At 30.6% G+C, this 72,089-nt stretch overlaps 1 protein-coding gene across 2 annotated transcripts; it reads right to left on the reverse strand.

Annotated features, from left to right (window-relative positions):
• Window positions 1-53,449: 53,449 nt before the first annotated feature.
• LOC111296599 (uncharacterized) lies at window positions 53,450-57,066 on the reverse strand. Of its 2 annotated transcripts, XM_089740736.1 has the most exons (3): window positions 56,527-57,066; window positions 54,250-56,391; window positions 53,450-54,118 (listed from the first exon to the last, which is right to left on the reverse strand). In XM_089740736.1, exons 1-3 carry the CDS (start codon window positions 56,945-56,947, stop codon window positions 53,754-53,756), a joined length of 2,928 nt encoding a protein of 975 aa, XP_089596862.1. In that variant the 5' UTR covers window positions 56,948-57,066; the 3' UTR covers window positions 53,450-53,753. The 2 variants fall into 2 exon arrangements, with proteins under 2 accessions (XP_089596862.1, XP_022746726.2); XM_022890991.2 differs by having other exon boundaries at window positions 54,250-57,066.
• Between the last annotated feature and the right edge of the window lie 15,023 nt (window positions 57,067-72,089).

The raw sequence follows: 72,089 nt of genomic DNA on the forward strand, positions 1-72,089 counted from the left end.
ATGTAGGAGATAGTTTTATATGATTTTATGATCATACCATTCATAGTTAGCACAAATTTCATAAAGTCATTATATCTTCAAAAAAATAAAAAGCTAAATTATGTTCTTATTTATTAACATTTACTTCTGACATATATATTTTTAGTGGGAGAGTAAAGAAAGCTTCATGGTAGAAGAACTTGATGAAGTTTGTTAAGAATGGTGTGAGTATGTATTATCATTTATTGATAAACCTTGAGGTTGGACATTATCGGTTGAATGTAAATATATGAGGATTATTTGTTATAATATTTTTAACATGCCATGTTGAATGGATAATTTAAGTTTGATTTGTTTTATATGAATACACATATGTTGAGTATGATTAGTTGAAAAAAGCATATTAATATGGCAACGTTATTAGTTTTAAATTCAGAGGTGTGGTCAATGTATTGAAATAAAATAATGTTCATAATGTAAATTCCAAAATGTAATTTGTAGTATCACATATATAAACTAAATGTTTTCTGGGCATAAACCTACAACTGACTTTATATGTTTTCTGGGCATAAACCTACAACTAACTTCACATATATAATTAAACAAAAGTTTTTTCGATGGGATTACTGAAAGTGTTTTTAGCAAGAAAATGCTTTGAATTATCCCTAACAAAATGTTATTGAAGGTGTTTTTGACCAAAACCACCTTCAATAATCCTACCTAAAAATTTATTTTCTAGATTATTAAAGGCGTTTTGGGCTAAAAAAGCATTCAAGAATCCGTTGTAGCTTTTTTGTATGGATTATTGAAGGCGTTTTTGACAAAAATTGATTTCAATAATCCCACTTAAAAATTTATTGATTGGATTATTGAATGCGTTTTTGGCCAAAAACGTCTTTAAAAATCCGTTCCATATTTTTTTTATGGATTATTAAGGATGTTTTCCTGTTGAAAATGCCTTCAATATTCCCTCTCTAAAATTTTTTTAAATCAATTGGTGAAGGCATTTTTGCTCTGAAAATGCCTAGCATAATTCATTACAAATAATCCTTACAAAAACCCAAAAAAGGCTAGAGGAAGGGATCAAACCTACCACTTTATGGTTAACAACCATATGATCCTTAAATTTTGATAGGATATTTATTGAAGGTGTTTTTGATCAAAAATGACTTCAATAATCATGTGAAATTTTTTCATGAATTTATTAAAGGTATTTCTTATAGAAAATACCTTCAATAATAGTATACATTTTCTTATGAGGGGATTATTTAAGGCATTGTTTTGCTAAAAAAGGCTTCAGTAATCTCTTATCAATTTTTTTAACTGGATTATTCAAGTCATTTTCTGTTAAAAATGCCTTTACTATTCACTCAAAAATTTTAAGACAAGATTATTGAAGGCGTTTAAGTTTATAAACGCCACTAATATCAAGTCTTGAGTGGCATTTATAAGTAAAAATGTCGCTATTTGAATATTTAGTGGTGTTTTGATAATAAACGCCTTAGGTTTTATAAAAACACGGAAGCTAACAGTGTTTGTAAGTGAAATGCTGCTGTAAAACTACCACTAATCTTCCATTTTCTTGTAGTGTAAGTTTGAAGAACATTGATTGGAAAGCTATCAATCAATACAACAATGCAAACCAGGAATTGAATTTTGTTTTTCAAACGAGATTTGTCCATTACTAGCTGGAATTACTTAAAAAAAGGTTTAGAACAAGTCGTTTTAATTAAAATAACAAGAATAGAAGGGATAGGAAGACACAACTGATTTATAAGTCAACAAGTATTCATTATAAATCTAATTCTATGTGATATTCAAGTTATAAAAATGATTTCAAAATTTGTCCAAATCAAAGAAAAAAAGAAAAGAAAACCTAACTACTAAATATTAAATAACAGTAAAAAAAAAAAGGATCAATCTCATTCAAGTGACCTGAAGGTTGAAACCAGCCAGAAAAGGTTCCAATTAAGAGAAAAGTCGATCTGCATTTAATATAGAAGTTTCTTACCTAAATAGGAAACCAATTAGTCCTAATTAGTCCTCCAATACAGAGATTCACCAGTAATTTTTGGCTAAAATTGATTGAGTTAGGTCTTTTTAAAATAATTGATCATCGTTTGGCTACAGAGACATGGAAAGAATACAATTAATATGAATGTGTGTCATACATCATAAGAAAAAAAATATCAACTTACAATTATGGATGAAATACTAGGGAAGGGATTTACTGGGCCAAATTTAAGAATTAAAGTTGATATTTAAAATAGTATAAGTTTAAATTAGGGTTTATAACCCACAAGAAAGGAAGTTGGATCTTATGACTATTAGTGTATATTTTATTGGATATGCTGAAAAGTCCAAAGGGTATAGATTTTATTGTCCAACCTATACCACTAGAATTACTGAATCAAGAATGCTAAATTTCTTGAGAATGATGTGGTTATTGGGAGTGTTCAATCTTAAGCATTAGATTTTAAGAATGGTTATGTTTTTTATATAACTCACATATCAAGTAATAGATTGGTTATTATAAATGACATCCATCAAGATCAGGTGGACATTGAACTACCATGTGTTAAAGTTTCACATCTTGTTGGAGATATTCAAGTTGATCCCATTGAGCAACAACCTCTTTAAGAGGTGGCCCCTATAGAGCAACAACCATTACAAGAGGGGCTTCTATAAAGCATCAGCCTTCATAAGAGGTGAATCCTTTTGAGCCATAACTCAATAAGAGAATGTTGATATAGTATTGAAGATATCAACTAGAATAAAAAACTTAGCAATATCTCATGATTATGTTGTATAGTTATAAGAATTTGACTATGATATTGGTACAAAGAATGACTCTAAAATGTTTTCACAAGCTATGGACAATAGTAGTTTTAAGTTGTGGCATGATGCTATGAGAGATGAAATGGATTTCATGATAAAGAATTGAGTTTGGGATCTAGTTAAGTTGCTTAATGAGTGAAGGACATTGATTATAAATGGGTCTTTAAAATAAAAAAAAGTCATTAGGCAACATTAAAAGATATAAGTAAGACTCGTTGCTCAAAGATTCACACAAAAGGAAAGAGTTTATTATAACAAGATTTTCTCTTATATTTCTAAGAAAGAATATTTTATATCATCATGGCATTAGTCACCCATTTTAACTTATAATTACATTAGATGGATGTGAAAATAGCTTTTCTCAGTGGTGAATTCAAGGAAGAAGTTTATATTAAGCACCTTTAGGGGGATTTTACTCTTGCAATGGAAATCATTTAGTTTGCAAGCTCAAGCAATCTATTTATGGACAAAAGCAAGCTTCCCGTTAGTGGTACTTGAAATTTCATGATGTTTTCTCTTCATTAGGTTTTGTTGAAAACATCATGGATCAATGTATATACAACAAGGTTAGTGGAGCAAGATCATCTTTTTGATTTTGTATGTGATGATATTTTACTTGTAACCAATGATATGAGTTTGTTACATGAGGTGAAATGGTTTCTCTCTCAACATTTTAATATATGAGTGACTTATCTTATGTCATAGGGTACTTGGATTAAGAGTTTCATCTCTGGGCTTTAAATTGTAAATTCAATCTCTAAGCCATTAAGGATTTATTGTGACAAGTCAGCTGCTATATTCTTGGCTAAAAATAATAAGAAGTGAAGTTAAAGTAAACACATCGACATAAAGTGCTTAGCATTGAGATAGCATGTCAAAGCGAATAAGGTGCTTATTGAACACATTTGTACTAAATCCATGATTGTAGATCCTTTGATGAAAGGCATGCCACCAAAGTTATTCAAAGATCATGTAATGCAAATGGGACTTATTTTAGTTCAGTCTATTCCTATTTGACTTGATGTGCTTTGAAACTTTAAATTATAGACACCCAGTTTTATCTAAAGTCTTTTTAATATTATAGGTTTCAAATTGTATTTTGATATTGGATTCTAAAAGTCATTTTTTAAGCTTAAATTTAAAGGCCCAAAAGTATTTTTTATTTTTATTTAAGGTACAAAATAATGTAAATTATGATTTTTCAAAAGATTGTGATTTCATTTAGATTTGAAATTTAAAAGTTAAGATTGATTGTGTTAATTCTTAGAAATCAAGTTTCTACAAAGAAGGAAAATAAAATTTGACAGGATCTTGATAGATTTAATTGGCATTAAAAATTTTCAAACTGAAAAGGGATTCAATCCCTATATAAAGAGCAAACCAACTCAAAAGCAGAGGATCAAGAAGCAACACAATCAATAATCACTAAGCAACACAAAGCTTTGAGTTCTAAATGAGAAGTTCTTAAGCAAAGGGATGAGAAAAATCAATAAGCAATTAGAAAGCGAGATTACAAGAACAACTGGCAATTTGAAAAGGCAAAAAACAATTGAGCAATCAATAAAAATCAAGAAGAATCATAAAGCAAAAAAAGAAAAAAAAAAGAGCCATACACGTAATATTAAAGGAAACATAGTCAAGTCAATTTTTTTTGGCAGTAAGCTTTATTTTGAGTTGGTTTAAGAGTTTTGGTTAGTAAACTTTTTTTTATTTTTATTTATTATGATATTATATTTATTTGTTGTCTAATATGGCTTGGGATAATATTTGTGATAATAATTCTTTTATGAAATTATTTTGTTTTGCTATTTTTTTTACTTGTTTATTTATTTCTATATTTATTTATTTAATTTTGATTTTATTTTTTTACCTATTTATTTATTGATTTAATTGATGGAAATGAAAATTGAATTGAAAAGTGTAAATATACTATTTTATGATTAAAAAGTTGTAAATATGTTTGTATCATTATTTGTAATTAATATTTATAAATAAATAAAAGGGAAAATTTTGTTTCTTTGTCATAAGATATTTAATAAATCGGATGATGGAGCCTATTAAAGCATATGAGTTTATCTTAAATACTCTTAAGGTGAGAAAATTTTTTTTTTTGTAAAAACCTAAAAACTTCTTTTCCAATGTTTAAATATCAAAATTAATAAATCATTTTTATTAAGACTTAGACAAGATAACATAAGCTAATTTGATACCAATTTTTAGGCATTGTGGGGGATCTAAAACTTTTCTACATATAACCAACTCACGAACCTAGTTCTGTTGATGTCAACCAAAAGTTATTCTTTTTATGGATTCTTAGTTTAAGCTTAGGATAATCTTAAAAAAGATAGATTCACATAGGTGGCCAATCACATAGATTCACATAGGTGGCCAATCACACTAAGATAAAAAAGATTGGTGTTGACTTCATATTTTTGTATCTAATGGATAGGTTATCAGACTTGAACATTATGTTAATTTAGTGACTCTACTAAGGACATTAGAAAGTCAAGCCATTAGTTAATTATATGTTATCTTAAGCCTTTTCTTGATGATTTTTATTATGTGATTATTTAGATTTTTATGTGTACTAACCTATTTGTTTATTTTGTATAGCATTTGACTTTTCATATGTACTAACTTCTTTGTTTGTTTTTAGTTAGCATTTGATTTGGGATATTGGATTTGTGAATAAAAAGCATTGGTATGTGCCTTTACACACAATACACATGCACATTTATGCATAAGCTCTAGACTTGAGTTTTATCATTTCATAGAAAAGAGCAAGTACCTACATTCTCGTGAGGTGATAACCTTCATATGAGCTAGCGAAAACTTTGACTCACTTTGAACCATTTCCATTTCAAGCCTATAATAGGGAGTGACGATTGAGGTACCTTATTAGTCTATAATGGACAATGATGTAAAAAACAATTTGGGAGCTTTTAGATTGTCAAAACTTTTGAACCTAGCATGTAAACAAAATCCAAGAATCTAATCTTAAGCTAGAGCCCTACCATTCTCTTTTTGTATAAAAAACCTTAAAATAGGACATATGAAAGGTATTTTTCATTCACCTTATATTTGTTTTGTTAAGATAATTTTGAACTTGTACAAAAAAAAATGTTTTTTACAATTTCCTTCTTCTTCTTCAAAAATTAAAAAAAAAAGAAAAAAGGTGAAAATTTGAAATATATTATCTTCTTATTATATGATCTAGGATCAAGTCCATTATATACATGCATTTATACATATATTTTTGTTGTCCATGCAATATTCCATTTCATTTTTTCATATATAAAAAGATATGAATACCTAATTGTAAATTAAATAGTAATTTTTTTTATTTTTTTTTTCAGTTTTGTACATAGTTATGATTATGAATTCTTGTTGTTGCTATGTATTATATATATGTATTTGTATATACATTTTTATTCATGTAAACATTTTTGTATGTACATTATTTCATTTGTTTGGAGGCAACGTTTGCCTTTTTAGTTTTGTACAGAATTTTGAATTTGTTTTTACTATGCATTACATACATGTATTTGCATATACATTTTTATCCCTGCAAAATATCTTTGTATATACATTATTTCATTTGTCTAAGAGAATCTTTGCCCTTTTTAGTTTTTTTACATAGTTTTGAATGTGAATCTTGTTTTTACTATATATTGCATACATTTATTTGTATATACATTTTTTTTATCCATGTAAATTTTTTTATGTGTACATTATTTCATTTGTTTGGTGCAATTTTTTTTTAAAGTTGATATAAGTTTTGAATATGAATTCTTGTTTTTCATTATGTTTTGAATACATGTATTTGTATATATTTTTTTCATCCTTTTGAATTTAAGATTGTTTGACAATAAAAACCCACATAATATCTTTCCATGATTGAAAAATGTTTTTTTGTAAAGATAAAACTTTTGTGAAAACAATCTTAAGAGAATTGGTGATTGCTATCAAGAATGATCATGATTAGTTGTTTCAGTTATCATTTCATACCCTAGTTCAATTAAGGATCACACACTCAAAGCCTAATTTCTTAAGTCCCATGAATTTTGTTTTCACTTGGCCAAAAGGAGTTTCAAAATTAATGATCTTCATTAAGGCTATGAAAAATGAAATTTGAAAAAAAAATTATTTATTTAGTTATTTTTTTGAAAAATTCTTTGTAAGCCAATACATAAGTTACTTTTTTAAAGATTTTAGATTGTGATAATTTGATAAGTGTTAAGACTATTCCAAAGGCATCATTACCCTAATTTCTTCACAAAGCTCAAACTTTTCAATTTTTTCCTTAGGGCATAATCATTGAAAAGATCATATCCCTTCAATATCTTTGTTTGACATATTGCTTTATGCAGTATTCCTTTTCTCTTTCGTTCATTGCCCTAAAAATTTTATTTGCTTATATCTCAGGGCAAATTTATCAAAAGGCCAAATTATCCAATTTTCTCAATATCTTTAATTTGGATGGTATTCATTTCATTTCTTATTGAATGGAGATCATATAAACATTTGGTGTGGGTTGCGAAAATGAACATTGTTACATTAGGACATCATTTGATGTAGTAAGATGATATATTTTGAGCTTGAGTTGTAAAAAAAATAGCAATAGAATAATGAAAAGAAAAGAATTGATTGTAACATCATACATATGAGATATTCAAAAGATTTCAAAATCAAAAAGGAAAAAAATCTTCTCTTAAGAATTGCTTTTTAATAAAAGTATCTATATTTGATATAATAAATGGCCATTCTTCATATTTCCTTTACAAAACAAAAATATCAATTTACTATCCCTTTTGAGCATAGTGAATTCTTTTTGAAAAAACTCTAACCAAGGATCACCTTTCACACCGGGAGACATGTATGAATGATGATATATTTGAGTAAACATTAGATCTAAAGTTAAGGAAAAAGAAAGAATGCCTACAATCAAAAAGCAATCTTATAGTAAATGAAGTTCCAAAATTTTAGACTCAATTTGTCAAAAATGAAAGAACACAAGAAAAAAAAGAAAAATGAATGACAATATAAAAGAAAAAAGAAAAAGATGACAATGCATGTTATAAGAAATTGAAATAACAAATATTCTTAGGAAAAGAAATGATCTTTGGTTTGATTACCTTTAAACACATTTTTAGGTCTATTTATCCTATTTTTTAGAACTCCAAATCTTGGCCTATGTTATGTCCTTTGAAAAGCCCATTTTGATCAAATATGGAACATTTCTTTAGGAAATCACCCTTTTTTTTTTGGATGAATTTTGAGTTTTCAAATGCATGATGAAAAGTCAAAAGGAAAAAGGAAATAATGAAACTTTAGGGTGAAAACCCAAAAAGACAGTTTAGAGCAAGATTGGAAAATTGAAAACAACTCATACAATTACACGCAAAGTGAGAAGTAGTAAATGAAGGCATTTTGAATGAACCAATGAGCATTGGAAACATTTGAGGAACCTAAAAAAATCAACCCAGTTTAAAGATTTATTCTAAAATTATCATAGTTAGTCTTGACAATTGTCACATATCAAGAAACTAAGAGAATGCCAAAATGGATTGTGCTTTATAATAAATAATTTTCAATAAATTTGAACTTCCATTTGTGAGCTAGATGAAGAAACATTGATTTTCTTTTCTATTTAGTGATAAAATCTTTCTTATAACTGAAACCCTAATATGCCAAACCATTTCATCATTTTGGAAAGACTAAGATGCGATTCACCTAATTCATTCTAGGTAGTAATCACCAGTTTTTAAGAGATCTAAATGTCACATGTTTTTAAAAATTGATACATTTTTGTTTTTGTCATGGAAAATTGTTATACAGGGCATTTTTTTTATTATTTTGGGATAATAGTTGTTACCATTCTTTTGGGAGTTTTTGAAAATATTTAAATTTGGATTGTTGCATATATAAATTTTGGTGGATGGGAGAAATATGATTTCTAAATCAATATGACAAGGGTGACTTCTAAGGCAACAAAAATACTTTGTTTTGATAATTGTATTTGCATCATTTGGTAAATATACAAGTCTTTGTTTTGATATTTGCATTTGCATAATTGTTTGGATCATGAATTTGCATCATTGGGGAATACATTTGCATCATTTGGTGAGAATTTAAATCATTATTTTGAATATTGCATTTGCATCATTATTTGTACCATACACTTACATCATTTGGTGAGTATCTAAATCATTGATTGAATATTGCATTTGCATCACGGTTAGAACTATGCATTTGCATCATTTGGTGAGCATTTAGATTTTTGACTTTTACAAATATTTACATAATTAATTTTTGAATATATTAAGAAAGATTATGAAAAAAAAGAACATTTGCATTTAATTTTTTAGAATAGATATTTGCATTTGCATTTTTTGTGGAAAGCATTTGCATTTATATTGGTTAGATAAGTATTTGCATCTGTATCTTGGTAAGATACATTGGCATTCATATCATGACATTTGCATTTTTACAAATTTTGAGGTGAAGAAAAAAACAAAAAGATTCGATTTAAGCTCAAATTAGTTGGCACATGATGAGATTTAAGTCCAAATTGGCTAGCATAGGATGAAACTTAAGCCTAAATTAGTTGGTACTAGTTGAATCTTAAACCTATGGCACCAATTAAGAATTTAAGCCTAACTATATTGGCACATGAAAAAAAATATTGATTTTGAAAGTTTCATAGCCTCTGCTAATGAAGAGGTTTTTCAAATATGAAAATGATTTATAAGACCTTAGGGCATGATATCTAAAACCTCCAGTTACCTTTTTAGATTTGATTTTTTTGTTAAGTTTTATAGCTTATTTTAAAAAGGACCTTTTTCAAAGATAAGAATAATCTATAAGATTTTGGGGAATGATCCCTGAAACCTTAAATTTAATTTTTTCTTAAGTTCCAAAGCCTCTGTTAAGGAGGAATTTTTTCAAAGATGAGAATGATCTATAAGACCTCAGGACATGATCTCTAAAACCTTTGAGTACCTTTTTAAATTTGATTTTTTTCTTAAATTCTAAAGCCTCTGTTAAGGAGAAGCCTTTTTAGATATAAGAATGATCTATACGACCTTAAGGCATGATCCCTAAAACCATCTAGCACCCTTTTAGATTTGATTTTTAAAAGTTTCAAAACCTTTGTTAAGGAGAAGTTTATTCAAAAATTAGAATAATTTTTAAGACCTTTAGGCATGATCTATAAGACTTTCGGGCATGATCTTTAAAAATGCTTTTGAGAATCTTTTCCAAAACCTCCAAGTATATTTTTGAAAACATCCTGGTACATCTTTAAAACTTTTGGGTATCATCTTTAAAATTTTTAAATATCTTTTTGAAAACATTTAGATATTATCTTTAAAACTTTCTAGTGTCATATTCAAAACTTTCGAATATCTTTTTTGAAAAACCTCTGGGTATCATTATCATAACGATTTTGAAGATCACTAGATGAAATTTAAAAAAAATAAAGAGTTGTCACCAATCTTTTTTGATTAGGTGTGATTGGCCACTTATTAAAACTTAACTTTTTAATTAAACCTTAAAATTAATTAAAACTTTATTAAAAAGATAATTTTTAGATCTACAAAAATAGTTTGGGGTTAAAGAATACGGTTATGCGTGAGAAAAGATTAGAACCTCATGACGCTCATTTTAAAAATGGTACCAATTAACTATATGTTGTCTTTTAATCTTGACGAAAAATGTTAATTTTAATATTTAAAGAAAGTTCCTTAACTTCCCATTTTTTATCATAATTTGGGCTTCTTTTGCTTTTATTTTCGACTTTTTTTTACAAAATTTTCTCCCTTTTTATTTTGTCTTTGTTTTAAAAAAATTATTATTCTATTTTATTCAAGAAAAATAATTTAAAACCTTACTGAAAAGCTCTCAAAATATTTTAGTATTTAGTTGTATTGAAAGAATTTTTCTCACATAAAGATTTCTTAGGATCACTACTCAGATTTCCTATCCATCATTAGAGGTTCACATATATTTTTCAAAAATTAATTTATGCAAATAATATTGTGCATTATTATAAATAACTTTATTCTTAAAAACTCTTTTTTTTTTTTTTCTATTTTTGGGTTTATTTTAAAATGACCCCTGAGTTATATAATTTCTATCAATTTGGTACTTAAACAAATAAAATTTTAGTATTACAATTTTCATTCCGTTATCATATTGATACCTCGGACTAAGGTCGTTAGTTTTTAAAGCTGATGTGGCATAGACATTTAATAAGATACTAACACATGTCAAAAAGTCTAATCAACACCACATAATTAATGACATAATAGTATAAAAATAAATTTTCAAAAAAAATCTAAATTTTTTTAAAAAATTCAAAATAATACTAAAAAAATTCTTTAAAATTTCTTTAAAATTTTGCAAAAATCTAAAAAAATTTTACAAAAAATATAAAAAATTTACAAATACGAAATATTATTAAAAATTATAAAATTATGATAATTTTAAAAATTTAAAAAAATCTAAAAACAATAAAAAATAAAAAAAGAACATTTTAAAAAAATAATTTTTTTTTTAAAATTTAAACAAATCACAAAAACTTAAAATTAGAAAATTAAAAAAATCTAAAATATTTGAAATTTTAAAAATTCATTAAAAAACTAAAAATTGTAAAAAATTTTGAAAATTTAAATAATTTCAAAATTTTGAAGCATTCTAAAAAATAAAAAATCTAAATAATAAATAATTAAAAATTAAAATTTTCATAACAATCCAAAAAAATTCAAAAACTTTTTGAAAAATTAAAAAATATATAAAAAAAAAATTGTAAGGTTCCAAAAATTGAAAAATTTTCAAAATCTTTTAAAAATTTTTACAATTTTTTTTAAAAAAATTAGATTTTTTCAAAAATTTTAGATTTTTTTATTTTAAATATTTAATGTTTTTGTGAATTTTTCTGAATTTTAAGAAAATTTTATTTTTATTAAATTTTTTATTTTTACTTATTTTTTTTATTTTTTAATAAATTTTTGGCATTTTGAAAAAATTTTAAGTTACTTTTTTATTTTTAAAAAATATTTTAGTTTTGAAAATTTTTTTATTTTTTAAAACATTATAGATTTGTTTTAAAATTTTACAATTTTTTAGGATTTTTAAAATTTTGTTGAATTTAAAAAAAATTTTCTTTTAATGTTGACATGACGTTGTTGATGTGACATTGATTGAAAATTTTGACATGCATCAGTTTCTTATTGGATGTTAGTGCCACGTCAGCAAGCTAACTGATGGCCTTATTATCAGGTAACAAAGTGAATGATGGAATGAAAATTGGGTACCAAATTGATAATTTTATTTCTTTTGGTACTAAATAGACATAAAGTGTATAGTTCATGAGCTATTTTTATATTTAACCCTTATTTTTTCATTATTTTTCTATTTTAAAAAATAAGTAAACAAAAATCTTTTTGTATTGAATATTTCTAAATACTCTAATACTTTTGCAGTATTTTAAAAAAATATTATCACTTAGAGATTTTTAAAAAATCACTATTTGAATTTTCTTAATATCTTATCTTTAGAGGATTTTCATTTTTGTTAAATTTTTTTTCTTTTACTTTTTTTAAAAATATATATTTATTCAAAAATTTAAAACTTAAATGTGCATAAACTAACACAAAATCACTTAGCAAAAATACATAAAAAAAATTTACAAAAACCTAAAAAAATGATCAAAGCTGGTTAACGGTTCATGTGGTTCACTAGTAGTTCAACCTGGTTTAGGCACGGTTCATTGGTGGTTTGATTGGTTTAGAGCAATTTTTTGATGGTTTGGTCCAGTTCAAAGGTGGCTTGGACCGATTTAGTAGCAGTTCGATTGGACTAGTTGAGGGGAGGCAGTAGTAGCTGAGTCAGGTCTGGGTTGGCACACAAGTCTTTTTTTTATTTCATTCCAAACTTTTCTCTTATAAAAAGAACTTCAAGTTTCTTTCTTTCACAAATAGCCCCTTTTTCAACATGAACCCAGAAATTGAATGGCCACCACTATGCCATCCGTCGTCTATCAATCGCTTATCATCAGTGTCGATTGGAGCCCAAAGTTTACCCACTGATTCGTTTCAACCTCCAAATTCCTAATATCTATGTAGTTTTTCCTAAAAACACCTTTAATTTTCTAGATAAGAGTTTGAATCCATGACTTCAACACCAAAAACAACCTCTTTTCATCGCTCTATAGCCATCATCTAAAACTATCCTTCTCCCTTCCATGACCTTCTTGCTCATAAAAAAAATCTAACCTCAAACCATCCCAAACACCCAAACCCGAATCTCAATTTTGGTGTTTATTTATTTACTTTTGTTTTGTTCAACTATTGTTCTTTGAAAGGATATGTGTTGTTGCTTGTATTTTTTTTTTAGTGGATTTTGATAGTGGTTTCTATAAGTGGGTTATTGTCTAATGGGGGAGATTTGGTCTTTTAGGGTCATGGTAGGATGGGTAGTTTTAGCATGGGACAAAGGTGTTTTTTGGGGTGGCTGATGATGGTTGGTTCAGTTTGAAGTAAGGATGGTGTAATAACAATGGCAAAAGGATTTTTTTGGTTTCTTGGTCGAGTCTCTTCTATGAAAATTAGCCTTATCTTTTGATGGTTTTTGGCTAGTTTATTGTGTTTTAGAATCATTGGAAGGATTGAGAGAAAGAATGGACTATTGGGTATAAGGGTTGGTTGATGGCAACTGAATTTCAATTGCCAAAGGTGATAGTTTGGGCTAGGAAATGCAAGGTGGGGTGGTGCTAAGGTGGCTTGCGCTCATGATTGTTTGTGCCATGCATGGCATTTTTCTTCTTCCTATTATTTTCATTTGCTTGCAAATTTTTTTTTGATTTTTTTTTTGCATTTGGCCCAATAAACAAATCAAGCCCAATGTCAAGTTGTATCAAGCCCAATCCAAAATGCCAAATGGGCTTTCAAGCAATTGCATTCAACTTAGTTAATAAAATTGGTCTCAATTAATAAGTTGGACATGATTAATGGATTTACTCAGTTAACGAAAGCAAAAATTTAATCAATGAGTGAGAGACCTATCTTAGACTAATTTTAGGATATATTTGATAACCCGGACAAAATTAAGTGTCCATAATTATCTTAAAAAACATCTAGGTATTATCTTTCAAAACCTCTAGGTATCACTTATTGAAAACTGCTAAGTGTATTTATGGGTATCTTTTTTTTTTTTTAAGCTTTTGGATATTTCTTTCAAAACTTTAGGGTACATCTTTAAAACCCTAGGTATCTCTTTTCAAAACTTTAGAGATTCCTTCCAAAACCTCAGGGTATATTTTCAAGACTTCTAGATATTTCTTACAAAATCATTTTCAAATTGATTTTCAAATCTTTTCAGTAACAATTTTTTCGATTAAGACTATCAAATTTTTAAAACTTCTGTTAAGCATGAACTTTTTTTACTTTCTCTGATAATATTTTTTTAACCTAAACAAAATGGATGTATTTTATCTTTGTAAAATTCATGTTTCATAAAAAATGTGCAAAAAGGAATAGCTAATGGCATCTAATTTTGTCCAGGATCTTTTTGATATTATTAGGTCTCAAATTGCATTTTGATATTGGGTTCTAAAAGTCATTTTTTAAGCCTAAATTGAAAGGCCCAAAGGTGTTTTTTTATTTATGGTAAAAAAAAAAGCATAAATTTTGATTTAAAAAAATTGTGATTTTATTTAAATTTAAATTTAAAGGTTGTGTTTGATTTTGGTAATTCTTGGAAATCAAATTTCTACAAAGAAAGATAACAAATTTTGACAAAATCTTGATAGATTCAGTTGGCATTAAAATTTTTCAAATTGAAAAGGGATTTAATTCCTATATAAAGAGCAAACCAACTCAAAATGAGGTAAAGTTAATAAGCAACACAATCAACAATCATCAACCAACAAAAATCTTTGAGTTTTGAGGGAGAAGTTTTCAAGCATAGGGAGCAAGAAAATCAATAAGCAATTAGAAGGAAAGATTATAAGAACAATCAGTAATTTAGAAAGGCGATAAATAATTGAGCAATCAACAGGAATCACAAAGTAAAAAAAAAAAAAAGAGTCATACATATAATATTAAAGCAAATAAAGTCAAGCAAAATTTTTCTTAGTAGTAGGCTTTATTTCAAGTTGATCCAAGAGCATTTATTATGTACATTTTCTTTTATTTTTGATTTATTATGATGTTATATTTATTTGTTGTCTAATGTGGTCTGGGATAATATTGTAATAATAATTATTTTATGAAATTATTTTGTTTTGCTATTTTTTTACTTATTTATTTATTAATTATTTTTTTAGCTATTGATTTATTGATTTAATTGATGAAAATGAAAATTGAACTAAAAAGTGCAAATATATTATTTTATGACTAGAAAGTTGTAAATGTGTTTGTATTGTTATTTGTAAACAATATTTGTATATAAATTAAAAGGAATAAATTGGTTTCTTTGTCATAAGATATTTAATAAATTCAACGACAAAATTTCTTTAAGTAAACAATGAGTTTATTTTGAATACTATTGAGGTAAAGAAAATTTCTTTTGTGGTGAAAAACTAAAGACTTTTTTTTAATATTTAAATATTAAAACTAATAAAAATCATTTTTGATTAAGGCTTAGAGAATATAACGTAAAACTAATTTGGTACCAATTTTTGGGTGTTGTGGGGGTGCTAAAACCTTCCCTACATGTAACTGACTCCTGAACTTAATTTTGTTAATATAGATAATAATTATTTCTTTTAGGAACCCTTAGTTTAAATTTAAAATAACCTTAAAAAGGATAAATTCTCATAGGTGACCAATCACACCTAAATAAAAAAAAATGGTGGTGACTCCATATTTTTGTATTTAATCGGCAAGTTCTTGAACTTGACGTTATGACATAAATGATTAATTTGTCTTCGTCTTTAAGTTTTTCATATGTAGATTTGTTTGAGATTGGCAAATATCTTGTGAGGACCTTGAATAAGCAATTAAGGTTTATTCATAAAGTATAAAGTACCACATATATGGTTTAATCGAAATAGGAGATTATTTGTAATATATGGAAGGCGATACTCATTTGAAAAGGACCTACAATTTATCTTTTCATTTAAGCATGAAATTTTACAATACCAAATTGTAAGTATTAAGGTGAAAATGCTCAAACTAAGAGAATGTTAGATATTTATCTTTTAGATTAATTTGAATTTGAAATAAATCTAATATCTATTTGAAAAGATTATTTTTATCCTTTTAATATCTAATATAGTCTATCAATGTTTTCACAGTATTCATCGTGTAAGTGGTAATTGTCTCTTTGATGGGAAGTATCTATAAATAACCATCAATCAGGCCCTTAATCTTGCAATTAGAAATACATGTAGTACCAATTTAGCATGGTTGCTTTAGATTAAAAAATTTGAAAGGTTCTGACTTCATTTAAAAAGTTATGGCCAGAAATATGCTTTCTATTTTTGGTACTTAATCTTTATGTGTTTCTATAAATATCTAGTTAATAGGTTTACACTTGCCACTCACAAAAATGGAGAGAAGCATTCCTTGAAATTAGTGCTCTAAGATCATAACAATTAATAAGCTGATCCTTCAAGGCAAGTAAAGCCAGTCTATCCGTTTCGTTCCTTAAGGACAATGATGTTGAGAATAGTGACTCAAATTGCATAAGAGATCTGTTTGGGATTGGTTAGATATTGCTTGATGGATAAGAAAACTTGCAGAAAAAGAATTCTAAGGGAAATGGATTTTTAATAGATAAGTTTGTATGCTTATAAATACGTGAAGTCTCTATATGGTTAGGTATGAAAAAAAGATATAAAAAAGTTGTAAGGTTTAATGGGATAGATGCCCCATAAAATTACAGGAGATTAACATCCTTATGAGTGTGTATGTTTGAGTGGAATAGAGGATAATGAGATAGTCCACATAGGTATGGTGGTGTAAATGTTTGTGAGTGAACTAGAAGAGAGTGAAAAGGTCCACATAGGTATGATGCATGGTGCATATGGTATGTGTTTGTTTGTGTTGAAAGGGTGCATATAGATATATGTTTGTTTGGGTCAAGAATACTCCATAGGACTAGAAGAGATTGAAAAGGTTTATGAGTATTGATTGTTGAGTGGTTGATATGTTTTGATGTATGTTTGTAATTTTTTACAACTAGTGGATATTGTTTCTCATCTGTGGACGCAGGTCGATTAGGCTGAACCATGTTAAATTATTGTATCTTGTGTGATTGATTAATTGTTTAATTATGCTTCTGCTGGCTTGATTGGATAAAGGCTTTTTACCTAACAAGTTGTATCAGAGCTATTGTGATCTCAACAAGTGGTATCAGAGCTATGGTGATTATCAACAAGTGATATAATAGCTGATGATTTGAGCCATGGGAAAAGGCAAGTCTAGAAGAACTCGACTCAAGGAAGAAGTTCTAGTTCGTGTTTTAAAGATTGATTTGCATGAAACGCGAAGAAAAATAAAAGAAAATGATTATGAAACTTTCATTGTAGGTGGTGCCAGGCATGTCTAGCATAAATATAGATGATTTGATAGAATTTGAGTCAAGGTGGAGATTGTTGGGAATAGTGACTCAAATCCTATAAAAAAATTGTTTGGGATTGGTTAGATATTGCTTAATGGATAAGAAGACTTGCAAAAGAAGAATTCTAAAAGGAAATGGATTCTTAATAGGCAAGCTTGTATGCTTATAAATATGTGAAGTCTCAATAGGGTTAGGTATGAAGAAAAGATATAAGAGGATTGTAGAGTTTTATGGGATAGACACCCCATAGGACTACAAGAGATTAACATCCTTGTGGGTGTGTATGTTTGAGTGGAATAGAGGAGAATGAGATGATTCACATAGTTATGGTGGTGTGAATGTTTATGAGTGGACTAGAGGAGACTAAGAGGGTCCACATAGGTATGATGCATGGATGCATATGGGTATATGTTTGTTTGTGTTGAAAGGGCACACATGGGTATATGTTTGTTTAGGTTGAGAATATTTCATAAGACTAGAGGAGATTGAAAGAGTCTACGGGTATTGATTGTTGAGTGGTTGATATGTTTTTATGTATATTTGTAATTTTTTAACACTAGTGGATCTTATTTCTCATTCGTGAACATAAATCGGTTGGGTCGAATCACGTTAAATTATTATCTCTTATGTGATTAATTAATTAATTAATTATGCTTCCATTTGCTAGATTGAATAGAGTCTTTTTACCTAATAAGTGGTATTAGGCCGTCGTGATCCCAACAAAGGCAAGTTTGAAGGACATCAATTGGAAGATGGTCGGTCAACAATGCAAAGCAGAAAATTTATCTGAATAATACATTTGTTTTTCAAGCGATATGTCTCCATTACTAGCTGGAATCACTTTTTTTTTAAAAAAAGGGTTTAGAACAAGTCGTCTTTTATTAAAAAAACAAGAATATAAGGGATAGGAAGACAGAACTAATTTATAAGTCAACAAGTATTTCTTATAAATCTAATTCTATGTGATATTCAAGTCGAAAAAATGATTTCAACATCTGACCAAATCAAAGAGAAAAAGAAAAGAGATGGATCAATCCCTGTAAGTAACCTGGAGCAAGCCGGAAGAGAGTTCCATCTATGAGCAAAGTCAATCTACAATTAATATAGAGAGTATCTTTGTTCAGAACCGATTGGTCAGACAGATTTGGTTTGAAATTAATTCAACTGTGAGCTCCGTCACCATGTCTAATTATTCAGCATACGACAAATCCCATCGGAAATAGTCCTCCAATAGAGTTTCACCTGTAATTTTTTACTAAAACTGATTTAGCCAGGTTTTCGTTAAAATAATCAGTCTTCGCTTGAATGCATAGACGTGGAAAAAATGCCCTTAATATAAAGTTATTTCATACATCATAAGAAAAAAAAAATCTCAACATACAATTTACGTAATAAAAAAAAATTAAAGTTATGAGTGAAGTACTGGGGATGTGCTAGAAGAAACTAGAAAGTTAAAAATCGTTGCTAACAAAAAATATTGAAGTTATTCGCCGAGTACTGGGGAGGAGATGTACTGGACCAAATTTAAGAATTCTTATTGTTTATCAGAAAAAGAAAATAACTAAAGATATGTTTGGCTAATAATTCCGTTGTTTTGCCCTTTGCCTTTTAACTTCAGAGAAAAAAAAAAAAGCAAAAAGCAGTCTCGACAATAAAAGTTTTTGAAATTTTTAAGATGATAAATGCAAGAATTTTCTTTTATATAAACTAATTATGTTATATTTACTGTAACACTTTAATTAATAGACAATTAAACTTACTTTTTACTTTCAAAAAAATAAATAACAAAAGCGACATTAGAAAGAGTCTTAAGACATTGAAAATTATAGGCTTGATCCTTTTGAAATTGCGGGTATTATTTGTGTCTAGATTCCTAGTAATTGATGACATAATTAAATAAATTGCAGAATTGGCACAATTATAGTTTTTAGCAGTTTCAGTGCTATGATCTCTTTTCCATGCATGTTTGGTTTTTTTTTTTTTCCACAATTCCGATTCATGTTTTCAGTAATAGAAAGTTGCCCCGTTGAAATGTTTCCTAAGATGTACTTGAATATGGCTATTTTTTTTTTAAAGAGTTTTTCTTTTAATTTTTTTTTATTATCAATTGAACTGATCGTGAATAAAACAAATGTTAAGTTTTATAGATATAAATGTCTTATTCTTTGACCATATCGACAGTCTTTTGTCAACCAAAAATCGAAAGTCATGACGTATAACAAAAAAAAAGGTAAATTGTGCTAAATAAAAAACATGTTAATTTAGGAGAAATTGTATGGTAAATTCGTAATTAAACTCCTTCAAAACTTGTATATAACCAGGCCCGACAGCCAGCTCATCCCCATAACAATGAAAACTTTGTCCCATATTGTCAAAGTGGTTGGCATCACTTTACTCCTAATTTTTATGCAAATGAAGCCTCTTGAAGCTAAAAATGAAGGTCCAATGGGACCCATAGGCTGTCATCGATTAAAACGCAGACTCCTTGATTCTTCAGTTTGCAAATACCCACCTCCATGAGCCTGATCTGCGCCGCTCTACGTTAGCTGCTCGGTTCTAAATAACAAAAATTGAAAGACATATATGGTCTTTTCCCTTTGTTTTTTGGTTAATTTTTTCTCGTTTCAATAAATTTATAGATTGTGTGTACGAGACGCTCCGGTTGTTAGAGTTTAAAATTTTTAGTTTATAGGTCTTTCTTTCAAATTTTACAAAAGAGTGTAAATATTTTGTGTTTGAATGCAGTCAGGGTCCTTTAGAATGTAAATGTTTTGTGTTTGAATACAGTCAGGGTCCTTTTTAATTTGAATGATCTTAAAGTGCATCATTTTTTTCTTTTGTTTTAATGTTTCCCTCAACTTAATGAAGTTCTAGTTGCTGTATGGTGGGAGTTTCATCCCTAATTAAACTCTGTACTACTTCAAAAACATCATTTAATATGAGTAAGCCTAAATATTTAAAAGCATGAAAATAAATACCAGAAATTTAATATTGTCAAAATTTTTTCAAGCTTTTGGCATTTATTCATTTCCAAGGACTTTTAATTTTTTGGTATAATAATGACCAATTTTGTTATCACTATTAAATTAATTTATCTATATATATGGCTGTCTAGTTATCGGTAAAGGATTCTTTTATTAATAATTTTAAATTTCAATTCCATTAAAAGATAGGAGCCAGGAGAGGACAAATACATTTACTGTTGCCCATTGTGATTAGGCCTTGCATTTACAAAATTAAGGAAAATAACAAAATGGCAAAGTCAAAGATGTATTTATGTATTTCATGATTATTGTTAAGGCATTGCTGCTGTTTATATACCTTCAAAGATGTTTACATCATGAAAGACTATTTCAATAGGGCTTTGTAAGCAAAAGTGTTTTTTCACTTGAATAATTTGTTGCACTTTGTTGAAAAAAAAAAAATCCATAAAATTGGGTTGAAATTGACTAATTAAGAAAATTAATTAATTAAATTAAGATTAATGGGTCTTGATGGAGGCTTAATTAAAAGTATTATTTTAATATTTAAAACAGATGAATTGAGAGGTGATTGTCTACAAGAACATGACTGCGAAGCCCAAAGTGGCACCATTAAGCATTCCAATACTCAACATTGAACACCTGCAGTAAATGAGAAAAAAATACAAAAAATCTTGTGGCTAAGCAATCAAAGTTTGTAAATTCCATTTGGGATTCTTGCCTTTACAGTCCATCCATTTCCACATAGTTCTCATACTCAGACTCTCCATTATTTCATGATACCAAATGTATGACTTCATCTTCTTCCTTGACCCTCAAAACACACATAAAAAATATTACATTCTCTCTTCTAAATTAAAATTTTTTAACAATTGAAACGTCTCGTACATACAATCTAAAAATTTATTGATAGTAGAAAAAGTTAACAAAAAAAGGGGAAAAACCATATATGTCTTGAATTTTTTTTTGAGAACTAACATAGAGCGGAGCAGATCAAGCTCATGGAGGTATTTTGCAAATTGAATTATCATCGAGTCTGCTTTGATCACAACCTATAGGTGGCATTGGTCCCCTAGGAGCATGATCCGGTGTCAAACGAGCTTCAAGAGGCTTCATTAGTATAAAATTAGGAGTAAAGTGATGGCAACTACTTTGACAAATGGACCACTGTTTTCATTGTTGTAGGGCTGAGCGAATGAAAATATGCAGGAAGCAGGGCCTGACTTTATAAAAGTTTTGAAGGAAAGGATAACGAATTTTCCATACAATTTCTCATAAATTTTCTTCTTTTTTCTCAATTTCCTTTGTCCATTTACATCACGAGTTTCCATGCCATAAATGTTGACAACAGATGGTTGAAATGGTCAAAAGAATAAATATTTTTTAACAAAAGGCTACAGTCTTAATCATCTGTTGCAGGTATTAATATTCAACTGATCAATTAAATTAAATTTCGATTCAAATAATAAAATTTTGATAACTATACAAACTAACCCAATTAATAAAAGATAAAAAGTAATAACAAAATTGATGTGATAGACAAATAATTAAAATGCCATGCTAAGTATAATGGATGACATATATAGCTTCATATTAAGGGCATCTTTTCTACATCTGTATAATAGCGTATGAAGACCGTCGATTTTAAGGAAAATGTGGGTAAATCAGTTTTAGTCATCAACAGCTACCGGCGAATTCTATTTCGGAGAATTAATTCTGATGGAATTAATTGTATGCTGAATAATTAGACATAGCAATGGAGGTCTCGGTGGAATTAATTTGCTGCTAGTGCTGTTGATGCATCTTCAAACTGTCAGTAGTCAGTCTGTCTGTCTGACTAATGGGTTCCGAAGCCAACATGTTGTCAAGGAAGACTGATTGGTTTCCCATGAGATTAACTACCGTTTTAGCCAGGAAGTAGTTAAGTCAAGCAGAAAAAATAAAACCCATGAGAATGGAAATATGGAACCATTATCTACCTACTTCTATCATTTTTTGACTTAAACACCCACATAAACATAGTAAGAAAACAGTCTGGTTTTTACAGTAAATCAGTTCTGTCTTCCTATATTCTTATTTTGTAATCAAAACGACTTGCTCCAAAACTTTTTTTTTCTTTTTTTGGAAATAATTCCAGCTAGTAATGGAGAAATCTCACTTGCAGATTAAATCTCTACTTTGCATTGTTGTATTGATAACCTTCCAATCGATGTCCTTCAAACTTGCATTGGCCTTGAGGAATGAAACCGACAGACCAGCTTTACTTGCTTTAAAGGATCAGCTTGTTGATGCTTCTACGGGACATCTAATTATTTTATGGAATGCCTCTCCACTTTTGTGAGTGGCAAGGTGTTAAGTGTGATCGACAGGACCAGAGGCAAATAAAAGACAAAGTTAAGGTCTAGAGGTTATATATGAAAGTGAATGTACAGTGTGTAGACACCCAATTGGGTCCGGGCCCAGATCAATTGGGCCTGACCCAAATGGGTAAGGCCCATTTCAATCCTGTATATTTTTTTTTTCTTTTGTATTTTATGTATTCTATTATTATTATTATTATTATTATGTATATCTTTATTTATTTATTTATTTTTATTCAGATTAGATTTATATGTATTTTATTTATACAGTTATATATTATTATTATTTTTTTTGTGTAATATATTTTTGGGTTTATCTTATTTTATTTGTTATTATTTTTTTTTAATCATCTGTTAATTCTATCTTCTTTTTCCCGAATTATCTGATATTATTTTTAATTTTTAATTTTTGATTTTCTTTTCTAATTATCTAGTTTTTTTTTATTTTGATTTTGGAGGGCTGAGATTGAAGGCTGAAGAATCCCATTGGAAGTGGGAATTCAATCAGAAGAGTCCAGTGGGATTCAAAGATTGAATTCCCGTCCAAGGAGGAATTGGGATTGATCAGAAACTCCTGATCAATCCCTATATAAAGCACCTCCTGGAACAGTTCAAAAACACAGAGAAAACAGTGAGCAAAGCTACTGATTTGAGAGTAAAGGAGGCGTATAGGAGGCTAAAAAGGGTTTAGGAGTGTTCTGGGAGCTAAAAGAAAATTTTTGAAGATTTTTCGATTTTTTTTTTCTGGGAATTTCTGGAAATTCCAGTTTCCGGTTGAATTTTCCGGCGAAACTTGAATTTTTCGGCCAAATCTCCGGCCAACCTTGAAGTTTCCGGCGACCTGCCCAGTTTCCGGCGAAGAATCCCAGAAACCGGCGACTAATCCCAGAAACCGGCGAACTTCCGGCGAAATTCCGGCTAAATTTCCAGATTCCGGCGAAAATTTCCAGAATCCGGCACCGGTGTTCTTCGGTTTCTAGAGAGAAGGGAGAGAAAAAGGAAGAAGAGAGAGAGAGAGGGGGAGGAGCGTTCTGCCGAAAAACGAAGGAAGGTGCCTTTTATACCCTCCCAAAACGACGTCGTTTTGGCCTTAAGTAACCCAGAGGATCCGCGCGTTTTGCCGCAACCCGACCCGACCCGGGCGTCGACCCACTTTCTGACCCGCGCGTGCCAGCCCCTCCGAGTCGAGCCGAGCCGAGCCAAGCCGCCAAGCCGCTCCCCCCCGAGCCGTTTTCCTGCCTTGAGCCGAGCCGAGCCGAGCCGCGATCCGAGCCGCTCCAGGTTTTTTTTTTTTTTTTTTTTTTCTTTGAATTTTTTTATTTTATTTATTTCTTTGTTTATTTTAATTTTTATTTATTAGATTAGGTTTATGTAATATTCTTTTTATTTATTTATTATTATTTTATTTTCTTTAAATAAAAATAAAAAATTCCAAAAAAAATATATTTTTAGGGAAAAGTTGAAAGTATCAATTTTCCTCAGAAATAAATTTCGAAAAAAAATATTTTTGAGGAAAAGTTGAAAGTATCAATTTTCCTTAGAAATAAATTTTCAAAAAAAGGGTTTTTGAGGAAAAGTTGAAAGTATCAATTTTCCTTGAAAATCGAAATTTCCAAAAAATATTTTTAGGGAAAAGTTGAAAGTATCAATTTTCCCTACAAAAAAAATCATTCTTTCCTTCCTTTCTATCTTAATTTTGATTTTGTTTTTTTTTTTTCTTTAAATAATCCGACGACGGAGCCTCTGTAAGTGAAACAGTAGTTTTTCTTGCAATACTCTTGAGGTGAGAGAATTTTCTCAATTTTCTGCTAAAAGTATTAGAGTCAATTGAGAATAATTTTCAACAACTAACTACTTGGTAAAATTTTAAGGCTTTTGGATAACACAAATTCAAGCTGGTACCATCTTTTGATGGGCGTTGTGAGGGTGCTATAACCTTCCTCACACGTAACCGAACTCCCGAACCCTGTTCTGGTTAGCAGACCTGAACCTATTCTTCTAGGGACCCTTAAACTTAGGTGTTCCCTGGAAGGACAGATTCTTTAGGTGGCCAATCGCACCTAGATAAAAAAGATTGGTGGCGACTCCCTTAAGTCAATGTCTAGCGATAGATCCCCGGATCTAGACGTTACGACAGCTTGGCGACTCCACTGGGGACCTTGAGAGTCAGGCCAGCAAATAATTTGTGTTATCCAAAAGCCAAATGGAATTGAACCTTGTTGTATATATGTGTTGTTATTCATTCATGTTTTAGTTACCTTGTTAATTATGTCATTCATATGCATGTGCATAACATGAGCTCTATACCCGAGCTCCGTCCCTCTAGGAGGGAGTAAAGTACCTATTGCTTTCGTGAGGTCTAATACCTCCGCAGTGGCTAGCGAAATACTCCCACTCAAATTGAACCTTTTCCGCTTGTAGCCTGTAATGGGTGAGGATTAGGGTGCCTTACTAGTCTGTGATGGACAAGGATGTAAGGAACAATTTGAGGACCTTTAGACTCTGACTTTAAAACCACATGTAGTGAACCTTAAGAGTGCCTACACCTAGGATAGAGCCCTTTCTACCCAATGATAGATATACCCTGAAATTAAGACACAAAAAGGGTGTTTATCTAATCATTTTGATTGCTTAACTTTGTGTATTATTTTTATCATATGTAATACTATGCATCAGCATCACTTTCATTTCATCCATGGAACTAACTATGTTGTTTGTCTGATTGTATGCATCTGTATTATTTTCATGATCATGTTTTAACGCAATCATTTGCATTCATTTCATACTAAATTTCATTCAAAAAAATGTACATTTCATTTGTGTATCAAAGCATCATATATAAAGCATAGCATAACATTTCTAATCATAAATATGGTACTCAAGATCCAAGGATAGCTCCGTCTAGCGAGAACCCTGCTCATCCATACAACACAAGATCCAGAGCAAGGCAAATGGAGGAAGAAAGTTATCATAGATTTGAAAAGTTAGAAAAAGCTCAGGAGAAGATTGAAAGTGAACTAAGCAAGATTCTGGAGGCTCTTAATAACATGAACAAAGGAAAAGGAGTTGAAGGAAATACAAGCCAGCAAGATGTGGCTGACCCTTTGTACCCTCCAGGTTTTGGCCCACCTCAGGCCCAGCTTGCTCAAGAGGTCCCACCATATCCTGAAATGCCATCAGCTTTCAACTCGGGGCAGTATAATAGCTATATAAATCCTGTCTTCACTGAAAAAATAGCAGAACCAATTCCTAACCTAGATGATCTAAAAGAGAAGGAGAAGGAAAAAATAAAGGTGGAAGCTGAAGAAAGTTCCAAGATTAGTATGCTAGAGTAGAGGCTAAGGGCTGTGGAAGGATTTAGCTTTTATGGGTCAGTAGATGCTGCTGGGCTCTGCCTAGTCCCTGATGTGGTTATCCCCTATAAGTTCAAAGTACCGAAGTTTGAAAAATATGACGGTACAAAGTGTCCCAAAACCCACATCACCATGTATTGCAGAAAGATGGCAGCTCATGCACATGATGAAAAACTCTTGATGTATGTTTTTCAGGACAGTCTTACTGGCTCTGCCGCCAGATGGTATGTTCAGTTGGATAGGACTCGTATTCGCTCTTGGAGTGATATGGCACATGACTTCATCAGTCAATATCGACACATTATCGATTTGGCTCCTGATCGTTTGTCTTTGCAGAATCTGGAGAAAAAGTCAAACGAGTCTTTTAAAGAGTACGCCCAAAGATGGAGAGATATAGCTTCACAGGTACAACCTCCTCTGATAGAAAAAGAGACCACAGTGCTGTTTGTTAGCACTTTGAAACCTCTTTATTATGAAAAGATGATAGGGAATGCAACAAAGAATTTTGCTGACATGGTGATCTCTGGAGAAATTATTGAAAGTGCCATAAAAAATGGCAAGTTGAGAGGAGGAGAAACCAAGAAGGCATCAGAAAAGAAAGAAACTGAAGCTCAAGCTGTGAGCTTTGATAGACAACAATTCAGGGGTTATCAACCCTATCTATCCCAAGGCTACTCTTCATACTATCCCGCTGTGAATAATGCATCATCCTACCCCTACCAGCTAGCCCCACAACCATCTTATTCATCCACTTACCACCTTAACATTCAAGCTCCTGTAAGAACCCAAATTCGTCCTACTCACCCAGCAAGTGGTTCACGAGAACAAAGAACTACTCGAGAAAAACCTGTATTTGATCCAATCCCTATGACTTATACAGAGTTATATCGAGAACTCTATAATAGCCACTTGATTGCCCTCAGCCATGTGGAACCGCTTAAACCACCCTATCCAAAGTGGTATGATCCTACAGCCCGTTGTGACTACCATTATGGAATTACTGGCCATTCTACTGAAAATTGCACTGCTTTAAAGTATAAGGTGCAACGGTTGATCAATGATGGAATGGTAAGTTTTGATCAAGGAAAAGCAACAGCACCTAATGTTAGTGTACTGAGCGAAAGTCAAGAAGAGAAAGGATCCGGAGATTCACAATGAATTGAGGGGCAAGATATCAATGGAGATAAGGTTGGTTGAAGGTTTCTTCTGTCATTTTAGGATTTTTTTTTTCAAACAATGTTAGATTTTTTTGCAATATGACTTCACTTGTTATCATTTTAATAAAGGCAAATCAGTGCATTTCATTACATTTTTCTCTTTCACTTGACCATTATTCCATGCCCTGTTACCTTTCATGACTTTACATTCCCATTTTTAAATTTCAGATGATGAATATTTAGACAATGGTAACAATAATTCTGAGATTTAATTTTGAGAACTCATTCACAGAGGAGATGATTTGAGCGAAAATAAAGAGGGTAAGCCATTACCAGAGATGAAAGAGATATATCTTGAAGGTGTGCAATCTTTTATACAAGTTCATGAGCTTTGTTCAATAGATGATGTTCAAGAAAGGTATTCACAATTGAGATGAAAAATGGCCATCTTTCTTTTACCATTTGAAAAACCATTTATTGTTACCCCTTTGAGCTTATCATTTTTTTTGAAGAACCCCAACCAAGGATCACCCTCTACACTGGAAGGTAATTTTTGAAAAAAAAAAAAAAAAAAAAACCACAAAAGGTCTCAAAGATGAAAAGAGAAAGAAAAGCAAAAGAAAAAAATAAATGCCACACATGACTTGGGGCAAAGTAATGAGAATCCTTTGTGTGAGGAAAGAAAAAATAGTGAAACAATGTGGGGCAAAATGCCAAGCTGCATCAAATGATCCTTCGGTCTTGAACCTTTTTAATACATGTTTTGAGCCTATTATATCCATTTTTTTTTATGACCCTTCACCTTGACCTATATTACAACCTTGAAAAGTCCATTTGGATCAAGTGTGAATACTCAACTTGAATGATCATATGTTGAGCGAAGGCATGCTCATGATGAAGCGATGGAATCATGCTACATTACCTTAAAAGTTTGATGTATGAAGGATGTCAATAATAGGTGAAGAATGAGAAAAAAAAAAGATGATGAAAAAAAAGAAAAAGAAAAAGAAATAAAGAAGAAAAAATGAAAAAATGAAAAAAGAGATCCAAATTGAAAACCTGAAAGGGTGATTTTGGTACCCAAAAAAAAAAAAAAAAAAAAAAGATCCAGGTCAAATGGCTCACATGAATGAAAGATCAAAGACATCTGAAGATTCCTCAAAGACTGGGGCAGAGTTCGCCAAGCTCAAGATGACTTCAACAGTAAATGAATGAGTTTTTGAAAAAGAATCCTAGATTAATGTTGAAAATTGTCTGAATATTCATCATTTGGACATACCATTTACCTCAATGACATCCAATTTATTTCCTTTCCCATTTATTTTCTACCAAAATAGATCTCCATTGATTATCTTTACCATAATTCACTTTCTGTCCTCTTATTATTACACCCTTAGAATGAATTGAGAAAATGCTTGATTGCATTGTATTTGTCAAAATTTGAAATGATAATGAATGAATGAATATGTGCTTAAAAGAATCTTACATTCATTTGAAAAGAAATCTAAGATGATGAAGAAATGGTAGAAACCTAAAAGAGATGATGGGGCAAATCTTGAAAAGTGATGAATTGATCGATATGACTTGCAAGATATGATTGAATGATGAAGACAATCAGTAGACAAAGTCTGTTTTGGGAATGGTTGATGCTGAGACAAGGACCTAGTGATGGTGGATGAAATTTGTTTTGAAATTTGCTAGTGCTGAGAAATTCATTGAATGATGGTCAAGGGATGATCTATTGATGAAGTTTATTCCAAAGTATTGAAAAACAGAACAAGGAAAGAATGTGAGTGGAAAGGACAATTGAGAGCTACACTGGTTCGATCTTAGAAGAGCAGTGCAACTGGATCCTTGAGGAATCAAAGGGCTTGACACCCAAGAAAAAAAGAGCTTGAGAAACTTGAGTACCATACATTGAACAGGAATTAATTGGCCAACATTTGCATAGCATGCATTGAAATTCATATGCATTTGCATAGCATTACACTACTTTCAGGAAAGTATAGTGTACAAATTCAAGAAGCAGGGGTGTTCCAACATCCCACATGAAAAAGACAGATATGAAAAGACTTTGCAAGTTTAAGAAGAAACTTGTCAGGTAAGTTCCTAATCCTTGAAATAGGATGTCTCTTGGTATTAGGGTTGATTTATAAGACCTTTGGGCATAATCTCCTGAAGTTCCCTCAAACACAACTTTCAACTCCTTCAGACATGATCGTCTAGGAGTATTTACTTTTCAAAGTTCGTTGCCTCTGTTTAGAGGAGCAATTTATTTTCCAAAGTTCGTTGCCTCTGTTTAGAGGAGCAATTTAATTTTCCAAAGTCGTGGTACCTCTGTTTAGAGGAGCAATTTACTTTTCAAAGTTCGTTGCCTCTGTTTAGAGGAGCAATTTATTTTCCAAAGTTCGTTGCCTCTGTTTAGAGGAGCAATTTACTTTTCAAAGTTCGTTGCCTCTGTTTAGAGGAGCAATTTATTTTTTCAAAGTTCGTTGCCTCTGTTTAGAGGAGCAATTTATTTTTCAAAGTTCCGTTGCCTCTGTTTAGAGGAGCAATTTATTTTTCCAAAGTCGTGGTACCTCTGTTTAGAGGAGCAATTTACTTTTCAAAGTTCCGTTGCCTCTGTTTAGAGGAGCAATTTATTTTTCCAAAGTCGTGGTACCTCTGTTTAGAGGAGCAATTTACTTTTCAAAGTTCGTTGCCTCTGTTTAGAGGAGCAATTTACTTTCCAAAAGTCGTGGTACCTCTGTTTAGAGGAGCAATTTACTTTTCAAAGTTCGTTGCCTCTGTTTAGAGGAGCAATTTACTTTTCCAAAGTCGTGGTGCCTCTGTTTAGAGGAGCAATTTACTTTTCCAAAGTCGTGGTGCCTCTGTTTAGAGGAGCAATTTATTTTTCAAAGTTCGGTGCCTCTGTTTAGAGGAGCAATTTACTTTTCAAAGTCGTGGTACCTCTGTTGAGAGGAGCAATTTATTTTTCAAAGTTCCGTTGCCTCTGTTTAGAGGAGCAATTTATTTTTCAAAGTCGTGGTACCTCTGTTTAGAGGAGCAATTTATTTTTCAAAGTTCCGTTGCCTCTGTTTAGAGGAGCAATTTATTTTTCAAAGTCGTGGTACCTCTGTTTAGAGGAGCAATTTACTTTTCAAAGTTTGTTGTCTCTGTTTAGAGGAGCAATTTACTTTTCAAAGTCGTGGTGCCTCTGTTTAGAGGAGCAATTTATTTTTCAAAGTTCCGTTGCCTCTGTTTAGAGGAGCAATTTATTTTTTCAAAGTCGTGGTACCTCTGTTGAGAGGAGCAATTTATTTTTTCAAAGTCGTGGTACCTCTGTTTAGAGGAGCAATTTACTTTTCAAAGTCGTGGTGCCTCTGTTTAGAGGAGCAATTTATTTTTCAAAGTTCGTTGCCTCTGTTTAGAGGAGCAATTTACTTTTCAAAGTCGTGGTGCCTCTGTTGAGAGGAGCAATTTATTTTCAAAAGTCGTTGAGTCTCTGTTTAGAGGAGCTTCGGCCAAAAAAAAAAAACAAAAAAAAACAAAAAAACAAAAACAAAAAAATCAAAAAAATCAAAAAAATCAAAAAAAAAAAAATCATCAAAAATAAAAATGTTGAGTTGAGTCTTGATTGGGTGTCTACGTCTTTGCGCAATTTCTGTTTCACAGAAAATGTGCAAAGAGGGGCAGCTGTAGACACCCAATTGGGTCCGGGCCCAGATCAATTGGGCCTGACCCAAATGGGTAAGGCCCATTTCAATCCTGTATATTTTTTTTTCTTCTTTTGTATTTTATGTATTCTATTATTATTATTATTATTATTATTATGTATATCTTTATTTATTTATTTATTTTTATTCAGATTAGATTTATATGTATTTTATTTATACAGTTATATATTATTATTATTTTTTTTGTGTAATATATTTTTGGGTTTATCTTATTTTATTTGTTATTATTTTTTTTTAATCATCTGTTAATTCTATCTTCTTTTTCCCGAATTATCTGATATTATTTTTAATTTTTAATTTTTGATTTTCTTTTCTAATTATCTAGTTTTTTTTTATTTTGATTTTGGAGGGCTGAGATTGAAGGCTGAAGAATCCCATTGGAAGTGGGAATTCAATCAGAAGAGTCCAGTGGGATTCAAAGATTGAATTCCCGTCCAAGGAGGAATTGGGATTGATCAGAAACTCCTGATCAATCCCTATATAAAGCACCTCCTGGAACAGTTCAAAAACACAGAGAAAACAGTGAGCAAAGCTACTGATTTGAGAGTAAAGGAGGCGTATAGGAGGCTAAAAAGGGTTTAGGAGTGTTCTGGGAGCTAAAAGAAAATTTTTGAAGATTTTTCGATTTTTTTTTTCTGGGAATTTCTGGAAATTCCAGTTTCCGGTTGAATTTTCCGGCGAAACTTGAATTTTTCGGCCAAATCTCCGGCCAACCTTGAAGTTTCCGGCGACCTGCCCAGTTTCCGGCGAAGAATCCCAGAAACCGGCGACTAATCCCAGAAACCGGCGAACTTCCGGCGAAATTCCGGCTAAATTTCCAGATTCCGGCGAAAATTTCCAGAATCCGGCACCGGTGTTCTTCGGTTTCTAGAGAGAAGGGAGAGAAAAAGGAAGAAGAGAGAGAGAGGGGGAGGAGCGTTCTGCCGAAAAACGAAGGAAGGTGCCTTTTATACCCTCCCAAAACGACGTCGTTTTGGCCTTAAGTAACCCAGAGGATCCGCGCGTTTTGCCGCAACCCGACCCGACCCGGGCGTCGACCCACTTTCTGACCCGCGCGTGCCAGCCCCTCCGAGTCGAGCCGAGCCGAGCCAAGCCGCTCCCCCCCGAGCCGTTTTCCTGCCTTGAGCCGAGCCGAGCCGAGCCGCGATCCGAGCCGCTCCAGGTTTTTTTTTTTTTTTTTTTTCTTTGAATTTTTTTATTTTATTTATTTCTTTGTTTATTTTAATTTTTATTTATTAGATTAGGTTTATGTAATATTCTTTTTATTTATTTATTATTATTTTATTTTCTTTAAATAAAAATAAAAAATTCCAAAAAAAAAATATTTTTAGGGAAAAGTTGAAAGTATCAATTTTCCTCAGAAATAAATTTCAAAAAAAAATATTTTTGGGGAAAAGTTGAAAGTATCAATTTTCCTCAGAAATAAATTTCGAAAAAAAATATTTTTGAGGAAAAGTTGAAAGTATCAATTTTCCTTAGAAATAAATTTTCAAAAAAAGGGTTTTTGAGGAAAAGTTGAAAGTATCAATTTTCCTTGAAAATCGAAATTTCCAAAAAATATTTTTAGGGAAAAGTTGAAAGTATCAATTTTCCCTACAAAAAAAAATCATTCTTTCCTTCCTTTCTATCTTAATTTTGATTTTGTTTTTTTTTTTCTTTAAATAATCCGACGACGGAGCCTCTGTAAGTGAAACAGTAGTTTTTCTTGCAATACTCTTGAGGTGAGGGAATTTTCTCAATTTTCTGCTAAAAGTATTAGAGTCAATTGAGAGTAATTTTCAACAACTAACTACTTGGTAAAATTTTAAGGCTTTTGGATAACACAAATTCAAGCTGGTACCATCTTTTGATGGGCGTTGTGAGGGTGCTATAACCTTCCTCACACGTAACCGAACTCCCGAACCCTGTTCTGGTTAGCAGACCTGAACCTATTCTTCTAGGGACCCTTAAACTTAGGTGTTCCCTGGAAGGACAGATTCTTTAGGTGGCCAATCGCACCTAGATAAAAAAGATTGGTGGCGACTCCCTTAAGTCAATGTCTAGCGATAGATCCCCGGATCTAGACGTTACGACACAGTGTCTGTATGAACAAATAAATCTTTAATATTTTATATTAACAAATCCAAATCTCACACATTGTAGGCACCAATTTTGTTCTTCCTTTTTTTTATTATTATTATATAGTTTTGTTTTTTATTATTATTATTATTATTATTAATCTTTAAAACAAAAAAAAGTAACAAAAAAAAGTCTTGATTTGAACTCTAGCAGCCGAAATCAAGCTGCTAGAGTGATCTAAATTTCTCCTTGACATTGTCTAACTTGGCAGCATAACATCTGATGACCAAAAGTTATTGGATAGATACAAATTTTTTAAAAAACAAGAACCCAAAAGATCTAGGGCCTTGAATCCCAAGAGCTCTATAAATAGAGCTAAGTTTTGCAAAACAGAAGGACACAAAGAACAAAAAAAATGGGAAACACATAATAAAAAAAACAGCAAACACAACAAAAAATTTTCGAAAATGGAATTCTCGATTTAGGGAGTTTGAGATTTTTTTTTGAAAAATTTGGGCTTGGAAAAGTGTTTAGAAAGCAAAAAGGATTATTGAGAAAATTTTTGGGAATTTTTGAAAATTTTTTTGGATCGCCAAAATCTGGAAAAGTTTGAATTTTTTAGCAACCATTGAATTTTTCGGCTATAAGTGCACGATGATGACCGGCCGAATCTGGGTTATCACAGTGGCCAGCGAGGAGTTCTGAGATTTTAGAGAGAGGGGCTCTAGGGTAGAGAGAGAGGGGAAAGAAAAAATAAAAAAAATAAAACAGGGCTTTTATAGGCCATCCAAAATGACGCCGTTTTGGGTGTCCAGACCAAACCTGACCTGCGCAGGATTCGCACGTTGACCCAACCCATTTCGTAGGTTTTTCTTTTTTTTTTCTTTTTATTTTTCATTTTGATTTTTATTTTGATTTTTTTATGTTATTTTTTATGATGTTGTTGTTATTATTATTGTTATTTTATATTATTACTAATAATAATTTTTTTAGAAACAAATAAATAAATAGAATAAAAATAAAACTAAAATAAAATAAAATAAAGACCTAAAAAATATAAATAAAAAATTTTAATAATAACTTTTTTTAATGAAAATAAAACTTTATTACAAGCAAAAATATTATTTAAATTTCACCAAAGTGTTGGGATAATTTAAAAAATAATTTATGCTAAAAAATTAATAAATTATAAAAATGATAAATAAAATAAAAATAAATTGTTTAAATGAATCTTTTAAATGTAATTTTTAAAAAAAGCTAAAAGAGTTTAGTTTCTTTAACTATTACAAGTAAAATATTTTTTTTCGAATTTCACCATAAAGTTGGGATAATCCAAAATTATTTAGACAATGTAAAACAATAATAAAAATGAAAATAAAAAAAAATAATTGATATTTTGAAACCTTTTTAAAAAAAAAAAATAGAAAATTGAAAGAGTTCGATTTTCTTTAATACAAGCAAGATATAAATATTTAGATTTCTTCGATGAGTCATGATAATCTAATTTTTTATAATAAAAATAATTAATAGATAATAAAATTTTTTTAAAAATAATCATAATAAAAATTAATTAATAAATTCCTTTAATTATAAAAAAATGATTTTATTTAGGATTTTATCAAAATATTGAGATGATCTTAAAACTTGTTCAAAACTTTTAGGATTTCACCAAAGAGACGGGATAATCTTAAAACTTGTTTAATAAATTTTAGGAACTCACCAAAGAGTCGAGATGTTCCTAAAATCCCTTTCGAAACAAATAAATAAAATATCGTATGACGAAGTTTTGAGAATTTTATGAATGATCAATTTTTTCAAAATATTTTCTAAATAGTGATTTTTTATAAATTTCACCAAAGCGTTGGAGAATTTATAGGATACAAAATAACAAGAATAATGATGATTTCATAATAGAAATATTTTTTTAAAAATAAATTTTAGGAAATTAAATTTAAATAAAAAAAGATCGTATTATCAAAATTAAAGGATTGCACATGTTTAATTAGTATCGTTCTTCGAATGAGTGAGGTGAGGATGCTAATACTTTCCTCATTTGTAACTGTACTCCTAGACCTAATTCTGATTTCGCAAACCTAAATTTTTTTTAGTAATTCTTAATTAATTTTAAGATTTTTACTAAAAGATGATATTTTGAGTGACTAGTCACACCCTATAAAAGATTGGTGGCGACTTCGAAAATTTTCACCAAGTGTAATGATCGAGTCCCCCTCGGACGAAAAATCATTATGACAGCTTGGCGACTCTGCTGGGGACTTAGAGTCAAGCCAAAAATTAAACATGTGTTATTCAAATTTTAATTTTATGATCTTTTCGATATTTAATTTTAATTTCTTATCTCAACTTTGAATACTAAATTTTTTTTTTCATTTGGTTGTAATAAGTTATTATTTTATTATTATTGCTAATTATTTGTTAATTTTATTTGTTATATTCCTTCACACACGTGCACATTTCCATTCATGCATGTGCTCTATACCCGGGCTCCCAAATTTATCCCTTTTTAGAAATGAATAGAGTACCTACGCTTTCATGAGGTTATAATGCCTCAGCTTAGGCTAGGGAAATACTTTCACTCAAGTTGAACCTTTTCCGTTGGTAGCCCGTTATGGGTGAGGATAGGGGGCCTTACTAGTCTAGAGTGGATGACAGTGAGGATCAATTTAAGAACCTTTTTAACCTCTGTTAATTACCAAACCATGCATATAGTGAAACTTAGGAAACCAACCTTAGATAGGGCTAATCCATTTTTGTAGATTATATCCTAAATTAAGACATATAAGGAATATTTATTTTAATATGATCACTAACCCTATTTTATTTTGCTCTCCTTTTGTTTCATAATCATGCATCATCATAAACACTTACATATGGGATGTGCTTATCAATATGCTAATATCAGTAAGAAGATTTTCAGTCTCGCTTCGGAAATACCATCATGATGTTCTCAGTTTCAGAGCTCACTATGTGTGAAGAGACTAATGTGGTGATAGCTTTATCATTAGAAGCCCAAAGTAGAATGGGAAATTGTTTGAAAGAATCTGAACAAGAAATTTTACCTGAAGAAATCAAGTTAGGACTTTAACAAAATGACATCTCTGATTTGGCGCTCTGTAACAATTTCTAGGAAGATGACTTTCGAGAAAAAATACGATCATATTGCTTCACTGCTTGAGGTGTCTACTGAAAATCAGTTGATAAGAGCTTTAGTTTAGTTTTGGGATCCTACATACATATGTTTCATATTCAATGAAATAGATATGACTTCGATGATTGAAGAATTTACTACATTCTTATGATTGCATCTTCCCAATCTAGTTAAAATCTATTAGCGAGGTCAAAAACTTGGGTCTCAAAAGAAACTTGCCTATATGATGGAGGTCCCTACTAGAATGTGAACTCGTATATCCAGACAAAAGACAAAAGTGATTGCATCTCATGGGAAATCTTATGTGATTACATCATTAAACACTTAGAGGATGAACAAGGCATGAGAATGATAGCTTTGGCAATTTATAGCTTGATCATCTTTTCGAAGGTCCTAGGGCACATTGAGGTATCAGTGATTGATTTTTTCGAGCAGGTGGACAATAAAATCAATCTTGTTCTTTCTATATTGGCAGAAACCTTTAGATCATTGAATCATCATCGAAAAAGAGGAGGATGCTTCATAGGGTGTGTACAGTTACTCTACATTTAGGCAAAAAGTCATCTTCAACATCTCGTGGGTAAATTTCATCCTACTTATAGTAATAAAAATAGGCCAATTAAAGAATGCTACAATGTTGAATGGCCAGAATCAAAGACCAAGGAAGAATGGATATTGATTTTGCAAAATCTCATTAGTGCTCAAGCTATATGGAGAGCTCCATGGATGCCATGAAAAGCCATGTTATACAAGTGTGGTGACAAGCCATGGGTTCTATTTTTAGGACCGTGGGGAGGTATAAGCTATACTCCATCACTGGCTCGTCGACAATTAGGGTCAGAGCAATTTATCCTAATGACTCATGGGCTTTAAGCATTGGAATTCTCTTTTGAGGAATTAAGACTTCTAGGAAAGATAAAAGAGATTATCAGAGAGTGGAAGCAAACTCGAAGAGTAGATCGTAAGGGATATACAGATAAAGCCACACCTAAATATCTGATATGGAGAAGTCAATAGGTCACAAGCAAAGTTGGTCCTAAAGAAAACAGACCATGCCACTAAAAAGATACCCATTATGAAAAGATTCCTAAGGATTTGAAGATTATGAAGTGCAAAATTAAAGAAAAAAAATATAAGGGTTTGAAAAGAAGAGGCTTTATCATGAGATTAATGAGTGAAAAGACAAAGTTGATAAGAGTAAAGCAAAATCTCGAAAGCTTGAAAGAGAACAAGAAAAGATTTTTGAATGCTGGCATAAGTCCATTGCCACAATGACTACAGAGCTTGAAAAATCCAAAAAAAATGTAGAATAGCTTCAGTTAAATTTATTATCTAAGGAAGAAGAACTTAGTCAATCTATGGAAGAAAAATAGATACTACAAGGTCTCTTAGATGATTTGAAATAGCAAATGCATTATCAATGTAAAGCCATTCAAGTTTTGAAAGAGGAACGAGATCAATTTGAACATAAAGCATAGTATTAGAAGGAATAATGTTAGTTGAAAGAACTTCAAGCCGCTCGTCTAGTAGAACAAATAAGAGAAGTCAGCTTCAAAGCAAGAGATATGGCCTAAAAAGCTAAACAAGTGAAAGAAGAGGTTTACCTAGGACAGCATAGCCAATGCTTGACCAATTTTCTAGAGAATGCTTATGAGCAGTACAAGCATGTAGGTTGTTTCTTTTGAAAATTTTAATATTGTAATGAAAGAAGTATTTAGTGAGGATAATGTGAAGTTATGATATGATGATGTAAGTTTAGACTTAAAATCTTTTGCAAATATTGGATATATAATAAGCACATCCTTTACATTCATACATCATATGTGTGTTTCATTTTCTAAAAAAAATGCATCGTGACTAAAAGAAAAAGACCTAAAAATAACAAATCTAAAAAAGTTTTCTTTAACTCAAGCAAATGCAAAGATAGTTAGGCCATCAAGAAAACATAGATTAGACCACTCGTCATCGTTACAACACTCGCTCACAAGTCATAATCATGAAAAGTGAGCAATAATCTAGAATAGAAAGGATAGAAAAAGCTTAATTTGATATGCAAGAGCAAATGATTAGGTCTCAACAATAGTTGATAGAACAAATGACTAGGACTCAAGAAAAGACTTGGAAAGAAATGGCTACAATGATAGACATGATGAGGAAAATGACCAAAAGAAAAAAGGGGTAGCTGAAGAAGTAACTACTAAAAAAGAGCCTTAAGCCCAAAAAAATACCAGTGATAGGAAAAATCTATTGTATCCACCAGGGTTTACTCTACCCTATGCTCAAGCCTCTCATCAAATGCATCCACAAATGACACAGCCTGAAAAGCAGTCACATGCTTAGTTTAATTTACCTCCCTTTACGGTTCAATCACGTAGTCAAGGACATGTTGGTTTAAATATTAGGCCAAGTCATGTTGAGCCCATTATGATCCCGGATTTAGATGACCCAAGAGAACAGGAGAACCTAAAGAAAGGCATGCCCGAACAATATGAGAATACAAAGGCACAGCAAAACTTAGATCTTTTGAAAAAAAGGCTACGAGCTGTTGAAGGTATAAATATTTTTGGTACAATTGATGCCAGTGAACTCAGTCTGGTTTCAGATTTGGTAATCCCACCAAAGTTCAAAGTACCAAAATTTAAAAAATATGATGGAACCAAATGCCCTTAGGCACATATCACTATGTTTTGTTAAAAAATAATTGGGCATACAAACAATGACAAGTTATTTATCCATTGTTTTCAGGATAGTCTTACTAGATCAGCTACCATATGGTATATTCAATTAGACAAGAGTCGTATTCAGTTATGAAAAGATCTGGTTAAAGAATTTATTACTCAATATAAGCATGTCACAGATATAGCTCCAGATAAATTATCTTTGCAAAACATGAAAATGAAAGCTAATGAAATTTTAAAAAATATGCCTAGAGATGGCGAGATTTTGCTACTCAGGTTCAACCTTTTCTCATCGAGAAAGAAATAACTATTCTGTTCATCAATATTCTTTGAGTACCATACTATGACAGGCTCATTGGTCATTCCATAAAAAATTTTACTGATATGGTGATTACGAGAGAGATAATAGAAAATACCATTAAAATGGAATGATTGATGGATGTGATGTTTCTAGATCAAAGAAAGGAGGACTATCTAAGAAGAAAGAAGCAAAAGTGCAAGCTGTCACCATTAAAAAACCAAAATTGAGACCTTTTATCCCATACCACTCATATCCTGTATACCAACCTTTTTACACAACCATTTCTAACCTTTCCTAAAACCTAGACCATTATCAACCAGTGCAAACCCAAACACCTACTTTTCAAGCCAATGTTCGTCTCCGAGCACCTTCACCATAATCTTTCCCTTAGTCAAATACCACAGACTTTAATCGAAGGGAACTTCAAAATAATCAAAAGCAACAATGATTTGATCCAATTTCTATGACATAAACATTTGGTGGCTCGACAACCCATAGAGCCTTTGAAACCTTCATATCCAAAATGGTATGATCCTAAAGCTTTTTATGACCATCATTATGGAATTCAGGGTCATTCTTTGGAAAATTGTACAGTTTTCAAACGTAGGGTCCAAAGCCTGATTGATAACAGAATTTTAAATTTCACAACCAAGGGTGGACCAAGTGTAGAGGCCAATCCATTACCTAATCATGACGAAGGATCAATAAATGCTTTAAATAGTGAGACAACTTAGAATATTAAAAGAAAAGTAACCGAGATCAGAACCCCTATGAATGAAATATTTGCTGCCCTTGTGAAAGTGAATATGATTCATCCAATACCTAAAAATTCAGATAATAAAAATTTCACATATAATTTAGATCACACTTATGAATTTCATATAGGGATGATTGATCATTCACTTCAAGATTGTAAAGCATTTCAACAAGAGTTACAGAGAATAATGGATTATTTCTTGGTTGAATTTTATAAAGAATGTGAAGAAAGTTCAGTGAATGTTGTGACGGGAGACTCGTCCAAAAGTAGGCCTTACCGAATGAATTTTAAGCCTGTTACCATCTTCTGTGAAGATAAACTAACTGTTAAGATTAATAAGCTAGTTTATATGAATTTTGAGCCTATTACGATCTTTTATGATGAAAAATTGAGTGCTAAAATTGGTGAACCAGTTTGTACAACTATGCCAAAAGTGATAATTAAGGTTCTTAGCCCATTCCCGTACAAATCGAATAAATTAGTCCCTTGGAAATATGATTGTAATATCATATCATAAGGTTTGGATAATGGATCTCTTCAATATGGCTCGTATGATGCAAGCACAACAAACATAACTGGCGTAGCAGGCATAACTCGAAGTGGGCAGTGCTATACTCCAAAAGCACTTGAGAGAGCACAAAAAAAAAAGCAACGAAAAGGGAAACAAGCTTAGAAAAAGAAGATAAATCACCTAACGATCAAGAGACTTACCTAGCCCCAGTCTTAGATCGAGAATGTAAAAATTCGGTTACAGAAAAAGAGGCTTGTGAGTTTTTGAAGCTTATTAAGCATAGTGAATATAGTGTGAAAGAAAAATTGATTCGCTTACCAGTTTAGATTTTTATGCTTTCGTTGTTGTTAAATTTTGAGCCTCATAGAAATGCCTTGCTTAAAGTACTCAATGAGACTTATGTAGCTCATAATATATCTATGGAGAAACTTGATCGCACAATGAAAAACATTACAGTGGGAAATTATATATCATTTAATGATGATAAAATTTCACTTGTTGGTAGAGGTGATGCTAAAGCCTTACATATCTCCACAAGATATAAAGATCATACATTGGCAAAAGTGCTCATTGATAATGGATCTTTTTTGAATGTCATGCTTATGACTACACTATCTAGATTGTCAGTTGACATGTCTTACATGAAAATGAGTCATATGATAGTGAGGGCTTTTGATGGGACTCATCGTGAAGTGATAGGCGATATTGAGCTATCAATCCAAATTAGACCATATACTTTTGATATAGTCTTTCAAGTCATGGATATTGCTCTTTCTTATGGTTGTCTTTTGGGAAGACCATGGATTCACATGGCAGAAGCTATTCTTTTCACTCTATATCAAAAGGTAAAGTTCATAATTGATGAAAAAGTGGTCATTGTTGCTAGTGAAAAAGATTTATTAGTGACTAAACCCTTTACTGCATTATATGTTGAAGTAGCTGAGGAAGCCTCAGAATGTTCTTTCAGATCCTTTAAATTCGTTATGCAACCTATGTGGGTGAAAGATCAAAGGTGCCTATTCTATGTCTATCCAAAGCTTCCAAGATGGCCCTTAAAGAAATGGTAAGGAAAGGACAACAAGTGTGGGTTGACTTACAAGGAATACAACGACCATGGATGATGCCTAAGAAAAATGATTGGTTTGGGTTGGGGTATAAGCCAACTCAAAAAGGAAGAATGAAGTTCATAGAGGAAAAAAGAAAAAAAAGGTTGGCTCATTTTTTAGGGCAAAAAGTAGAGACTGAAAGCTTATTTTTTTCCCTTTTTATAAAACTTTCATCTTAGCTGGCTATATCTATCAGATGTAGTAGGCAACATAGAAAAAGAGTTCACACCATCATTGAAAGATATCTTCACTAAATTTTTTATATAAATGGTAGGTGAAGAAAAGAAGAACGAAGATCTAGGCTATCCATGGGTTTATCTTACTCCTCTTGGTACAGAACTAAAAAATTAGCATGTTGAGGAGCTATCTGTTGTTTTTAAATTTTCTCCAAAGTAATGTGTTGAACCTAATCTAAATGCTTTTGTTAAAAGAACTAAATGTCTTATGTGTGTTTGTTTCCTCATTTTCAATTGAATAAATGAAAAGTGTAGCATATTTGTCCATTTCTTTTGCCTCTTTAATTTCAATTCCTTGTATTACTATACATCCTTCTACTTTTAATCCATTTCACTTATTTTTCAGGTATCTGAATAGTGAATATAAAGATCATCATGACAATATTTCAGGATTTGATTTTAAAAATTCTGTTTATATTGGTGAACTCGATATGAAGAGAATGTAGGAGACCATGCCATATCCTCAAAATTATTGAGATTAGTGGAACAAGAAGAAAAGCAAATCATGCCTCATCAAGAAGCCACTAAAGTTGTTAATTTGAGGGATGAAAAAACTAAAAAAAAAGTTAAGATTGGTACTTCGATGTCATCACCAACAAAGCAAGAGTTGATAAAGTTACTACATGAATATGTAAATGTATTTGCTTAGTCATATCAAGATATGCCAAGGCTAGATACTAAAATTGTAATGTATAAGCTACTGCTGAAGCCTAAGTGTAAACCAATTAAACAAAAGCTAAGAAAGATGAAACCTGAAATGTTGTTGAAAATAAAAGAAGAAGTGATAAAGTAATTTGATGCGGGATTCTTAAAAGTGGTCAAATATCCTGAATGGGTGGTGAAAATAGTTCGAGTATCCAAGAAAGATGGCAAAGTGAGAATGTTGTTGATTATCAGGATCTAAATAAAGCAAGTCCAAAAGATAATTTTCTATTGCCTCATATTGACACTTTTGTGGACAATACCACTAGGCACTCTCTATTTTCATTCATGGATGGATTTTCAGGCTATAATCAAATTAAGATGGCACAAGAAGATATGGAAAAGACTAGTTTTATGATAGTATGGGGAATATTTTGCTATAAAGTCATACCCTTCGGTTTGAAAAATGCTGAGGCAACATATCAAAGAGCCATGGTAACTTTATTCCATGATATGATGCATAAAGAAATAGAGGTGTATATGGATGACATGATTGTCAAATCCTATAAATAAGAAAATCATTTGACTAATCTTAAAAGCCATTTGAGAGATTAAGAAAGTTTCAGCTCAAGCTCAATCTAGCTAAATGCACTTTTGGTGCAACCTCAGGAAAATTATTGAGATTTATTATTAGTAAGAGAGGAATAGAGGTGGATCCAGATAAGATACGTGCCATCTAAGAGCTACCACCTCCACGCACATAAAAAGAAGTAAGGGGATTTTTAAGGAGATTGAATTATATTACTCGTTTCATTTCTCAACTTACAGCCAAATGTGATCCCATATTTAAGATTCTTCGAAAACATAGGTCAAGAGAATGGGATGAAGATTGTCAAATGGCATTTGAAAAAGTTAAAGAATACTTATCAAACTCACTAGTATTAATGTCGTTTGTCTTTGGAAGACCTCTTATCCTATATTTGACAGTGCATGAAAAGTCAATGGGATGTGTTTTAGGGCAACATGATGAAACAAGAAGGAAAGAACATGCCATTTATTACCAGAGCAAAAAGTTTACTGCTTGCGAGTCAAAGTATTCACCATTGGAAAAGATTTGTTGTGCATTAGCTTGGACGGCTCGTCAGCTCAGACAATACATGTTGTATCATACCACTTGGCTCATTAAAAAATTAGATCTAATCAAGTATATCTTTGAAAGACTGTCATTGTCAGGAAGAATAGCAAGATGGCAAGCATTACTTTCTAAATATGACATTGTATATGTGTCCCAAAAGGCAATCAAAGGAAGTGCTATTATTGAATTTCTTACAGAACGCATCCATGAAGATTATGTGCTTATGACATTTAATTTTCTAGATGAAAACTTAATATTTGTACTGCACATAGATAAAGAAGAGCATAATGAAGATATATGAAAAATGTATTTTGATGGTGCATCAAATACTTTGAGGCATGGTATTTGAGTAGTTTTGATATCTCCAAAAGGGGATTACTACCCAATCACTATGAAACTAAATTTTGATTGCACCAATAATATGGTAAAATATGAAGCGTGTGTTTTGGGTCTTCAAATGGTTCTTGAAAGGAAAGCCCACGCATTGAAAGTTTATGGAGACTTCACCTTGGTCATATACCAATTATGAGGAGAATAGGAAACTAGAGACTCAAAATTGATTTTATACCAAAAGTATATATCAAAATTGATCAAAGAATTTGAGAATATTTAGTTTCATCATTTACCTCGAGAAGAGAATTAGATGGCTGATGCATTGGCTACATTAGCAGCAATGTTCAAATTAAATAAAAATGTTGAAATCTAACCCATCAAATTAAGCTTGCAAGAGAAACCAGCTCACTGTTCAAATGTTGAGAAAAGAGTTGATGGAAAACCATGGTATTTTGACATATTACAATATGTTAAATATCAATAGTACCTAAAGCATATATTAGAGAATGATAAGAGAATGTTGAGAAGGTTGGCAATGGGTTTCTTTCTAGATGGAGAAATTTTATATAAGAGAAGTCGAGACCAAACACTATTGAGATGTGTGAATGTTATCGAAGCCAAAAAGTTACTAGAAGAAATTCATGAAGGTGTTTATGAAACTCATGCAAATGGTAACATGATGACTAAACAAATAATGAGAGCAGGATACTATTGGTTGACAATGGAAAAAGATTGCATTGATTATGCTAAAAAATGTCATAAATGTCAAATTTATGCAGACAAGATTCAAGTTCCTCCAACGTCCTTGCATGTTATGTCAACACCTTAGCCTTTTTCTATGTAGGGAATGGATATGATAGGGCCCATAACACCAAAAGCCTCAAATGGACATCGATTCATTTTAGTGGTAATTAATTACTTCACAAAATGGGTAGAGGCAGCTTCATATGCCAATGTGACAAGAATGGTGGTTTGCAAGTTCATCAAAAAAGAGATCATATGTTGATATGGCCTTTCAGAAAAGATCATTTTGGATTGCTCTTAATTTGAATAATAAAATGATGACTGAGGTCTATGCTCAGTTTAAAATCAAACACCATAAATTCGTACCTTATCGTCCAAAGATGAATGAGGCAGTTAAAACAGCCAATAAAAACATAAAAAAAATTATTGAAAAGATGATAGATGTATATAAAGATTGGCATGAAAAGCTACCATTCGCATTACATGCTTATCGAACTTCGATTCGCACATCTACGGGAGCTATACCATTTTCATTGGTATACGGAATGGGGGCAGTGTTGCCTATTGAAGTTGAAATTCCCTCCTTGCACACTCTTATGGAAGTTGAGTTAGAAGAAGCTGATGGGTTCGTGCTTGATATGAACAATTGAATCTCATTGAGGAAAAAAAGATTAGTTGCACTTTGCTATGGCCAACTATATCAAAGAAGAATGATGCGAGCTCATGACAAGAAAGTTTACCCACGATAATTTCCTGAGGGAGAATTAGTATTGAAAAAGATTCTTCCTAACCAACAGAATCTTTGAGAAAAATGGACTCCTAATTGGGACGGATCATATATGATGAAAAAAGCTTTTTCTGGTGAGACATTGATTTTGGCAAGAATGGATGGAGATGATTTGTCAAATCCAATCAATGCCAATACAGTAAAAAAATATTATTTAAAAAAAATAAAAAAAGTAAAATGAATTGAAAAGATATTTGAGTTGAAAACTTGAAAGGGTAGCTTAAATAAAAAAAAAAAGGGATAATGAATGGAGTGGCTCAATTTTCAATATGTGCCAGAAGATCTCATTGGTTTTGGGCTTGTTTGGTTTACTACATTTTTGAAAAAATCAAGGGCACCAATCAGGAGTCTTCAGAAAAGAATCCATGATGATCTAAATATTTGTTATATGATTAGTTGTTGTCCTTGTTTTATCCTTTTTTATAATGCATGAAACACTTCTCCCTTTTACCAAAATAAAATACCATTTTGTTTATCTTTTCTTTTGTCCCTTTCATTAAAAAAGGAGAAATATGCAATGTGTTATAATTGTTTGAAATTCAAAAGATGATGAAGAAATAATAATGACCATAAAAGACACACACATTGTTTTAAAGGAGATTTAAAATGATGAGCAAAATAACAGGGAACAAAGGTTAATGAGAAAAGTGGCCTATAGGTCATAAAGTGGTTGACATGGAATATGGGATATGAAGAGAAATCTTTTTCATCGGAACTTAATTAACTGCAGGAATACATAGGACTCAAGAGAAGAAAAAAGGAAACAAACCTTGAAAAAATTTGAGGATTAAAGGAAAATGACAAAAAAAAAAGAGTATGGTCTTTTCATTTGCATAATAAGTGCATTTGCATCATGATCATCATTTATTGCATGGCATTGCAAAAACATGAAAATGTCATTCATGCATTCATGTGACATGACAGATGTATGGGTCTAAGACAATCTAAGACCAACAAAAGAAAAAGTCAAAAGCAGGAAAGATATAAACCCTCTGTTTAGAGGAATCTTTCAAATACCATTGCCTCTTAGATTTTTGAATTTAAAGTTCGTTGCTTTTGATCAAATGAGCTTTTTAATTTCAAAAGTCTCTAGTCAGAAGACTCTATCAAAATTAGGCGTGATTTGTAAGACCAAATGGCATAATCTATAAGTCCTTTCAGATCTTTGAAATTTAAAGTTTGTTGCCTTTGGTTAAAGGAGCTTTTTGGATTTAAAGTTCGTTGCCTCTGGTCAGAGAAGCCTTTTAATATTTAAAGTTTGTTGCCTTTGGTTAAAGGTGCTTTTTGGATTTAAAGTTCATTACCTCTGGTCAGAGGAGTCTTTTAATAGTTAAAGTTTGTTGCCTTTGGTTAAAAGAGCTTTTTGGATTTAAAGTTCGTCGACTCTGGTTAGATAAGCTTTTTAATATTTAAAGTTTATTGCCTTAGGTTAAAGGAGATTTTTGGATTTAAAGTTCGCTGCCTCTGGTGAAATGAGTAAAGTTTGTTGTTGCCCTTAGTTAAATGAGCTTTTTGGATTTAAAGTTCGTTACTTCTGGTGAGAGGAACTTTTTTAAATTTAAAGTTATATAGCCTTTGTTTAGAGGAGCCTTTCAAATTTTCTCTAAAAAAAAAAAAACTTTATGTTCAATGTTTCATTTTTTGTATGTGTTTACCTAAACAAAATTTATGTCTTTTTATTTTTGCTTTATTCCTGAATCTCAGAAATAAGCAAAGAGGAGCAACTATAGGCACCAATTTTGTTCTTCCTTTTTTTTATTATTATATAGTTTTGTTTATTATTATTATTATTATTATATTATTATTATTAATCTTTAAAACAAAAAAAAGTCAAAAAAAGTCTTGATTTCAACTATGGTAGCTGAAATCAAGCTGCCAAAGTGATATAAATTTCTCCCTGACACTGCCTAACTTAGCAGCATAAAATTTGATGACTAAAAGTCACCAGATAGACATAAATTTTCCACAAAACAAGATCTCAGAAGATCTGGGGTCTTGACTCCCAAGAGCTCTATAAATAGAGCTCAGTTCTAAAAAAATAAAAAGACACAGAGAATAAAAAAAAGGGAAACACACAATAAAAAAAAAAGCAAACACAAAAAAAAAAATTTTTTCCCAAGAATGAAATTTTGATCTAGGGAGTTTGAGATTTTTTTTTTGAAAAATCTGGGCTTGAAAAAGTGTTTAGAAAGAAAAAAGAATTATTGGGAAAATTTTTGGGAATTTTTGAAAATTTTTTTAGGTCGCTGGAATCTGGAAAAGTTTGAATTTTTCGGCGATTGTTGAATTTTTTAGCACCGAAATCTAGAAAATTTTAAATTTTTCGACGACTGTTGAATTTTTTTACCACTGATGCACGACAGCGACTAGCCAAAATCTGGGTTATCACGAAGGCCGACGAGAGGTTATAGGATTTTAAAGAGAGAGGCTCTGGGGTAGAGAGAGAGGGGGGAAAGAAAAAATTAAAAAAAACTAAAACTGGCCTTTTATAGGCCATCCAAAATGACGTCGTTTTGGGCATCCAGACCAAACCCGACTCGCACAGGATCCGTGCACCGACCCGACTCGTTTCGCAGGTTCTTTTTTTCTTTTTATTTTTTGTTTGGATTTTGATTTTGATTTTTTTATGTTGATTTTTATGTTTTTTTATGTTATTGTTTTATGATATTGTTGTTATTATTATTATTATTTTATATTATTACTAATAATAATTTTTTTTAGAAACAAATAAATAAATAGAATAAAAATAAAACTGAAAAAAATAAAGACCTAAAAAAATATAAAAAAAAATTTTAATATTAACTTTTTTTTAATGAAAATAAAACTTTATTACAAGCAAAAATATTATTTAAATTTCACCAAAGTGTTGGGATAATTTAAAAAATAATTTTTGCTAAAAAAAAATAAATTATAAAAAATGATAAATAAAATAAAAATAAATTATTTAAATGAATCTTTTAAATGTAATTTTTAAAAAAAGCTAAAAGAGTTTAGTTTCTTTAATTATTACAAGTAAAAATATTTTTTTTGGATTTTATCATAGAGTTGGGATAATCCAAAATTATTTAGATAATGTAAAACAATAATAAAAATGAAAATAAAAAATAATAATAATTGATATTTTGAATTTAAATAAAAAGGAAATAGAAAATTGAAAGAGTTCGACTTTCTTTAATACGAGCAAGATATAAATATTTAGATTTCTTCGGTGAGTTGGAATAATGTAATTTTTTTATAATAAAAATAATTAATAAATAACAAAAAGTTTTTTTAAATAATCATAATAAAAATTAATTAATAAATTCCTTTAATTATAAAAAAATGATTTTATTTAGGATCTTGTCAAAATATTGAGATGATTCTAAAACTTATTCAAAACTTTTAGGATTTCACCGAAGAGTCGGGATAATCTTAAAACTTGTTTAATAAATTTTAGAAACTCCCCAAAAAGTCTGGATGTTCCAAAATCTCTTTCGAAACAAATAAATAAAATATCTTATGACGAAGTTTTGAGAATTTTGTAAATGGTCAATTTTCTCAAAATATTTTATAAATAGTGATTTTTTATAAATTCCACCAAAGCATTGAAAAATTTATAGGATACAAAAAAACAATAATAATGTTGATTTCATAATAGAAGTATTTTTTTAAAAATAAATTTCAGGAAATTAAATTTAAATAAAAAAGATCTTATTATCAAAATTAAATGATTGCACATGTTTAATTGGTACCATTTTTCGAATGGGAGACGTGAAGGTGCTAATATCTTCCTTGCTCGTAACCGTACTCCTGAACCTAACCTTGATTTTATAGACCTAAATTTCTTTTAGTAATTCTTAATTAATTTTAAGATTTTTACTAAAAGATAATATTTTGGGTAGCCAATAAAACCCTAAAAAAGATTGGTGGTGCTCCGAAAATTTTCACTAAGTCTAGCGATCGAGTCCCCTCGGATGAAAAATCATTATGACACACATGTCTCAATTAAATGTTATACAAATAGATTAGTACACTTCAAAAAAACATAAGTAATCACATAATAAATAAAGACCATTAAAATAAGGCTTAAAATAATATATAACTAGTAACTAGCTTGATTCTTTAATGTTCCTAGTATAATTGTCAAACTGTCATAGTATTTAAGTTCGAAAACTTAACAATTAGACACAAAAAAATATGAAGTTGTCACCTTTTACATATATGTATATATATATTTAGGTGTGATTGAGCATCTATGTAAATTTATCATTTATAAAATTATCTTAAATTTAACTAAAGGTTCTTAAAAAAAATATGTTTTGATCTACATCTTCAGAAGTAGGTTCATGAGTCGGTTATGTGCAAAAAAAGTTTTAACACTCTCACAATGCCCAAATTTGTTATTAAATTAGTCTTATGTTATTTTGTCTAAACTTTAATTAAAATAGTTTTTCAAGTTTTTGAAAAATCTTTAAGCTTTCACAAAAAAAAAAAGTTTCTCACTTTAGAAGTATTAAAAAAACATTTATTTCCTTAAAGAGACTGTCTTCAAATTTATTCAATAATTTATGAAAAAAACCCAATTTATTTACATCCCATTTTACTTATTTAAAAATATTATATACAAATTAATTTCAAAATAAATATACAAAACAATCACAACATAAAAAATTTTATCAAAATTTTCTTTTTCTTTTTCTTTTTTTCTCATTATTAAATCAAAATTAAAACTGAAGAAACAAAATTAAGAAAATAAAAGAAAATAAAAAATAAAATAGCAAAAAATAATAAAAAGGAAAAAAAAAAAAAAAAAAGACCTGCAGTACGAGTTGGGTCAAGTTTAGAGTAGCGGGCAAATCTTTTCTAAGTTGAGGCGTGAGTTAGCAGCTTTTGATCACCAAAATGAAGCAATATCGGAGTAAGTATTTAAGCAAAAGAATTCTCGTTTTCTTCACTTTTCTTTTTCTCTTTTTTTTTTCCTTTTTTTTTTGCCTTTTCTCTAAAACTTCAATTGGGATATTCAAACATATATACATTTGCAACTATGATGCTTGGAAAAAAATTACCTTAGTACGAATAGAAGTTTAAACACATGCGAAATCTAAAGAAATTTTTTGTTTTAGTTTCTAAAGCGATTATATTATTCAACCAAATTATAAGGTCAGATAATTATTTTTCTAAGTTTGTGCATGGTTCACAGCTCGCACGAGCACTCTAGAAGCCAAGGCACTTGTCTCGGCCTAAGACCCAAGTCTGTGACTTATGCACACATACTTTTACATTTATAAAATTATAAACATTCAAAAATGAAAGATAAATTTAATACATCACTTGATAAATTCGATCATATCTTAATCTTCACCGTTTGGTGCTGCCTATTTATCTTTTATCCCTTTTCATGGAACAACTTGTTTCCGTGCATGCAATCTTGCCTTAATTGCATGCAGCTCTGTGATAGCATCTTCAATCTTCATTCCTCTCAACAGGAACTTCTATAGAGCACGCAACACCGACTTGAGTGAAGGAAACCAAACACTCCCATATTTCATCACTATCTATGTTTTCTCATTAATTTGTTGAAGCAATCGAACATCTAGAATCTCCTCCAATTGTTCTGGCAATGCCATCTTACAGAAATTATGAAGACTTAAGCCATCATGAAACAAGTCATATGTTGGTCTCTTTCCAGTGATCATCTCCAAGAGGAGAATTCCATAGCTGTAAATATCGCCTTCGGGGGAGCTCGGACCACCCATACCATATTCTGCAACGATTTGTTACGAATAATTATAACTTGGAACTATTTTTAGTTGTAGAATGTTTTAAGAAATTAGAAGCCAAATGATTTAAAATAATGTACATATTAAACGCATACAAAAGTAAGTGGGATTGATCAAAATCACACGTGACAAAAATCATTGTTTTGGAGGAAAACAAAAATCAAGTTCCATTAAACCTTGTATTGGAATAATGTTGTTGACACTAGCTAGGCTCCAAATTCAACTTTATTTTTTTTTTCAACACATGAGATTTTGACATCCATAATATTAATTTCTAACTATCTATTTGTCTATCCACATTTTACATTAATCTTAATATTTGTCAATGTAAAATTCAAGAAATCTTAATTTTTTTTTTTTTTGTTTTAATGGATACATTTATATTTAAAGAGTCAGATTCGAGTTAAATGTGAATCAAAATAAAATTTCAATATCTACAATTCAAAATCCTTCTAACCCTTTAAATTGAGAATTGATGTTTCTGATTTTATTTTAATGGTTCATAATATTCTCTATGAACAATTTACTAAAGTCTATGGCTATGCTATTTCGATTGATAACAAACGCCAAAGAATTGGATTCTTTTAAGTTTTGATCTCGTAGTCCAAAACTAAACATTTAACTCAATTTATAATTAGTACATATATCTAATTCTGCTATAGCTTAAAGAGTAGAATTCGTATTCTCTCCTTCTCAAAATAAAAAAATATATAATTAAATTTGATAATTTAAAACATAATATTGTGATATAATGTAAAAAGATATATAAAAATGATACGGTTTAAAATTTAAAAAAAAAATTTATGAGTTTAACAAAAATAAAAATATATATTTTATATTTTTATATTAATACTAATTATAATATATAATTATAATATAAAATATAATATAAAAATATAAATTATAAATATTTTATAAGATAAAAAAGTTTAATTTTAACCTCACAGTCAAGTACCAATCACTTGCTATTTTCTATATTCATCCCAACCTACCCCCCACCCCAAAAATTGAAAGAAAAACAAAAAGCCACACTGAAACAGCTGTGGTGTTGTATGCACGTGTGGGTGGGAGTGTAAATGACATTGTTGGGCATTAACTGAGACAGGGGATGGGGAGGAGGAGTCAATCAGTCCAGCTGCTAAGAGACTGAGCGAAGAGCGTGGTTCAAGGTGAAGGGGACCGCAAAAACAAGCCGTAAGAAACAGTAAAACACAACCTCCCTTGGCTTCTTCTGTTCTTCATCTTCTCTCTTTTGTTGGATTTGCCTCCTTTTTTGTCACAAGCCCCTAATCCCAACTCCTTAACTTGAATCCCTTGGTCACTGTCACATTTATCCCCCTATTAATTCTACCATGTCATTTTCCTTGTGTCCTTTTGACAATTTGTTGGCACCAGGACAATAATATTCCAATTGCACTATAAATTTTTTTTGTTCCTTAGAAAATTTTAACCCCTTAAAAATTAGTCTCTAGCCAAAAGAAGAAAATGTCAAAACTATCTGAATTAGGCAATGCCAATTGCCAAGCAAGAAACTGTGATAAGATATTCTTTGAAGTATTTTCTGTCCGCCAGACCTTTTGAAAACAATGGGTTTTGGCCCATCCTCTTTCCATACAAAATTTTAGGTCCATAATTGTTCCCAGGAAATTTTATTTAGGGTTGCATGGGACTTGGGGTGAGCCTAGTGTGGCCAACAGGTTGGACAAAGACCCATTTCTATAGTTATTAAAAAAAGAAAAAAAAAACAATTTAACACATCAACACATTTTTCTTTTTTTTTTTAATAGCGTAATTTGAATTATAATTATTGAAATTAAAAATTTAATATTTTATTAATTTATTTGGATAAAGAAGAATTTATGTACTTTTAAGTCTTGTCTAATTTTTTTAATTATAATAATTACATATAATTATATGCATATGTTGAGTATTATTTCAATAAATTATAATTTCTATTGATATATGTAATCTCATAAAAAATAATTAACAATAGTAATTAAATCAATCAATTCTAGTATATGTTTTGGAATTGACACTCTTATAGGGAGAGATTTTTTTGCCTCATATATTGTAGTTGGCCAAGTTTCTCATCCATGCCGGAAACAACCAAGGTTGGCCAAATCAATCATTATTAGACGATCTAGACCGCCAGCTAGGGTGAAACTGGGCGAAGTGGCCACGTCTAGATGGTACACAAGCGAGTGTTCCTTCAAAACATTTCCTACTCCCCTAGTTTTCGTTTCCTTACAACTATTGTAAGTACATTACCAATTACGAACAGAGGTTGAAACACATCGGAAGTCTCAAGAAATTTCTTGTTTTAGTTTCTAAAGCGATTACATTATCTAACCAAGTTATAAGGTCCGACTATTTTTTGAAATTTGTACATGTATCACAGCTCACGTGGATACACTAAAAGCTAAAGCACGTGTCTTAGCTTAAGACCCAAGCCTGTGACATATGCACACATGCTTTAAAATTTATAAAATTACACATTACAAATGATAAATTTAATCCATCACTGGATAGAATTCGATCATATCTTAATCTTCATCGTCCGGTGCTGCCTATATATCTTTTATCCCTTTTTATGGAACAACTTGTTTCTGTGCATGGAATCTTGCCTTAATTGCATGTAGCTCTGTGATAGCATCTTCAATCTTCATTCTCTCAACGGGAACATCTGTAGAGCACGCAACACCGACTTGAGTGAAAGAAACCAAACACTCCCATATTTCGCCATTTATGTTCGTCTCATTAATTTGTTGAAGCAATCGAACATCTAGAATCTCCTCCAATTGTTCTGGCAATGCCATCTTACAGAAATTATGAAGGCTTAAGCCATCATGAAACAAGTCATATGTTGGTCTCTTTCCAGTGATCATCTCCAAGAGGAGAATTCCATAGCTGTAAATATCGCCTTGAGGAGAGGTAGGACAACCCATGCCATATTCTGCAACGATATGTTACAGCATGTTGTAAGAAATTAAAAGCCAAATGATTTAAAATAAAGTACATATCAAAAGCATTGACAAAATTAAATGTATTTGGTTAAAAAAAAAGATAACAAGATTTGAAATTTACCTGGGGCGAGATAACCAACTGTTCCTTTGATGGCTGAGGAAGTTGCTTGCTCGCTACCCCCATTATTACTTGCAGCACTAGAAAGGAGCTTAGCCATCCCAAAATCACTGACATGTGCAGCCATGTCATCATCTAGAAGAACATTGGTTGGCTTTAGATCGCGATGAACAATGAGCATTCCACAATGGTGGTGAAGGTAATCCAACGCATTGGCCACATCTATAGCTATGTCCAACATTTGACCAAAGCTCAAATGGCGTGACTGATCATATTGCTGATGATGCAGCCAGCTATCTAAACTTCCATTAGGCATGAATTCTAAAACCAGAGCTTTGAAATCAATGCCTTGGAAGTCAATGCTTGAGCAAGAAGTTACCAACTTGACAAGATTCCGATGTCGAATTTTTCTTAGAGCCTCACATTCAACCATGAAACTCTTTACAGCCCCAAGGTTTTGAAGGTTCAATACTTTCACTGCAACGGGTTTTTTGTGTTGGTGAAGAATTCCTTTATATACAGAGCCAAAACTGCCACTACCAATGCAGTTGGAGGATGTGAACCCATTAGTGGCTTGAAGAAGTTCCTTGTATGATACTCGCAAGTAGCCAACAGGAAGCAAAGGCACAGGGATATTTTGCCTTCCAAAGTTTTTTCTCCAACAAAGGAAAACAAGAAGCACAATCAGAATTGAGGCAAGTGGAATTCCAAGGACCAAAATAAAAATGACTTTGGTTGACAAAACTTTTCCCTTTTTCTTTGCTTCCAGATTGATGCATTTTGGGAGTTTTATTTCAGGAATTCCCCCACAAAGCTCTTTGTTTCCAACAATGGAAAATTCACTAGTATTATTGAAAACTCCTTTTTGTGGAACTTCGCCCTCTAATTGGTTGAAAGAAAGGTTTAAACTCACCAAAAATGGAAGGTTTTGAAGATCAACTGGTATTGTGCCAAACAAATTGTTACCAGAGAGATCCAAGTTTTCAAGACCTCTTAGAAAGCCAAAAGATAGAGGAATGCTACCTTGAAAGTCGTTTCGCTGCATGTGCAAGATTCTTAATGCAGAAATCTCACCAAGTCTTTCAGGAATTTCACCTGTGAAATTGTTGTTATCAACTCGTAATTCTACAAGATTCTTCGAGTTACCAATATCTGCTGGAAAGACACCAGTGAAAGAGTTGTGAGACATATTCAGAGTAATCAAACTTTCAAAACCAGCAATCAACTGATCTGGTATGCTACCACCAAGCTTATTTTGGGAAAGATCCATGATCTGCATACGCTTGCATTTCCTGAGTGTCAATGGAATACATCCCTCAAAATTGTTGTCATTTAAATAAAGATAAGACAATTGAGAGAGATTACCAATGCTGGATGGGATTTCACCAGAAAAGCGATTCACAGAGAGGTCAAATCGTCCAAGATTTTGCAGCTTTCCAATGGAAGTAGGAATGTTGCCTGCAAACAAATTTATCCCTATATGAAACTGTGTGAGATTGACAAGATTGCCAATGCCTTCAGGAATAGTTCCGGAAATCCGATTCCCTCCCATATAAAGAAGATCAAGCTTGGTTGATAAATTAGCTACAGAATCTGGTAACACCCCACCTAATCTATTCTCATGGATGGCTAAAAGTGTCAACTGACTGCAGTTGATTAAAGAAGAAAGAAAATCCAGGTCTCCTGCATTTCCAATTCCAAGGTGGTTATAGTCTATGGTAAAAAGTTCAAGATTCTGAAGGTTTCCCATATTGTCAGGAACTGATCCACTGAAACCATTTGTTTGGATGTCAAACTGTTGCAGGCCAGAGATATTAATTACTGATCTTGGAATTGTTCCAGTGAATTGGTTGTCTCCAATATACAGTATTTCAAGCTTTGGAAAAGCAAAACCTATTTCAGGTGCAAGGCCCCCAGATAATTTATTTGCACCCATGTCAATATATGTCATAGAGGAAAGATTGTAAATTGAAGAAGGAATAGTACCGGATAGGTTATTTTGACCAATGACAAGTATTTTCAAGTTTGATATTCTCCCTAAAGCATTGGGTATAGCTCCCTCCAAATGATTTCCTGCAAGTTGCAGATAATCCAATGAAGAAAGGTTTCCCAAGGAAGGTGGAATACCCCCAATCAAATTATTGTCTGCAAGAGAGAGTCTGGTGAGATTCTTCATATTATCATCGCCAAAGCTGAATGGAATTTTTCCTGAAAGGCTATTGTGATTTAAATTAATCAATTGGAGGTTTGAGCAATTGGTGAGCTCCATGGGGATGTTACCTTGGAGATTATTGTAACTTAGATTTAGAAAACGAAGCCGCCTCAGCTGCCCAAATTCCCTAGGGATAAGTCCTTGCAGCCTGTTATCAGATAAGTTGGCCTCTCGAAGGAAACTTAAATTTCCGATTGATGGAGATATGGAGCCACCTAATTTCATGCTATTCAGTTTCAAACTGATTACCCTCTGCTGCTGCCGACCACATCCAACACCTTGCCACTCACAGAAGTGGAGAGAAGCGTTCCATGAAATTAGAGCTCCAGGAGAACCATCAACAAGATGATTCTTCAAAGCAAGTAAAGCTAGTCTGTCGGTTTCGTTCCCCAAGGCCAAGGCAAGTTTGAAGGACATCGATAAGAAGGTGATCAGTACAACAATGCAAAGCAGGAATTGAATTTTGGTTTTCAAAAGAGATTTCTCCATTACTAGCTGGAATTACTTAAAAAGAAAAAAAGGTTTAGAACAAGTCGTTTTGATTAAAAAACTAGAATAAAAGGGGTAGGAGGACAACTGATTTATAAGTCAGCAAGTATTCCGTATAAATTTATTTGTGTTATTCAAGTCATAAAAATGATTTCAAAATCTGACCAAATCAAAGAGAAAAAAGAAAAGAAAATTTAACTATCAAATATTAAATGACAGCAGAAGAAAATGGATCAATCCCATTCAAGTGACCTGAAGCCAGCCAGAAAAGAGTTTCATCTAAGAGCAAAGTCAATCTACATTAAATATAGATAGTAAATAGGAAACCAATTAGTCTTCCTATTTGTCATGTCGGCTACGGAACCGATTGATCAGACAGATTTAGTTTGAAGATGCTAAATTATTCGGCATACGACAAATACCATCCTAATTAGTCCTCCAATAGAGAGATTCACCAGCTATTAATGTTGAATAAAACTGATTGAGCTAGGTTTTCGTTAAAATGATCGGTCATCGCTTGAAAAATGCAATTAATATGAAGCTATGTCATGCATCATAACAAAAAAATCTCAACAGATATTTTTTTTGAGATTTTTTTTTCCCTATTGTGGAGGCATCTTTTCCACATCGTGTTCTAGCGAAGATCGAGAAGGCTTGGCTCGATCATTTTTAGTCAACAATTACCGGTGAATCTCCATCGGAGGACTAACTCTGATAGGATTTGTCCTGTGGTCAATAATTAGACATGGTGGTGGAGTTCACAGTGGAATTAATTTGGCATGCTGAATAATTAACCATGGCTTAACCTACACTATAGCTACTTTAATCCAATTTCAAAGCACTTGAACACTTTTTATAGAAAGGAGATTTGTAGGTCTAAGGTTTAATTTTTAATTTTGTTAAATATCATCTTTTAAGAGTGGTTAACCTTTGGGTTCAAACACCTCTTTTTATATTAAGAACTTTCCTCATTTCTATTTTGAAAACTCATAGAATTATATCGATCTCACTCCTTTATTATTGAAAAGGTCCAATACTATGTTAGGAATAATGATTTAAATCTTATAAAAGATTTGGATAGAAGTTGTAATAACAAATTTTCAATTGCTAAATACAAAAGTAGAAGTCATTATCAATTTTTTTTCATGTGATTGGCTATTTAAAAAACTTAGCTTTTAATAAACCTTAAAATTAATTAAGATTTACTCAAAAGAAATTTTTGATATATGAAACCAAAATCAGATTTGGAAGTACGATTATACTTAGGAAATGTTATAGCACCTCTACAATCTCCATCCGAAAATGGTACCAATAATCTTATATGATCTTAAAATAGTCTCATTTGAATGGTCTTTCATTTAAGATTTTACTAATTTTTCTTTCTTTTTTGTTTTATGATTTAAATTTTGAAAAATTTTTAATTTATTGCTAACACTTTTAGTATAATTTAAAAAATTTTCTTACCTCAAAAATATACAAAAAATCACTTATTTTCTTAAAGAGGTGCTAAGGAAATCTGAATAGTAATTTTTATGAAATCTGTAGGTAAAAAAATCTCTCCTAATATTACCGATGTAGGTAAAGAAATAATAATTCCTAATAAAATGAAGAACATTTTGTGAAGAAAATGAAATTAAAAGAAAATCAAAGTTGTGATAAATAAAAGGAGTTAAGAAAATTAATTTCAAATGTCAAAATTAAAACCCTTTTGTTAAGGTTAAAAGATAACACATGACTAATTGGTACTTTTTTTTTTAAAACAAGTGCTATGAGAATACTAATCCTTATCCTTGCGTAACCATACTCCCGAACCCAAATTATTTTTGCTAACTCCAAAATTATCTTCTTAATAAGTTTTAACAAATTTTAATATTTTATTAAAATGATAAATTTTATTAGATGACCAATCGTACTAAACCAAAAAAGATTGGTGACGACTCATTGTATATATATTTTTAATTCATTTAGCGATCTCCAAAACCGTTATGACACACTTTCAAAATTTTATTATTATATTTTTAATATTTATTATACTTATTTTATTGGAAAGATTTTCAGAAATTCTATCAATATTTTTGGTAAAATTTTGAAAAATTTCTCACCTATGAATTATCTTTAAAATCACCTATTGTGATTTTATTTTAATTCCATTATTGGTAATCTCATAATCATTTTTTTTTCTTTTGATTTTTATTTTTTAGAAAAAGTTTAATTTTTTTACTATTTATTATTCAAAGTAAATAGAAATATATATTTTTGGAAAGTTCTAAAATATTTCAACACTTCTAGAATATTTTAGAAAATTCTTCACTTAAAAATTTTCAATAAAATCATGACTTGTGATTTTATTTAAATTTCATCATTGGAAAGAATTTCACTAACTAAAAAGAATATTTGCGTATTTTATAAAATCATTTATTAGGAAAGTTTTCAAAATATCCCCAATACTTTTGGTAAATTATTTTTTTTTAGAAACTTTCTTGTTTAGAAATTATCGATAAAATCACTTCTTGTGACTTTATTTTCATTTCATCATTTTATTCATTTTATTATTATTTATTTATTTAATCATAATGGCAAATTTATTTTTATTTCTATTTATTTAAAAGACACCACTTATTACTTCTAATTTCTTTTCATTTAAAATTGTATAACAAACGTTTATCTCTTTATTTGTTAATTATAAAAAAATAATAAATTAAATAAAATAATTAAATAAATATGTGATAAAATGAAGTAACTTAAACCTAAAAAAATTAGAAAATAAAAAGAAAATGAAAAAGAAAACTTATAAAACGGGTCGAGTCCAAGTGTGTGTCAGAGAAAAAAAATGACAATGTTTTTGTCTACTTATATATAGAGCTTAAATAAGAAATTTTTTCTTTCTTCTCTTTCTTTTCCTAGACTCTCTCTCTAAAACCTAGCACATTTGTTGGAAAAGAATCCCAAAACCTAGTTTTCAACTAGTTTTCACCATGCTGCTATCGAAAACTTCAAATGATATCGAAAGATTCAAATCTTTCCTAGATTCAAGTCGATTTTTTGGATTCTAGTTATTGAAAAATTTAACTAGTCATCGATAAATTCAAACTTCCCAAATTTTGACAACCCTAAAAATAAGAAAAAAGAAAAAAATCCTAAAAATCTCAAAATAATCTTCTTAGCCTCCTTAAAACCTTTTTAGAGTTATATTTCCCAAAAAAAAAAAAATCTAAATGACCTAAATCTTCTTTCAAACATGCGATGAGAATTTCTAAAATACCCTTCACCTTCCCAAACACAAATCACTTCTAATATGTCCTTTTCCCTACTCCAGTTTGACTTTACTGAATTTTCAGCTGTTAAAAACCTTCAATTGACCTAGATTTTAATTTGTTATTTGTTATTTTTTTTGTTCTGTTGTTTTTCTTTGGGAATTTATATGACAGGTCTTTTGCTTTTTTTTTTTTTTGCTAGGTCTTAGGCATTTAATGGGTATGGTTATGGCTCTTTGGTATCGATTTCGAGCAGGGTTTAAAATAGGTTTTGATGATGGTTGTTGTGGTGATATGAAAGTAGTGTTAAGGCTGTTTGGGTTGTAAGGACAAAAGGATGTGATAATGAGATGTCATCATAGTGAAGGTTTTTTTTTGGGTGGTGAATATAGTCTTAGTACCCAAGAAAGATGGTAAAGTCAAAATGTATGTTGATTATCGAGATCTGTATAGAGCAACTCCAAAAGACAATTTTCCATTGCATCACATTGGCACTTTAGTGGACAATACGACTAGACACTCTCTGTTTTCATTCATGGATGGGTTTTAGGCTAGAATCAAATTAAGATGGCATAAAAAGATATAAAAAAAGACTATTTTGTGACATTATGGGGAATATTTTGTTAAAAAGTCATGCTTTTTAGTTTGAAAAATGCTGGGACAACTTATCAAAGAGCAATTATGACTCTATTCCATGATATGATGCACAAAGAAATAGAGATATATATGGATGACATGATTGCAAAATCTCATGAAGAAGAAAATCATGTGGCTAATCTCACAAAGTTATTTAAGAGATTAAGAAAGTTTTAGCTCAAGCTCAATCCAACTAAATGCATTTTTAGTGCAACCTTAAAAAAATTATTAGGATTTATATTCAGTAAAAGAGGAATCGAGGTAGATTCAGTTAAGATACATACCATTCAAGAGTTACCTTTTCTATACACGTAAAAAGAAGTAAAGAGTTTTTTAAGGAGATAAAATTATATTGCTTGTTTCATTTTTCAACTTATAGTCGAATGTGACCCCATATTCAATATTCTTCGAAAACATGGGTCAAGAGAATGGGATGAAGATTGTCAAATGGTGTTTAAAAAAGTTAAAGAATACTTATCAAACCCACTAGTATTAATGCCACCTATCCTTGAAAGACCTATCATCTTGTATTTGATAATGCATGAAAAATGAATGAGATGTAACATGATGAAATAAAAAGGAAAGAACAAGCCATTTACTACCTAAGCAAAAAGTTTATTGATTAGAGTCCAAGTAATCACCATTGAAAAAGATGTATTGTATACTAGCTTGGATGGCTCATAGGCTTAGATAGTACATGTAGTATCATACCACTTAGCTTTTTGTGAAACTAGATCCATCAAGTACATCTTTGAAAAGCCTTCTTTTTTGAAAAAAAAATAACAAGATGGCTAGTGCTACTTTTTGAATATGACATCATGTATGTGTCCCAAAAGGTAATCAAATAAAGTGCTATTGCTGAATTTCTTACAAAACGCACTCATAAAGATTATATACTTGTGAATTAGATTTTTTAGATAAAGTTTGAATGTCTATATTATGCATAGATAAAGAAAAGCCTAATAAAGATGTATGGAAGATATATTTTAAGGGTGTATTGAATGTTTTGGGGCATGGTATAAGAGTAGTTTTGATATCTCCAAAAGGAGATTACTACCCAATCATGACAAAATTAAGCTTTGATTGCACCAATAATGTGAGAGAATATGAAGCATGTGTTATAGGTCTTCAAGCTACTCTTGAAAAGAAGGTTCATACATTGAAAGTTTATGGAGACTCTGCCTTGGTCATATACCAATTGCAAAGAAAATGAGAAACCAGAGATTCAAAATTGGTTCTATACGAAAAGTACATATCAGAATTGATCAAAGAATTTGAAAATACTTGGTTTCATCATTTACCTCTAGAAGAGAATTAGATGGTTGATACTTTGGCTATATTGGTAACAATGTTCAAGTTAATTGAAAATGCTAGAATCCAACCCATCAAGTTGAGCTTGCAAGAGAAACTAGCTCACTGTTCAAATGTTGAGGAAAAAGTTGATGGAAAACCATGGTATTTTGACATATTACAATATGTCAAGTATCAGCAATATCCAAAGCACATATCAAAGAATGATAAGAGAACTTTAAGAAGATTGGCAATGGGTTTCTTTGTGGATGAAAAAATTTTATATAAGAGAAGTCAAGACCAAACACTATTGAGATGTGTGAATATTGCTGAAACAAAAAAGTTGCTAGAAGAAATCCACAAAGGTGTTTGTAGAACTCATACAAATAGTTACATGATGACTAAGTAGATCATGAGTGTAAGATATTATTAGTTGACAATGAAAAAAGATTGCATCGACTATGCTAGAAAATGCAACAAATATCAAATTTATGTAGATAAGATGCAAGTTCCTCTAACATTTTAGCATGTTATGTCAACACCTTGGCCTTTTTCTATGTGGGGAATAGAGGCGTTAGGGTCTATTACACTAAAAGCTTCAAATGGACATCGATTCATCTTAGTGGTAATTGACTACTTCACAAAGTGGGAAAAGGTAGCTTTATACATTAATGTGACAAGAATGGTGGTTTGCAAGTTCATCAAGAAAGAGATCATATGTTGATATGGCCTTTCAGAAAGGATCATTTTAGATAATGCTTTTAATTTGAATAATAAAATGATCATTGAGGTTTGTGCTTAGTTTAAAATCAAACACCATAAATTAGTGCCTTATTATCCAAAAATGAATGAGGCAGTTGAAATGGCTAATAAGAACATAAAAAGAATTGTTAAAAAGATGACAGATATGTATAAAGATTGGCATGAAAAGCTATCATTTGCATTACATGCTTATCAAACTTCGATTCACACATCTATAAGAGCTATACCATTTTCATTAGTATATGGGATGGAGGTAGTGTTGCCCATTGAAGTTGAAATTTCTTCATTGTATGTTCTCATTGAAGTTGAGTTGAAAAAAGCTAAGTGGGTTCATGCTCGATATGAATAGTTGAATCTCATTAAAGAAAAGAGACTAGTTGCACTTTAGCATGGTCAACTATATCAAAAAAGAATGATGCAAGCTCATGATAGGAAAGTTCATCCATAATAATTTCTAGAAAGAGAATTAGCATTGAAAAAGATTATTCCTAACCAACAGGATCCTCGAAAAAAATAGACTCTCAATTGTGAAGGCCTATATGTGATGAAAAAAGCATTTTCTGGTGGCGTACTGATCTTGGTAAGGATGGATGGGGATAATCTGCCAAATTCAATCAATGCCGATGCAATAAAAAAGTACTATGCTTAAAAAAAGATGAAAAAGCAAAATGAACTAAAATTATATTTGAGTTGAAAACCTAAAATGGTGACTTAAATAAAAAAAGGTATTGAATTAAGTGGGCTAATTCTCAATATGCGTTAAAAAATCTTATTGGTTTTGAGCTAGCTTGGTCTACTGCATTTTCAGAAAGTCAAGGGCACCAATCAAAAATTTTCAAAAAAAAATCCATGATGAATTAGTTCATGTTGATCTGAATATTCTTTATGTGATGACTTGTTTCCTTTGTTATATTTTTTTGGATAATGCATGAAACACTTTTCCATTTTACTGAAATAAAATACCTCTTTGTTTATCTTTTCTTTGTCTCTCTTATTAAAAGGAAAATATGCAATGTATTGTCATGAAATTCAAAAGATGATAAGTGAATGACAATGATCATAAAAGACACACACAATATTTTGAAGGAGATTTAAATGATAAGCAAAAGAGTAAATAACAAAGGGCAAATGAAAGAAGGCCTATAAGTTATAAAAATGGTAGACATTGAATATAGGAAATGTGAAGAGAAATCTTTTTATCTGAACTTGATCAGTTGCTGGAATATATAGGAATTAAGAGAAGAAAAAAGGAAACAAACATTGAAAAATTTTGAGGATTAAAAGAAAATGGTCTATTCATTTGCATCTTAAGTGCATTTACATCATGATCATCATTCATTGCATGACATTGCAAAATCATGAAAATGCCATTCATGCACACACTTGATATAACAGATATATAAGTCTAGGACAATCTAAGACCAACAAAAGAAAAAGTCAAAAGCAGAAAAGATGTGAACCCTTTGTTTAGAGGAATCTTTCAAACGCCATTGCCTCTCAAATTTTTAAATTTAAAGTTTCGTTGCCTTTGGTTAGAGGAGCCTTTTGAATTTAGAGTTTCATTGTTTCTGGTTAGAAGAACTTTTTTTTAATTTAAGTTTCATTGCCTTTGGTCAAATGAGCCATTTAAAGTTTCATCGCCTCTAGTCAGAGGCATCTTTTGAATTTAAAGTTTCATTACCTCTGGTCAGAGGAACTTTTTAATTTAAAGTTTCATTGCCTTTAGTCAAATGAGTTATTTAAAGTTTTGTTGCCTTTGGTCAGAAAAGCCTTTTGAATTTAAAGTTTTGTTACCTCTAGTCAGATGAGCCTTTTAAATTTAAAGTTTCATTGCCTTTGGTCAACCGAGCCATTTAAAGTTTCACAACCTTTGGTCAAAAGAGCTTTTTAATTTTAAGAGCCTTTGGTCAGAGGAATCCATTAAAATTAGGCATGATTCTTAAGACCAAAGGGCATAATCTATAAGTCTTTTTAGATTTTTAATTTAAAGTTCATTACTTCTGGTCAGAAGAGCATTTTAACATTTAAAGTTTCATTGCCTCTAGTTATATGAGCCTTTTAATATTTAAAGTGTCATTGCTTCTAGTTAGAGGAGCCTTTTATCATTTAATGTCTCGTTGCCTCTAGTTAGAAGAGCCTTTAACATTTAAAGTTTGATTACCTCCAGTTAGATAAGCCTTTTAAATTTAAAGTTTTGTTGCCTCTGGTTAGAGAAGCCTTTTAACATTTAAAGTTTAGTTACCTTTGGTTAGAGGAGCTTTTTGATTTTAAAGTTCATTGCCTCTAGTTAAAGGAGCCTTTTAAAATTTAAAGTTTTGCTACCTCTGGTTAGAGTAGCTTTTGGTTTGATGAGCCTTTTAACATTTAAAATTTTGTTGCTTTTGGTCAAAGGAGCCTTTTAACATTTAAAGTTTCATTGCCTCTGGTTAGAGCCTTTTGAATTTAAAGTTTTGTTGCCTCTACTCAGAGGAACCTTTTAAATTCAAAGTTTCATAACCTCTATTTAGAAGAGTCTTTCAAATTTTCTTAAAAAAAAAAACTTTATGTTCAATGTTTCATCTTTTGTATATGTTTGTCTAAACAAAATTGGTGTCTTTTTGTTTTTGTCTTATTCCTGATTCAAAAAAATAAGCAAAGAGGGGCAACTATAGGTACTAATTTTGTTTGATTCTATTTTAATTTAAATATAATTTTGTTTATATTATTATTATTATTATTATCATCAATTAGTCTTTAAAAAAAAGAAAAAGTTAAAAAAAATTTTGGTTTCAACTCTGACAGCTGCAATCAAGCTGTTAAAGTGGTCTTTTTCTCCCCTGACACTACCTAATCTTGCAGCATGAAATTTGGTGACCTTTGGTCACCAAACAAGTTTTTCCACAAACCCCAAAAAGTCAACAAAAATCTTAGATTTTTGGGGATTTTGATATCTTGCTTAGCTCTATAAATAGAGCCAAGTTTTTGCAAAACAAAAAGGACGGAAGAACAACATAGTGCAAAGCCCAAAGGAAAAAAAAGAGAGGAATACTATAAAAAAAAAAAGAGCTAAAAAAAAGTAACACAGAAGGAATCCTTAAGGTTCTGTAAAACAAAAACAAAAAACAATCATAGTCGTTTTTTTATAGAGGAACTAGTAGCAAACAAAAACATTTTTTTTTTAAAAACAAAAAAAAATTCCCTAAGAATGAAATTCTTGATTTAGGAGGTTTGAGTTTTTTTTTTTTTTTTTAAATCTGGTTTTGAGAGCATTTAGAAAATAAAAACGATCAATTTGGGATTTTTTTAGAATTTTTGAAAAATTTTTTAGGTTGTCGGATTCTGGAAAGCTTTGAATGTTTCGACGACCTTCGAAGTTTTCGGTGATCGAAGTCTAGGATATTTGAATTTACCGATGCTGTTTGAAGTTTTAGACAATGGCATAGCAACGATTGATCAAAAATTGGGTAACTACGATGGCCAACGAGAAGGGCTAAGTTTTTAAAAAGAAAAGCTCTAGGGTAGAGAAAGAGAGGAAAGAAAAAACTCCAAAAAAAAAAAAGAAATAGGTCTTTTATAGGCATTCCAAAATGACATTTTAGGCATCAGACCTGCGCCCGACTCACGCAAGGTTCGTGTGGCAACTCACACGTTGACCCAACCCATTTGGTAGGTTTTCCCTTTTTTTTTGTTTTTTGTTTTGAGTTTGATTTTATTTATTTTGTGTTTGATTTTTATGTTATTTATTTATTTATTTATTTTATCAATATTATTATTATTATTATTGTTATTTTATGTTATTGCTAATAATAATTCTTTTAGAAATAAATAAACAAAATGAAAGATAGAACTAAAATAAAATATGGATCTAAAAAAATATATGCATAAATCTTAAAAAAAAACTAATAATAATGACTATTTAAGAAAAATAAAATTTTATTGCAAGCAAAAGAGGTTATTTAAATTTCACCAAATTGTTGGGATAATTTAAAATATAATTTTTGCTAATAAAATAAAATAAAATAAAAAAGAAATGATAAATTGTTTAAATGAATCTTTTAAATATAATTTTTAGAGAAGGTTGAAAGAGTTTGGTATCTTTAATTATTGTAAGTAAAAATAATTTTTTAGATTTCACCATAGAGTTGAAATAATCCAAAATTATTTTTACTAGAATAAAGGTTTATTTAAACAATATAGGAAAAAAAAATAATTGATAGTTTGGATAAATATTTTTTTAAAAAATGTAATTTTTTAATACAAATAAAAGATTAATATTTTTTAGATTTCACCGGTGAGTCAAGATAATATTATTTTTTTAAAATAATATAATAAAATAGATAAAAAAATAAACAGTAAATAATAACAAAAAAAATAATGATACAAATTAATTAATTAATTAAATCCTTTAATTATCATAAATAAAAAAATGATTTTATTTAGGATCTCGTCAGAAAGTTGGGATGATTTTAAAACTTGTTCAAAACTTTTTGGATTTCATCGAAGAGTCAAGATAATCTTAAAATTTATTTATAAATTTTTGGATCTTACCAAAAAGTCGAGTTGTTCCTAAAATCATTTTATTAAATAAATAAAATATCTTATGATGAGATTTCAAGAATTTTGTGAATGGTAAATTTTCTCAAAATAATTTCTAAATAAAGATTTTCTATAAATTTCGTCAAAGCATTGGAGAATTTATAGAATATGAAATAATAATAATAACAATGTTAATTTCACAACAGAGAAATATTTTTTTTCATAAATAAATTTTAAAAAATTAAATTTAAATATAAAAAAGACTGCATCATCAAGATTAAAAGATTATACATATTTAATTAGTACAGTTCTTCGAACAGACGATGTGAGGGTGCTAATACCTTTCTCACTAGGAATCGTACTCTTGGACCTAACTCTGATTTCGTAGATCTAAATTTCTTTTAGTAAATTTTAATTAATTTTAAGATTTTTATTAAAAGATAATATTTTAAGTGGTTAATCACACTTTAAAAAAAAGATTGGTTGTAACTCCGAAAATTTTCTCCAAGTCTAGTGATCTAGTCCCCATGAATGAAAAATCTTTATGACATCTTTCAAATAACAAATGGAAAATGGGTTGAAATTGACTAATTAAGAAAATTAATTAATTAAATTAAGATTAATGGGTCTTGATAAAGGCTCAATTAAAAGTATAAATTGAATACCTGCAAAAAATGAAAAAACAAATAAATTGAACACCTGTAAAAAATGAAAAAAAAATACAAAAAATCTTGTGGCTAAACAATCAAAGTATGTAAATTCTATTTTGGATTTTTGCATTTACAGTCCATCCATTTCCACATAGTTCTCATACTTAGGCTCTCCATTATTCCTGGATACCAAGTGCATGACTTCATCTTCTTCCTTGACCCCCAAAACTCGTATAAAAAATTTACAATCTCTCTTCTATGAGATTTGAAAAAGAGAGACCTCTAAACTAAAATTTTTTAACTCTAGCAATTGAAACGTCTCGTGCATATAATCTATAAATTTATTGATTGTAGAAAAGGTTAACAAAGAAAGGGGAAACACTTTATATGTCTTGAATTTTTTATTGAGAACCAGGGCAGCTAACATAGAGCATGGTAAGGTGTCATTGAACTCCCACAAGCATGGTAAGGTGTCAAACATGTTAGGGTTTGTCTTGAATTTTATAATCCCACATCAAAAGTTAAGTGAGTTTGAGTTTGTCTTGTAACCCACATTGAGACTTTAGTAAAGATATAAGGAGTTTTATCCTTATAAATAAGACGTTTTGATTTTGGTTTGTTAATCCCAAATAATTAAACACCGACAAAATAGCTAAGTGAGTAGATTATTAAAAATGTGTAATTGAGTTTTTGGTGACTTTCTCGTTCCAAAAGTTTTATAGTTGTAAAGATCTATTTATTAGTAGACTAGGTTTTGAGTAAATTATTTTGAGTTGAGCTAAAACAAATATATTTGTGTGTTCTTATTCTTGATTTGAGCTTATTATTTTGTGTGTGGCTGCTGCTTCTGTGTATTAATTTTCCAACAAAACGAGCTTCAAGAGGTTTCATTAGTATAAAAATTAGGAGTAAAGTGAAAGCAACTAATTTGAGAAATGGACCACTGTTTTCATTGTTGTACGGCTGAGTGATTGAAAATATGCAATTTCTCATACAAGTTTTGAAGGAAAAGGATTACGAATTTTCCATACAATTTCTCATAAATTTTCTTCTTTTTTCTCAATTTCCTTTTTTCATATACATCATGACTTTCCATGCTATACGTTTTGACAACAGATGGTTGATATGATCAAAGATTAAGACCTATTTTTTTTTTTTTTTACACAGAAGCTGCAGTCTTAAGGTAGAGAAATGGGTTCAGATGTTGAACTGGAACTCAAAATTATTAAATGCTGCCTCTTAACAATAATTGCATCAATCAATTGATTTAAATTTCAAATTTAAAGAATAAAACTTTGATAACTGTACAAACTAACACAATTAAAAACAGATAAAACGTAATAGACAATTTTGATTTGATAGCCAAATAATTAAAATGCAATACTACGTATAACATAACCAGTCTATATAAAAATAAATCATACATTAATCATCTTAGAAAGTGATAGCAACTACTTTGACAAATGGACCACTGTCTTTATCGTTGTAGGGCTGAGTGATTGAAAATATGCAGGAAGCAGCACCTGGTTTTATACAAGTTTTGAAGGGAGAGGATTACGAATTTTCCATACAATTTCTCATAAATTTTCTTCTTTTTTCTCAATTTCCTTTTTCGATATGACTTTCCATGCCATAAATGTTGAGAATGCTTTTTAACAACAGGTTGCAGTCTTTAGAAGTTGCAAGAATTGAGTTTTGAATCCAAAACTTATTAAATGACATCTTTTAACTGTAATTGCATCAACCGAATTAAATTTCTAATTCAAATAATGAAACTTTAGTAACTATAAAAACTAACCCAATCAAAAAAAGATAAAATGTAATATCAAAATTGCTTTAATAGCCAAATAATTAAAAAGCAATACTAAGTATAATATAATTAATCTATATAAAAATACATACATTAATCATCTTAAAAATTACAGATTTTATACATGATTTTTCGAAAAAAGAAACTTTTGTATTGAAGATCTGCCTCTTGCCCTTTTTTTATATTTTCAAAAGCGAGAGGAAAAATAGCAAAAACATTAACCAAACATAACTAATTGTTTTTTATAATGTGAATTGTAAGTTAAGATTTTTTTTTTCTTATATGGATGACATATATAGCCTCATATTAAGGGCATCTTTTTCTACATCTGAATAGTAGCGTATGAAGACCGTTAATTTTAAGGAAGACCTGGGTCAATCAGTTTTAGTCATCAACAACAACCAGCGAATTCTCTTTTGGAGGATTAATTCTGATGGAATCAGTTGTATGCTGAATAATTAGACATGGCAATGAAGGTCTCAGGGGAATTAATTTGCCTCTAGTGCTGTTGATGCATCTTCAAACTAGTCAGTAGTCAGCCTGTCAGTCTGAATAATGGGTTCCGAAGCCAACGTGTTGTCTAGGAAGCTGATTGGTTTCCCATAACATTAACTACCGTTTTAGCCAGGAAGTGGTTAAGCCAAGCAGAAAAAATAAAACCCATGAGAATGGAAATATGAAACCATTATCTACCTACTTCTACCATTTTTTGACTTAAATGCCACATAACCATAGTAAGAAAACAGTCTGGTTTTTACAGTAAATCAGTCCTGTCTTCCTATATTCTTGTTTTGTAATCAAAACGACTTGTTCCAAAACCTTTTTCTTTTTGGAAATAATTCCAGCTAGTAATGGAGAAATCTCACTTGCAGATTAAATCTCTACTTTGCATTGATGTACTGATATCCTTCCAATCGATGTCCTTCAAACTTGCTTGGTCTTGGGGAACGAAGCCGACAGACCAGCTTTACTTGCATTAAAGGATCAGCTTGTTGATGCTTCTACTGGACTTCTAATTATTTCATGGAATGCCTCTCCACTTTTGTGAGTGGCAAGGGGTTCGTTGTGATCGACAGGACCAGAGGCAAATAAAGAACAAAGTTCAGTTCTAGAGTTTATAAATAAAGTGTATGTACAGTGTGTGTCAATGAACAAATAAATCTTTGATATTTTATATTAACAAATCCAAATCTCACATGTCTCAATTAAATGTTATACAAATAAATTCGTACATATAAAACAAACATAAATAATCACGTAATACATAAAAACCATTAAAATAAGGCTTAAAATAATATATGACTAATAACTAGCTTGATTCTTTAGTGTTTCCAGTATGATTGACAAATTGTCATAATATTTAAGTCTGAAAACTTGACAATTAGACACAAAAAACATGAAGTTGTCACCTTATATATATATATATATATATATATATATATAGGTGTGATTGAACACCTATGTAAATCTATCATTTATAAAATTATCCTAAACTTAATTGAAGATCCCTAAAAAAGAATATATTCTGATTTACATCTTTAGAAGCAAATTTAAGAGTCGATTACGTTTAAAAAGAGTTTTAACACTCCCACAATGCTCAAATTTGTTATTAAATTATATATATATGTAGGTGTGATTGAACACCTATGTAAATCTATCATTTATAAAATTATCCTAAACTTAACTGAAGGACCGTAAAAAAATATATATTATGATTTACATCTTTAGAAGTAAATTTAAGAGTTGGTTATGTGTAAAAAAAAGTTTTAACACTCCCACAACGCTCAAATTTGTTATTAAATTAGTCTTATGTTATTTTGTCAAAATTTTAATTAAAATAGTTTTTCAAGTTTTTGAAAAATCTTTAAGCTTTCATTAAAAAAAAAGTTTCTCACTTTAGAAGTACTAAAAAAACATGTTGTTTTCTTAAAGAGTCTGTTTCGAATTTATTCAATATTTTATGAAAAAAACCCAATTTATTTACATCCCATTTTTCTTATTTAAAAATATTATAGACAAATAGGGGTGAGTAGTCAGTCGATTCAGTCAGTTTGATCTGAAATAAATAATAACTGAATTAACCAATTTTTATTCTATCAATAACTAAATCGACCAACAAAATTTTAACTAACTAATTTACCGAACTGACCAAAAATCAGTTCGGTTCGATTAGTTCGGTTAAATAACCAAATTTTTCATCATTTTTCTCTTATTTTAAATAATTA

Source organism: Durio zibethinus, chromosome 12 (assembly GCF_047325235.1).
Source record: "Durio zibethinus cultivar Kanyao isolate XHJ-2024 chromosome 12, ASM4732523v1, whole genome shotgun sequence".
Taxonomy (NCBI): Eukaryota; Viridiplantae; Streptophyta; class Magnoliopsida; order Malvales; family Malvaceae; genus Durio; species Durio zibethinus.

Coding starts and splice junctions, on each gene's coding strand:
- LOC111296599 (XM_022890991.2), bottom strand. CDS start 56,947: ATGGAGAAATCTCTTTTGAAAACCAAAATTCAATTCCTGCTTTGCATT. Junction 54,119..54,249: donor AGTTGGTTATCTCGCCCCAG/GTAAATTTCAAA, acceptor ATATCGTTGCAG/AATATGGCATGGGTTGTCCT.